Source organism: Castanea sativa, chromosome 9 (assembly GCF_040712315.1).
Source record: "Castanea sativa cultivar Marrone di Chiusa Pesio chromosome 9, ASM4071231v1".
Lineage (NCBI taxonomy): Eukaryota > Viridiplantae > Streptophyta > Magnoliopsida > Fagales > Fagaceae > Castanea > Castanea sativa.
Window position 1 is genome coordinate 28,526,784 of NC_134021.1, and position 60,948 is coordinate 28,587,731.

The 60,948-nt window shown below is 34.4% G+C and overlaps 5 protein-coding genes across 7 annotated transcripts in view; 2 read left to right on the forward strand and 3 right to left on the reverse strand.

The window, feature by feature from the left end:
• The window catches only part of LOC142609937 (uncharacterized), a 2,696-nt gene extending 191 nt beyond the window's left edge, over nucleotides 1–2,505 (forward strand). Inside the window, exons 1-5 of the mRNA XM_075781663.1 lie at nucleotides 1–400; nucleotides 1,049–1,216; nucleotides 1,334–1,389; nucleotides 1,508–1,569; nucleotides 1,877–2,505. The exon at nucleotides 1–400 is cut by the window's left edge and continues 191 nt beyond it. Coding sequence (XP_075637778.1) covers nucleotides 373–400; nucleotides 1,049–1,216; nucleotides 1,334–1,389; nucleotides 1,508–1,569; nucleotides 1,877–2,336 — 774 coding nt within the window. The 5' untranslated portion in view covers nucleotides 1–372 and the 3' untranslated portion in view covers nucleotides 2,337–2,505. The remainder of the gene's footprint in view (nucleotides 401–1,048; nucleotides 1,217–1,333; nucleotides 1,390–1,507; nucleotides 1,570–1,876) is intronic.
• Nucleotides 2,506–5,183: 2,678 nt separating this feature from the next.
• Nucleotides 5,184–7,705, reverse strand: LOC142609007 (uncharacterized). The gene is made up of 5 exons (XM_075780655.1): nucleotides 7,280–7,705; nucleotides 6,694–7,181; nucleotides 6,404–6,476; nucleotides 5,939–6,133; nucleotides 5,184–5,438 (listed from the first exon to the last, which is right to left on the reverse strand). The coding sequence occupies exons 1-5, from the start codon at nucleotides 7,703–7,705 to the stop codon at nucleotides 5,184–5,186; spliced, it is 1,437 nt and encodes a 478-aa protein (XP_075636770.1).
• Nucleotides 7,706–32,065: 24,360 nt separating this feature from the next.
• Nucleotides 32,066–40,793, forward strand: LOC142611200 (uncharacterized). Of its 3 annotated transcripts, XM_075783245.1 has the most exons (16): nucleotides 32,066–32,187; nucleotides 32,358–32,407; nucleotides 32,780–33,204; nucleotides 33,382–33,475; nucleotides 34,775–34,961; nucleotides 35,056–35,314; nucleotides 35,678–35,893; nucleotides 35,977–36,063; nucleotides 36,153–36,287; nucleotides 37,294–37,407; nucleotides 37,717–37,964; nucleotides 38,098–38,178; nucleotides 38,489–38,720; nucleotides 39,625–39,723; nucleotides 39,815–40,000; nucleotides 40,209–40,793. In XM_075783245.1, exons 3-16 carry the CDS (start codon nucleotides 32,866–32,868, stop codon nucleotides 40,305–40,307), a joined length of 2,376 nt encoding a protein of 791 aa, XP_075639360.1. In that variant the 5' UTR covers nucleotides 32,066–32,187; nucleotides 32,358–32,407; nucleotides 32,780–32,865; the 3' UTR covers nucleotides 40,308–40,793. The 3 variants fall into 3 exon arrangements, with proteins under 3 accessions (XP_075639360.1, XP_075639359.1, XP_075639361.1); XM_075783244.1 differs by lacking the exon at nucleotides 32,066–32,187 and having other exon boundaries at nucleotides 32,269–32,407; XM_075783246.1 differs by lacking the exons at nucleotides 32,066–32,187; nucleotides 32,358–32,407 and having other exon boundaries at nucleotides 32,778–32,904; nucleotides 33,017–33,204.
• An 8,516-nt stretch (nucleotides 40,794–49,309) lies between these two features.
• LOC142610029 (F-box/kelch-repeat protein At3g23880-like) lies at nucleotides 49,310–50,800 on the reverse strand. The gene has a single exon (XM_075781747.1). The coding sequence runs from the start codon at nucleotides 50,600–50,602 to the stop codon at nucleotides 49,361–49,363; it is 1,242 nt and encodes a 413-aa protein (XP_075637862.1). The 5' UTR covers nucleotides 50,603–50,800; the 3' UTR covers nucleotides 49,310–49,360.
• A 7,970-nt stretch (nucleotides 50,801–58,770) lies between these two features.
• LOC142609009 (uncharacterized) lies at nucleotides 58,771–60,069 on the reverse strand. Its single transcript, XM_075780656.1, has 3 exons — nucleotides 59,574–60,069; nucleotides 59,279–59,465; nucleotides 58,771–59,197 (listed from the first exon to the last, which is right to left on the reverse strand). The coding sequence occupies exons 1-3, from the start codon at nucleotides 60,067–60,069 to the stop codon at nucleotides 58,771–58,773; spliced, it is 1,110 nt and encodes a 369-aa protein (XP_075636771.1).
• Between the last annotated feature and the right edge of the window lie 879 nt (nucleotides 60,070–60,948).

Below are 60,948 nucleotides of genomic sequence, written 5' to 3' on the forward strand. Positions count from 1 at the left end.
AGACCAAAGACAATGAGTTGAACCATAGAAGAGCATATCGGTACCCAAGGAAAGAAATTCGGCAGTGGCATGATGACTGGAGCTACGGCTAGTGGCTAAAAGGTGTGTCAATGGGTCGTTGCAGGAAGATGACTAGAACCACGATGGAATCACAATTTGGCAACCATAGAATAGTGTCGCAAGACCCATAACGCAGTCGCCAAAGCTAGTTAATGATTCCAACCAACGTTTGTTGTGGTCGTTGGAGTTAGGGCGAAGGATTGGCAATGAAGATTTTGATCTTTGGTGGCAGAAGGTTGTTGGTTGTGGCTAGTGGAGTGAGTGGCAGAAAGTGGCAAGGCAAATAATGTGTGGCTGTGTGTGTGCTGTGGGATGTGGTACTCGAGTTTTATAAACTCAAGTAACTCATTACAAAAAACTCAACCTTCGTAAACTCGGGTTTTGTGTGATATTTTTTAATTAAAATAATTCACGTCAGCAGCATTTTTTTATGAAACACGAGTTTCACAAATTTGAGTTTCAAAAAAGTGTTAAATTGTTAAATATTTTGAAAACATTAATAGATTGCAAAATATTTTGGCCAAAGATGGTATTTGGGTATTTTGGCCTACAAAATTTTGCACAAAAAGTTTCGTTTTTTTTTTTTTTTTTTCCAAAAAAAGAAAAGAAAAAAGAGCAATTGCAATGGGAATTGATCTGGTTTAGCGAATACATGCAATAATTTCTCAAAATGAGGCGAGAGAGAGAACGTGATAGCCCAACGGTCATAAATGTTTTAGAAACCCTATTTGCTGTGGTGTTACAAAAATCTCAGTAGCAGCTCCTTCAAAATCCAAACAATCACACTCGCTACTCTTTCACGATCTCTCTCCCTCTCTCTGCTCAAACATTTTACATTTCTTCACGAAAATAAGATCAAAGCGACTACTCAGACCTAGGATCGGAGCAAAGCTTACTCAAATATTTTTCTAATTCTATTTATCTCAAATTACACGGTAAAATTCCACTCCTGCTTTTAACTCTTTTTTTTTTTTTCCTCATTTTGTAGATCAGTTCTTCAATTTCAAAGGCATGGAACCGGAAAAAATTGATTGGAATAGCGTGGAATCCATATTTGTGGAAGATGACACCTACGAGAACTTCGATGCGCCCCGATGGGTCGATCTCTCTGCTCCAGACGAACCCATTGACGATCAAGCATGGTTCTGCAATCCAGGTCAGACCCACTTACTCCATGTTCGTTTCCCAAGAAAGCCAGATGGGTTCGTCATCGGAAGCCATCGGAAGATTTTTTTTCCTCATTTTGGTTTAATTTTTGCTTTTGGCGTTTCAGATTGCAAGCATCGGAAGAATGCAGAAGATTTTCTTAAACCAATAACCTATTTGAAGGTTTGTAAATTTTGTAAACTTTTTATGTAATTTCAATTAGTTTTCTAAGATAACTAATCTAAGCAAAGCAAAGCAAAGCTTGTCGAATTCTAATTCAGTTTTTTTTTTTTTTTTTCAGGCTAAGCTTCTAAGATCAGTGTCCATTTCAGAAATGCTTTCTTTCAGGGATAGGAATCGGAGGTATATTTCAAATCCTAAACCTCAAGGAACATGCAGGATAATCAATTGTTTTAGCAATAAGGCTAAAGATATGACAAATTTCACAACGTTTTTCACAATGGTTAGGATGTTAGCTTGGGATTGGCGTACAATAAAAGTGATGTTAATGATAATCATAGTGAAATCCTAATGAAAAAGATGTAATCACAGTCTCCCACCTCAACAAGTTGTGAAATTTGTTGTGTTTGTAACATTGTTGTTATTTCAAATCATATTCAAATTAATCTAAGTTTGTTAATTGGGTACTATTTATTTCTTGTTCCTGCAGAGATGTAAAGCTGAAAGGGAAAGAAATAAATTCAACTTCAGCTGCTGCAAAAATTCCCAATCCAAAGTCTTTGAAGACTAAAGGATCCAATAAAGACGGTGAGAACAAGAATCCTAATGTTTTTGCTCCTATTCCAAATGGTAGTATGAACTCAAAGAAAGTAGCAATGAAGCCAAGCACAGAGAAGAAGAAAAAGAAGCATTTGGATGGTGAATTATTGAAGAATTCGTTCAAGGATGACCGAAAACCGCAGCTAAAGAGTACTTTCTCAGAGCGTAATCTGTTAACTGGACAGGAAATTTTGAATCAAATCACGGAATTCTGTTCTGAATTGAAGAAATTGGGGATGAAGAGTTGGAAGAAACCAACAGCGGAGAATGGGTCGGGTCAGGTTTTGGGTGAGAGAGTTAGAGAAAGAGAGAGGATGCCTCTGCTAGTGAGAAAGCCTAAAGCAATGTAACACAGGAAAAAACAGAGGAAACAGAGGAGGAAAGTTTTTTTTTTTTTTTTTAAATTTTTTTTTATGATTAGTTTCTCATCAACTGGTTGATTAATACGTTATGTTAGAAGATAGAACAATTTTGGGCTTTTTGAATTTTAATTTTTATAGCAATGGATTTGATATAGTATGATGCAATTAGCCTATTAATATTTATGGAACGGATAATATGGCTTCAAACTGATAATATAGGATAAGTTCTTCGATAGTTATAAGTGTAGCTAAAGAGATAGTGTTTCTACATTCTAGCTGTGTACAGTGAGAATTTGGTCAAATCCAATCTGTTAGGTACTGACTTGGATGAATATGTAGGCTTCCCTTAATAAAGGAATTTTGCTTACTTGAAGCTGAAGGATTCTTTTAGTGCTATGAGGGTTTTTCCCCACTTTGAGAAAGAATATTTTTTAAGGATATGCAATTCTTGGTTCCTTGGTCTTTTTCTTGTTGGTTTTCCTTGAAACATGTTGAGTTCTTAATCTCCCCCTTTACTAAGAGAGAAAAAATGTGAAATGAGGGGAAGGCTATAACTTGGTGGGGTTGAGTGTTTTGTGGTTTTCTACTTAGTTCTTTGCTAAGGTATATTACTTCAAGTCACTTGATCTACTTTTCCTAAAAGGTGCAAGCCGTCCTGGCCACTAGAGCAAGGGTGTTTGGTCCTGGGGCTTACATTGAATGCTTGATTAAGTTCAGGAAAAGAGAAGAAAGAACAACCATACTAAGATCAACTGAGTGCAGGATATTCTTTTTGTTTTACCAAGCAAGTCTTGATGTACACCAACTCTTTCATGTTTAGAAGGTTGTTGATGACATGCCAAGATTCATGCATCCAGTTAACCCTGCAATCACTAAAGTCACTTAAACACAGCTTTGAACCCTCCAAACCAAGAATTCTTAAATTCCCTCTTGAAAACTCTTGAACTTGGGTCATGGAATGAAGTCTTGTGATGAAACTTCTTCTTGCTATAGTTATATGCTGGAAGAAAATTGCGAACTCCTAGTCTTCCTTAGAGTTTCAATCATGGCTTCTCTAAGCTTTGGCCGAAATTTTCAAAGCAAGAGTCTTTTCTTTCAAAAATGAGATGATAGGTGAGAGGAGTGAAGGTCTTGTGTTTCCATGATCTGGTAGCATGAGTGAAGCATGAAAAAGTTGGCCTTCTTCTCACACGGCTCTTAATCTCTCTCTGTTTTTTTTTTGGTAGAAAAATCTCCTCCAACAATTTTTTTTATTTTTTTGTCTGGGTGATGATGAATTTGTTCATTAATGGTCCGTTTGGATTGAAGGAGAGGGAGGGGGAGTAGAGTAGAGTAGAGTAGATTTAGCACAAAATTAGTTCATTTTTAGCCAACACTACTCTACTCCCCTCCACTCCCCCCTCCTTCCCCCTCCATCCAAATAGGCCATAGGGAACTTATTAAGTTCCTTTTGCTAGTGCCCCTCGCTCTCAACAAGTGAGACTTCTCCTCCTTTAGTTTCCTTGTATTTTTTAGGCAACCTGTTTATTTGAACAAGTCCAATGTCTTGTTGTATCAAAAAAAGAAAAAAGAAAAGTCCAACGTCTTGTTCCTTTGAGATTTATATATGGGCCTTCATTATTTCAATGTCCCAAATGGTTTAAGTTGCTTTTTAATGGATTTACTTTCCAAGGTCCATTTTATGTAAATATGGACTTTTATTGGGAAGGCCCACCACAAAAAGATATAGGCAATGAATCTTGATTTCTTTAATGAGAAATTACTTCACAGGCTTCAAACTTACCGTGAGGTGGAGGAGGTTCGGGATTAGTTAGAGTGCTCTCATCAGCTATCTCAAAAAAAAAATGTCATTTTGACATATCAAAAACTTACTTTATTATTTTAACACATCATTTTATAACATCCTATTTATCAGATGTTCTATTTTTTTACCACTTTATTTAAATATTATTTCTTAATTCTTTTAATTCTTATTTTATTCTTTCTTTATTATTTGTTCCTAACAGCCATATTTTCAAAAATTCTTATTCTAACGGTAACATTTTCTCTCCCTCCTCCTGTAAAAAAAAATTGTAACATTTTCTCAGAACCTATCACCTTCACAAAAAATAATAATAATAATAATAAAAACTTAGAACCTGTCACCTTAAAATAAAAAATAAAAACCTCAGAACCTGTCACCTTAAAAAAAAAAACGTTGAACCTGCCAAGACTCATATCAAAAGCCAAAAACATATTATGAAGAATTATCTAAAAGCCAACCTGTCAAGTTGAAGTTTCGATTGAACTAAACTGCCAATGTAGTCCATAGAAAACTTACACACATAACTCATATCCAATAACACTAACTCACACAGAAAACTCATTAAAATAAACAGAGTTAAGCTTGCCACTTCCTTGATGACAAATAGTACTTAAACTTTACATAACAAAACAATTGGCTAGTACTTAACACAACAAAACAACATAGCCAATGAGTTTTAATGGCAACTTCATAAACAAAATGAAAGAAATAAACCAAATAAAAAGTTTTTACGACTCTCCTTATAATTGCCATAAATGTTCAACGAGATTCTTTTGGAGATGAGAATGAACTTCTGAATCCCTAATGTGTTGATGAACTTCAATGAACCCCGCAAATTCATTTGTCCGCTCATGTGACATTGGTATACATGAAATCTCATCAATTTGTTCATAATCTAAGTCCACTGCTCCAGCTTCATCTCGCTCATCTTCAATAATCATGTTATGAAGAATTATGCATGCTTTCATAATATCTTGTAGCGTTTCATGATAGAAAAACCGTGCAAGTCCACGTACAATTGCAAATCGTGCTTAAAGCACTCCAAATGCACGCTCTACATCCTTCCTATATGCCTCCTGAGCTTTTGCAAGTAATTTTCTTTTTTCTCCTAGTGGAGATGGGATTGTCTTCACAAGTGTTGACCATTTTGGATATATGTCATCGGCAAGATAATATCCCATTGTGTAATCATGACCATTGATTGAGTAATTAACTGCAGGAGCACGTCCTTGTGCAAGCTCAGAAAATACATGAGACTGCTCCAACACGTTATTATCATTGTTTGACTTAGGTAACCCAAAAAATGAGTGTCATATCCAAAGATCATATGAAGCCACTGCTTCCAAAATAATAGTTGGCTCACGAATATGACCACAATACATCCCTTTCCATGCAGTTGGACAATTTTTCCATTTCCAATGCATGCAATCAATAATTCCCAACATGCCTGGAAATCCACGGTTTTGGTCATGGGCTAACAATCTAGCGAGGTCTTCATTGTTTGGTGACCTCAAGTATTCCTCTGAGAAAATAGCAATCACTGCTGCAACAAATTTTGTTAGACTCATCATTGCAGTGCTTTATGCTATTCTCAGATATTCATCCATAAAATCAGTTGTTATTCCATAAGCAAGCATTCTAAGTGCAATGGTCATCTTTTGAAGGGGAGATAGACCAAGCTTTTTGGCATTATTTCGTTTTTAGATAAAGTAAGGTTCATGAGCTTCTACCTTAGATACGATTCGGAGAAAAGCGAACGCCTCATTCGAAATCTCCTTCGAAATACATTGGGAGGATATACAGGTTCTTCGGCAAAGTAGTCATCATAAAGCCTTTTATGGCCTGCCAAATGATTACGGTCGATATACCGACGCCGCTTACGTTGTGATGTCGAACCCGTGAGAAGTTTTATAATTATCTCATCTTCATCTGAGTCATCATCAAGCAATTTTTGCAAAAAAGAATGACCCATGGAGATAAACTAGAAGAAAACATTGGAAAGAAATTATCAATATAGATGCAAGAAACATAATATGAAATGAAATCGATAACTTTAAAAGAAGATTTGATCATTATGTGAAGAATATAAAATATAACCAATGGATATATTTCAAAAACAATTAGAAGAGCCCAACAGTCAAGACAAGCATAGAAACTATATAAAAATATAACCAAAGTAGTCAATGATACTACTACACTGCAGTAGTCACTAACACAGCATACAACACCAAAGCAGAATCAAGGCACTTACACACTGGCCTCTCAGCCCAATCAGCAGCACCAATAGCACAGCACCAGCATTAAGCATGACAGTAATATAAATTCTATAGTAATATAAAATCAAACATAGAAAATACACGACATTTTATATAAGCTAAAATGTTAGGATTACTTGGATGAAAGAGTCAAGACCTTTTGCTAAGATCATAAAATACATATCTAAGACCTAAAATCAGTTGTACCCAAAAAATGCCACAAAATACATATCAAGGCCTAAAATAAGTTACTACCAAAATAAGGTTGAAACAAGACATCACCAACATCATCTCAACCCAACGAATGACTTGATCTTTGTTTCGCAAGGATTTCCTTTGGAGTCCATCATAAAAAGTTCTTTGGTCTTTGTTCATGCCACTTGTGTCTAGCATCATAATTCTTTCATTCTCCTTCAACTCTTTCAAGCGAGCATTTTCCGCTTTGATACGTACTTTCTCTTTTTCTTGTGCACAAGTTTCTTCCATAATTTTCATTTTCTTATTCAAATATTCTGTTGCAACATCTTTCCCATCATCTTTTCTCTTTCGATTAGCCTTTTCAATTTTTCTACCTATTGGCCTCTCGAAATCCATAGTGTCATAAACCCCTCCTCCTTGATCTATTGCATCTGGAGTTTGAGGCATTTCTTTTCTTGAATCCTCCCTAGGCACAGTAGATGCCCACTTTGGAAAATCTTTCAACACTAGCCAACAATGTTCATATTGAAAAAAGTAACCGTGAATTTCTTTAAACAATTCCCTTGCTTTCACAATCTAAAAAAAATTAAATAAATATAACATAATTAGTTTCTTCAAACAATTCATTTGTGTTGTAAATCTAAAAAAATTAAGGCCCATTGCAAAATTTATACCTTGTCATCAGCCGTGGTTCCACTTTCATTCTTTGCTTCAATTTTAGCTAAGGACCCACAAAATTTAACTGTTTCCCTATTAATCACTCCCCATCGGCTTGTTAGGGATGTTTGAGTACGTGTGGAATTAGTCTTGTGGTCTTTGAAGTATTTTGCAACTTTGCCATAAAATGTTGTTTTATGTTGCTCATTACCATACACAGAATTGACACTGGTATTGAGCCATGCTGCTACAAGCAGCTTGTCTTCCTCAAGACTGAAGTTGATTCCATGTGATGTTTTTTTCTTAGAAATGGCAACTTCATCATTCGGTGGAGAATCTTGGACTAACATGGGACTATTTTCAGATACACTGAAAAGTTCATCCTTAAGATCAATATTCCCCCGTAAGACATCAGTGTACAATGCATAATGTCCTAAGTCCATGCTCTAAATAGATATGTAGATAAAAATAATTTAGGTAGTCCAAAGAGAGCCCCCCAAAAATAAAAAATTAAATGCATATCTGAATGCACAAAAACAGGAATTATTGTAAAAGATTTATTAATATATATATGGCTTTGTGAAATTGTGACTGATAGGTTCACCTTCAACACACACAGAGCATGGACTATTAGAATTTCGTAGTGTCTCATAGATTATTCGTAGTGTCTCATAGCCTAAATGCTAGAATTGGAATTTAGAATTCGTAGTGTCTCATAGTTTGCATCCAAGTAATCATTCGATAATGCAAAAGAATTGAAAAAAAAAAAAAAAAACAGAACACAGCAGTGACAACACACGACACATATGAACTAAGAGAGAAACCTTCAGAGAATCACAGAGAAGACGGAGAACTTACCTGTGAAACTGAGATTGAATCGGTGAAACTGAGAATCGGCGAATCGATGTAAACCCTCAGAGATACCGAGATTGAATCGGCGAGTCAATGAAACCGAGATACAGAGATACCGAGATTGAAACCGATTCGGTGTGAGATACTCGGAGATGAAACCGATTCGGTGTAAGATAGAACAGAGAGGAGAGAACGAACAAAAGAGAAAAAAAAACCGGTAAAGGAATTATAGATTAGTGATGATGGAATTTGTGAGATGGTGGAGAGGAACTCATTTTGTAAAGTAGCGAACTTGGGCTTGCAAACCCATTCCATGTACTGAAGAAGACATGGGCCTCGTAGCCTAATCTATGGAGATATAGGTTTTAGGCTTGCGAACCCATTGTGTGTACCATGGAAAGCTTGGGTCCAAGTTGAAAACTTTAAGGGTTATAAGGCAAAAAGCCCAATTTGTGTAGCTTTAAGGGTTTTGGACATCCCTTTTAGGTTTTAATTTGGTTTGGCCCAAAGTCCAATATTATTTTTGCTGAATTTTGTTGATATTGTTTGGGTTGCTAATGAAACTGAGCCCTACGGCCTAAGGAAAAAACAAAGCATGAACTTATTAAATAGACATTTCCTCTCAATGTGAATTACAAACAATTTTCATTGATGTAGTTTTACTCAAATGGTGCTGCAAATGTATCTACCAAACTTAAGTCGTCAATGAGAAATTACATTTTCCATCCTCAAAAACTATACTCCACTTTACATTTATCTCCTGAACTACAAGAATGTATGATTTAGTATAATTGAATGAGAAATGATATGTTCACAATATTTTTACAACAAATCTTAAGTAGCAAGTTGTTACTAGTTATTATTGTTGGGGCAAAAAAGTAATCTTAGTATTAAGTTCAAATTTAAACTAATAACAACTAACCACCTATGATTTGTTGTGAAAATATTGTGGATGTAGCATCTCTCTAATTGAATATAGCATTATAAGACCAATTTACCTTCTACTATATGTTTTGGAGGGAGGGATAAATTGATTTTTTTAATACTAAATTTCATTAAACTTTACCCCAAAATAGACAACAAGGGGTTAAGTATTATAGAGTTATAACTTCTTTGGGAGGGGGAGGGGGAGGGGGAGCATTTCAATAGTTCAAATGATAAAGTATAAAATGTGGTATAATTTAGTGTGAAAAGTGAAAACAGTTCCCTCATGTGTAAGAACTCATGTTCTAAAACAGTTCCCTTCCAATCTTTAGTTACAGTTTGCAAAAACTTAATGGTGGCACCACTTGAGCTAGCATTGTCCACTGTTAAAGTGAATATGATATTAATACCCCACTCATGCAAACACATCTCAATCTTTCTACCCATAGTCTCCCCTTTATGATCTTCAACTTGACAAAAATTCAGAATTCTCTTATGCAACTTCCAATCATCATCGATAAAATGACATATAAGGGACATATAATTTAGATTTTGAATACTAGTCCATGTGTCCGTAGTAAGACACACCCTACGACCCTTTAAAGTCCCCCTTTAGTTTCTCTCTCTCAACACCATAAATGCCAATCACATCCCTAGCCACAGTTTGATGGGATGAGATATCCCTAATTCACAACTTAGGTTGTAAGGTTGTCGAATATCTTTGAAACCCATACCCTTCAACAAACCTGAAAGGCAACTCATCTATTATAATCATTTCAACGAGTGCCTTTATAGAAGCTTCAACAGTATAGGCTGTTGGTACAAGCTAAAACCCTTCCTCCCCCATCCATTTTGGGTTCAAACGCTATGGTTTGTTGCCCTTTAAGTGCATCTCTATTAGGGTTCTTAACACAAACTGGCGTATGATTCAATAAATTAGTAGTACCATGCCCCTTATTATCAGTTAGATAAGTTTTTTGACAATAATTGCAAACAGCCTTAAAATGACCCTCACCAATATCTATTTTTTCAAAATGGTCCCAAGCAATAGACTTTTTCCTATTATTACACACCTTGCCTTTACCTCTAGGTGGAAGTGGGGGAACCTCAGCATTAGTTGGAGTGGCAGTAGGTTCAGCTTTGGCAATAGGTTCAGCTTGGGCAGTAGGTGTTGTTTGGGAAGGGGGTGCATCACTAGAAGGTTCCATAACCAAAAGACATCAAATTTATGCATTAGCAAACTATCATAACAATGATACTACTAACCCAGTAACAAGAACACACATAAGTGACACAACAACAACAATAGGTAAAAGCAGCAACAAGAAGTTAAAAGATAAACAACTGAATATAAATGATACCTTAAAGAATCCTTAGCTGTTAGGGATTCGACCTTGAAGAGGAAGCAAAAAGTGTAACCTACTTGAACAAATTTCAACACCTATATAAAATTAGGGTTTCAATTTTTTAAATTAGGAAAATAAAATGAATCAAACAAATTAGCAATAACATATAATCAAATAAACAAAATAAAAATGTGTTAGGATTTCATCTTTTAAAATTAAGGGTTCATCTTTTCTTTTTTTAATTTTTACAGTGAAGATAGAAGTATATTGCTCATTGTGAGAGACCCGCCAAAATGTTCCTTAAAAAAGAGACATTTTTGGGGTGCTTTTAAGGGCGCCTCTCTTTTTAGGTAAGTGGTGTGGAGTCGCCACTTTTTTTTTTTTTTTTACAAAAAAAAAAAACAAAAACAAAAAACAAAAAACAAAAAACAAAATACATGACTGAAGTGTTCCATTCTCATTGATTGAATAAAAAAGAATATATGTTTGATAAATTGAAAATTACATGGTTTTGGGTCTTAGTTACAAATTATCAAAGAATTACATGACCTTTTGTCCTAGTTACAGTCTACCCAAAATAAAAACAAAGATAAAGCCTAGGTCTACTTCTCCAAAGAAACTAAATTCAGAGGCTAGGTTACGGAATGGGAAGGTGCTAGGCATCCATTCCGTCCAGACAGAGTCTGGTCTTCTAGACTATTGTGACTAATGTACCACGTTTATGCAGGACATGAATGATATGTTGCACACATGAAAAAAAAAATCACATAAGTCTATTTATGAATGTGTCCTCTTCTTTGTTAAAAAAATTCAAATCTGTGTTGTGATAAAAAAATTGAATTTGGTTTAGAAATAAGCAGATCTGTTTTTGGGAACGAGAAAAATTGATTTTTGGGTTTGTATGTAAAAAAGATCAAATCTGGTTTTTGGGAACTAAAAAAAATTGGTTTTTGTAGAGAACTAGAAAATCAGATCTATTTTTTAAATGTATTAAAAAAATATTTTTTTAGAAGGGAATTACATTCATGAAATAAACCTATGCTACTTACATCAAACAACACAAACAAAACACTACTCATGACTAACTTTTTATTTCAAAATTTGCTATTTTAAAAAAAAAAATCCAGATCTACATCTAATGAAGATGTAAATCAGTTTTGATTTAATAAAAATTTAGATCTACATCTAATGAAAATGTAAATCTTTTTTTTTTTTTTTTTTAATTTAGAAAAATTCAGATCTACATCTAAGGAAGATGTAAATCTGTTTTTAATTTAGAAAAAATTAGATCTACATCTAATGAAGATGTAAATTTGTTTTTTCATTTAAAAAATTTCGGATCTACATCTAAGGAAGATTCATATCCATTTTTTAATTTAGAAAAATCCAGATTTGCATCTAATGCAGATACATATCAGTTTTTGTTTGAGAAAAGATTTAATAACAAGCAGATTTTTGAAATAAAAAAATAAATCTTAACAATAAAAGCATCATAAACATATTCTAACAAAGAAAATATTGACAACATATGAGATGAATATTGCAAAACTAAAACTAAACACATATTTATTCATGCATCATAAAATTAAAAGAGATAAAAAAAAAAAAAGAAAAAAAGAAAAGCTACCTCTTACATGGACGTACTCTTTTTCGCAAAAGAATATTTTAGGGTTCAAAGAAATTTATACAATTGTCTTTGAAACTTAAAAACCCTTGCTTACAGAAAAGAACTTCTCAAGACTTAAGCCTCTAGAATCTCTTTAATGCAAGAGAGAAAATCAGAAAGGGGAGTCTGAAATATGAGAAATTTGAGAGCGTAAAAACGTGTCTCTCTCCCCAAAAAAAAAATGTGTGTTGAATTTTGAAATCCATCCTCTATTTATAGAGGCGGGAAGACTCGAAAAAATAGCTTAGACGATTAGAACATGCACCGGGACGCGTCCTTATCGCTAAAAAATTGAAAAAGTATGTATTTCATCGTCACCCGAAGATTGTTGGGCCAAATCCCAAATGTGTGCCATTCGGCACTCCAAAAGTGTCAAATGGTACTCTTGGACGCCAATCACGCTTTCGAGTTTAGGTGCATTTTAGACTCATTTTTTAGATTTTCTTAAGCCGAGACTTGCACTTAGGTGTGTTTTTAATCTATATTCTAATATTTAAACTATTTTCTAGATAATTCAAGTTTTTTCAGCAACAATTATCTTGTAGATAAATACTCTAAAAAAATTATTGATAAAGTCTAGATTATCTATAATTTTATCATTATCCAATTATCCCATTTATTCCCATGCAAGCAAATCCTATTTTTGACACTAACTATCAACCAATCACAAAATTATTTAATTAATTTTAATTGTTTAACCAATCAAAATTAATTTAAATTAATCATGCGTGATTGACTCTACCTAGACACAATGCATGCTGATCGTACAAACTTGATCATGCGATATCTTTCGATCCGACGGTCCGATTTGGAAACCGAGCATACCGTTGCAACCGTTAAAACCTCAAGATCATTTTTATGATATGCAATGAATGAATTAGTGCATGTAATGCAATCATGATTTTTGGCGTACATCATTAATGGTCATTCCAGTCGTCTTCCTTGATTAAATCATGGGTGCAAAATTGAGTGTTTATAAAATGCCTCTCATTGACAGAGCTTGGAAAGCGAATATCAATGTAAAACAAAGACACTGATTTTAGCGGCCATGATTTAATTGAGGTTGAATTTTCAAAGGTTACTAAACCCTCGAACCTAAAACTTTGGAACATAGAACTAGTACTTTACCTTTTGAAAAAAGATGAAAATTGTAAATACTTTACCTATTTGATAGTTGATGAACTTTGAAATGATTCTTGATAATTGAGGTGACAGAAAGGCTTTTCTATCTCAGTCTGAATGCGCTGTGTTGACCAAGGGGCTTTTCTACTTCGATTTGGAATTGTGGCGACCAAGGGGCTTTTCAACCTCGATCTTAATGAAAGGTCGATCAAAGGGTTTTTCTACTTCAATCTGGAACCGTGGCGACCAAGGGGCTTTTCGACCTCGATTTGAGTTGTTAAGACGTTGATCAAAGGGTTTTTCTACTTCAATTGTCAAAATGGTGATAAAGGGCTTTTCTACTTCAATCTGGACTGTCTAAATGTCGATTAAAGGGATTCATGCTTCCATTTGGACTGCTGAAATGTCGATTAAAGGGCTTTTCTACTTCAATCTGGACTGTTGAAATGTCGATCAAATGGATTTTCTACTTCAATCTGGACTTGTTGAAATGTCAATCAAAGAGCTTTTCTACTTCAGTTTGGACTTGTTGAAATGGCGATCAAAGCAATTTTCTACTTCAATCTAGACTTGTTGAAATGTCGATCAAAGGGCTTTTCTACTTCAATTGGATTGTTGAAATGTAGATTAAAGGGCTTTTCTACCTCAATCTGTGTTGTTGAGATGTCAATCAAAGGGTTTTTCTGCTTTGATCTAGATTGCTGAAATGTCAATCAAAGGGCTTTTCTTCTTCAATCTGGACTGATGAAATGTCAATCAAAAGGCTTTTCTATTTTGATTTGAATTGCTGAAATGTCGATCAAAGGGCTTTTCTACTTCAATCTAGACTGATGAAATGTCGATCAAAGGACTTTTCTACTTTGATCTGACTTCTAAAATGTTGATCAAAGGGCTTTTCTACTTCAATCTGAATTGTCGCCTAAAATTTGGAACCTAAAACCCGAGATTTTGAAAGATTTGAAACTTGAAATTTTGAAAATTGGATTTTGAAATTTGAAAGTTGAGATTTTGAAATTTTGTAACTTGAGAGTTTGAAAATTGGATTTTGAAATTTGAAAGTTGAGATTTTGAAAATTTGTAACTTAAGAGTTTGAAACTTGGAATTTGAAGCTTGAGATTTTGAAAAGTTTTGAAACTCGCGCTTTTTGAAACTTGAGATTTTGAAAGATTTGGAACTTGAAATTTGAAAATTGGAACTTGGAATTTGAGACTTTGAAAATTTTGAAACTTGAACTTTTTTGAAACTTGAGATTGGATTGGAACTTGAAATTTGACAATTGAGATTTTGATAGATTTAGAACTTGATAATTTTGACAATAGAGATTTGGAAGATTGAAACTTGAATTTGGGATTAAAAATTTTGAATTAAAAACTTGGGATTTTGAAAATTTGGCATTTGAAAGTGAATTTTTTATTCTTAATCCGCTCTAGGAATTTTCTTTTCTATCTTTTTTTTTTGTTTTAAAATTAATATGACCCTTCTCTTTTCATGATGATTTTTTTAAAATTAAATAAAAGAAAAGAAGAAGTTTTTTTTTTTTTTTTAATTTTTTTTTATGGAAGTTGACTAAGCTTAAGTGTGAGGGCTGAGTTTTGGCCCCCCACTTTCCTTGTCTCCCTTTTTTCTCTTTTTTGCTTTCTCTTTCCTATACCTTTCTTCCACCATTAACACTATTCATCATTTTCTTCCACTTGATTTTTCTTCTTCACCTCACAATTTCTTCTATAAAAAAAAAACACTTTTCTAAGTTTCTCAACCTCCCTTTACTCATCTCCCTCAATATTTTTCTAGATCCTTGTGTTCTTGAGCACTTTTGCTACACACCTATTTTTGGTGAAACCCATTTCCAAACTTCCTTTTTCTTTGCTCCACAATGTCATCTTCTTCCAAAGGACCTTCTTTCCTTACTTCTCATGGGAAGAAATATCATCCATCACTTGAATGGAATGATGAGGAAGGGCTCATTCAAGACCCCAAGACCCATACTCCACACTCTCACATGGATTTCAAGGTGAGATTTTTTTTTTTTTTTTTTTTTTTTTTATAGAAAAAAGTTGTTTTTATGTTTCATGGGAAGTTTGATGTTGGGACATTGTCATTTTGTTGTGTGTTATTGTTTGAATTTGGGGTATTGTATGTTTGGTCATGTTGTATCCTTGGCTTTGGAGCATTTTGGAATTGCTGTTTTTTTTTTTTTTTTTTTTTTTTGTGGTCATGGTGTAATTTGGACAATGTTGGTGGCTTATGAAATTTTGGCAATGTTGGTAATTTGTGACGTTGTTGCATGGATTTTGGCTTGGATTTTGGGGGCATTGACATTGTGAAAAATTTGTTGTGTAAGCTTGGATGGATGCATGTGGGAAATTTTGTTGGCATGCGTAAATTTTATATCTTGGATCATGGCAACAATTTTGTGGGTATGAGTATGAATAATTTATGGGTAAGAAATTTTTTCGTGTTGGTTGTGGAACTTGGATTATGGTGGGATTTTGTTGAGCATGAGGTTTTGGCTATGGCAATATTTTTGTTGGGTGTGTGATGTTGGATCACAGATAAATTTTGTGATTATGAATTTAGATGTGTGGAAATTTTTTGTTGGTGCTTGTGATGTTGGAATTTTTTGGTTGTGTGATCTTGATCAGGAAAAAAAAAATTTTGAACATGTGATTTTGCAGAATCTTAAGAGTTGGGGCAATCTCCAAACACTAAAGGGTATATGGTTTGGTTGCCTTTTAATTTTGGGTTCCTTTGTGATTTTCAGATGGCTCTAAATCCTTGGGTTGGATGTGAGGAGTATGCTGAGTGTGAGTGGGCTTTGGAACTGAATGGTTGCCAGGTATTGTTTGAGAGTGGCCATGGGAAGTATTGGAATCTTGGTGATTGGGTGTTGCCTCTAGTCCAGCATGTGTACCCTCACTACAATTCCAATTCCTCCTTGTCCGTCCATCCGGTTGGCTGACCTTCTAGCCAATGAACAGATTGCTTGGGCTCGCATTGGTCGTGACATTGGTATTTCTCTTCTCTCTTGAAATCAAATTTCATCTTGTATGTTCATCCTCCATATTTTTGCTTGGTGAAATTTTTTGCATCTTGGCTTCTTAGGGTTCATCTTCTGAAGGAGAGGAAGAGGGAGAGGAAGATGAAGAAGAAATTCCTTCTCCTCACCATGCTGGCAGCTCTTCTAGTTCTTTCATGGAGACTTATCCTCATTTTCAGACATGGCAATATGAAGTGATGAATCCTGATGGAACATATAGTTCCATGCCTTTGGATAGGCCAAAGCATACACCAAACATTCCTTGGCCCAATCCAGTGTGTTCTTGAATTTTTAGCTATTTGTCTTCATTTCTTCTTGACTCATCGAATGGCTCATGATCTGGAGGATTTGCGTTTCAAGTTGATGTTGATCTTATGGAGGAAAGTATGCAAATGATCAGAGGTTTGCAATTGTTGGCTAGTACTCAGTCTTCTCAATATGTGATCAATGAGGCGAGCTGGGTATGCAGTGATGCTTTCTGAGTGTCTTTAGCTTGGACTTTTCTTTGATAATGGACCCAACACTCGATTTTGTTGACTTTTGAGGCAAGTCGAATGGCAGCTGCCGATTCCACCAGAAGAACTTTGGAGGAAAGGATCAAAAACCTTGAACTTGAGAACCGTTAGTATGATCCTCGATTCTATGCAAGTTAAGAGAAATACTGAAGGTGGCTCCTCTAGAGGTGGGTCGAGGAGGTCTTCTCGCAGGCGGACCCGGAGTCTCAATGACATTTGATTTGTATTTTGAATTTTTCCTGAAAAATAAAAGGAGGTGTTCCTTAGACAATCTTGTATTAATTTCCATGTTTAACTCTTTGTCTTTGGAATTGCCTTGAATCATGTAGAAAATTTAATTAAGACAAGTTTAGAATTCACCTGATGAGGCCTTGTAGTACCGATTTAAACTTATCTTAATTGACTCGGATGGAATCTGCACTTACTTGAATGAGGTGGAGCCGAATGCCCCTAGTTTAAAATGAATGCATGATTTTTGGAAATCTTGATGATTTTTTTTTTGAAAAGATAATGATGGTGGTCTCTTTTTTTTTTTTTTTGTTGGAAATGAATGAGGCATAATCAAATGCCCCTAGTTTAAGTGATATATTCATGAGCTTGGAAAAATCTTGATTTGATCAATTTTTGAAAATAATGATGCAGGTGATGATTTAAAAAAAAAAAACAAATGAGTTAGGCATATCTGAATGCCCTAGTTTGACCAAAAAAAATCTTTTTGAGTGTTTAACGGTCCTCAAAAAAATGTCTGAAAAAGCAAAATTGCATAAAATTGCATGAATGAACGTTGGTAGAGCTGAGTGCCATTTGGCACTTGAGGAGTGTCGTTCGACACTTTTAGAGTGCCAAATGGCACCTGGTCGTGCCATGACGCTTACGCCATGGTGGGACGACTCCTCACACTTTTCCAATGTGTGTTTCGCGTTTTCGTATTTTTCAAAAAATATTTTCTTCGTGTGTGACCATGAAACACTTTCCTACTTAGCTACAAACTCTTTGGAACTTATTTAAACCCGATTAAGAACTGGTGTAGCTTATATTGATGATCTCTCCTGCAACCAATCTCTGTATCAAGGTTAGCAAAGCACAATAATCATAAGCAAAAGTCATCCATGGCTAGCAATCAAAAATTTTCTCATTCAACAATTCATGATATCAACAGATGGGTTCGTAGCTTTGATTTCAGTAGCAAGACCAATTTTACAACCTACAAACTAGAGGGGATTAAGGCTCTGAGGAATGTCAAAATCAAGTGGGACTTCCTTCGTGCTGCTGTGAAATTCTAGGATCCCGAAGATCACGTGTTTCAGTTTAAAACTGCTGAACTCTGTCCCACAATAGAAGAATTTTCCGTTATCCTAGGCTATGATCCAAGCAAAAAATCTGTAACAATTTCTTGTGATCCCATGCATAAGGAGTCTTTGTCTGATACTCTCGGTCTTCCTACTTCCATTACTAGTAGTATGTTAGGGATGTAATTAACCTTTATATATATATATATATGTGTGTGTGTGTGTGTGTAAAATAATTACTCTATCTATCCATTATAAATTGAATATAATTACACACACACACACACACACACACACATATTACTTGAGATCGATATGAAATATATAAAGTCTTTCTTGTGTATATTAAGTGATATTTTAATATAAGAAAACTCCCAAAAAAATAGCTTATTCATTATATTTTGTTTAATTGTTAAGAAATTTATTGCATGAATAAGCTTCATTAAAAAAAAAAAAAAAAAATCAAAACTCCACTTGTGAATAAAATGTCTGTTAATAATTAGATAGACACCAAATACAATTTACTTAAATTTATGTCATTACGTAATTATTCAAAAAAAAAAAACTATTGTTTATTACCCTACCCAAACTATTGTGAAATAGAATATATTATTATGACAAAGTTTAGATACAAAATTGGTAATAGCTTAAAGCTACAAATTCACTCAATAAAAAAAAAAATACAACATATTTTGAAAATTTAATCATTGAATAGCATGTTCTTTATGCTCTTAATACACATGTCAAATTTTGTGTTAATCGGATATTATATACTATATGATTTATAAGTTTATAATTTGTACATAATTTTAAATTACAAAAAACTTGCAGTTAAAAAAATTTATTGATGACATAATTATTGATTTTTAATTTTCTTGAAATTTTGCAAGCATAGAGGATATAAGAATAAGACGTAATCCAAAGGTGGATTTGTCAAAATTTATCTCTAGCAAAAAGATATTAAGTGGGTTTATAGCCTTAAGCTATAACCAATTTTGTGGCTAAACTATGTCCACATTATTATATAAAAAATTTTAATTTTGAAATCTTATATATTAGCCAATTTTTTTTTTCTTTTTCTCAATATTTTTTAAAAGATCATAATAATTTTTTTTCCTTATGTTAAAACTTAAAAGTTTAAATATCAATTCATCACTATTTTTCATTTTCTTTCAATGCCATTGCTTTTTTTTCTATTATTTTTTATACATTTTAAACCTTGAAAGACATTAATAAATTAGGAAGCATTTTCTTTCTTTTTTTAAAAAATAAATTTTTACGCATAATAGAGATAAGGTAATGACTATAAGATTCTATCTGTTTTCTAGAAACTATTTCATTTTTTTATTTTTCTATATTTAGTAGCAACCTTAAAATAAATTGAAAAAATATTTTTGGCCTCCCTTATTTAACTTCGCATGAGATAAATTGTTTTCTTTATTTAGTTTCGAGTGAGATAAAGTTGTTTTACATAAAATTTTAGTGGAAAACAAATCTATTTCACATCAAGCTAATTAAGAGAAATTAAGAGATAGTTTTCTTTTGACATTTTATTTTTATGATACTACAAAATACAATAAAATGTAGAAAACTATTTTTAAGGACACGATTCACTCCACAGCCCAGGTGGTATGGACAACGGCCCAAAGAGCCCAAAACAATAAATTTATTAGAGAGTGAGCTAGATAATGAACGTTCAATGAGTTAAGTGGATAAGAACCACATTAGGTCAATTATATTGATCACAATAGGCTAGCCAATATAAAAATGGACAACACAAACAGTTTTGAACAAGAAAAGTTCTCCTTGGTCAAGTTTGAGGAAGGTCTGTTCTTATATATTTCTCTTAGATTTATACAAATATTATAGTTCTTAAGTATACAGTCATTTTTCTCTAGTTTTTCTCATGATCCCTCCTGTAAGGGAGTTCATCCCTTATATACTTCCTCTCTTTCTTTCATCTCAGCCCTCCATGTGTAGGTTAGATTGCTAGTCTCCTTGATGCTTGTCTCATAAACACCTTCCTGAAGTTTTTAGGGGTAGCTGTAAGGCTGAAAGTTACTATTCATGTATCACTTCTACATTAATGCGGCCAGGGGGTTAGATGTGGAGCATTCAATGCGGTGGTAGTAACTTTTTTCTCAGATATTTCTCAATTCTCTTTTGTCTCATTCCTTTTTGGTGCTTATTCTTCCAAACATGGTTGCCCCCTGTCCAGTGTCTGATGAGTGTCCGGACTTGAGGCCTCCGTTCTGCTTGGCCGAGGAAGTATTGCTCCTCGGACAACGTCACCTGCTCATTATGATCAGACCTCTTCCTTGGTCTAGTATTCTACCTGCTTGTTCTGCTATGCGCTTGTCCTCGGGTCTTATGACGTCCTCAGGCGAGGTCATCGGCCCAATACCCTTATTTGCACATTTTATCCCCACACTATTCATATAAGATTTTCATTGAAATAAACGGAATTGATAAATAAAATTAATATATCAACGATATAATAATAATAATAATAATAATAATAATAATAATAATAATAATTGATGGGGGCAATGCTGTAAGCTAAATTATTAGCTTTGGATTTTTTTGGCTGGGGTACAATTCCCCCTATAGAGTTACTAATAATTATTATCTCTTCTGAATCTCAAACATTATAACGAATTTTGAAAGAAAATTTTTTCTTATTATGTTGATGTCTTTATAGTTTAAGATTTAAAACATGTAAAAGGAAAGCCGAACAGTGAGAAATTAAAAGAAGAAAAAGAAAAGAAAAAAGAAAAAAGAAGGAATACTCCTAATCTTTTTTTCTTAATACACACACTAAAAAGTTCTGTTACTTTTGAAAAATGATAAAGTTAGTTTTTTTTTTTTATGGAAAAGATTTAAAATTGTATTAATAAGAATCCGAAAGTATACAAAAAAAAAAAGCCTAACAAACTAGGAGAGAGAAAGCAAAACCAGGGAAACAAAACTCCCAAACAGGAGGACAAAAAAAAAAAAAAAAAAAAAACAGATCCGAAGACCCAAAGAAATCACAAGAACCATCAAGGTTTCTGTTGGGAAGATATAAGCTTTTGATAAAGTTTGTTCTTATTTATAAAAAGTTGTGAATAAAAATTTAAATTAAATATAGTGATTGACATACATACATACATATATATATATATATATATATATATATATATATATATGTAAACACTCGATTTTGTACCCATGATTTAATCAAGGAAGATGATTGGAATGACTATCTATGTACTCAAAAAATCATAATTGCATTACATGTATTAATTTGTTCTTGCATTACATGCATCAATTTATTCATTGTATACCATAAAAATGATCTTGAGATTCTAACAGTCGCAATGGTGTCACCGGTTTCTAAATTGAACCATCGGATCGAAAGATATCGCAAAATCAAGTTTGCACGGTCAACATCCATTGTGTCTAGGAAGAGTTGACCACACACAATTAATTTAAATTAATTCTGACTGGTTAAACAATTAAAATTAATTAAATAATTTTGTGATTGGTTGATAATTAGTGTCTAAAATAGGATTGCATGAATAGGAATAAAATGGGTGATAACAATAAAATTGTGGATAATCTAAATTTTATCAAGATTTATTTTAAGGAATTTATCTACAAGATAATTGTTCCTAAAAAGTCAGAATTATCCAAAAAAGAGATAAAAAAAAAAAATCATAGACTAAGGATGAAAACACATCTAGGTATAAGGACTAGATCAAAAAACCTTAGAAAGAGAGTCCAAAACGCACCCAAACACGAAAGTGTGTTCGGCATCCAAGAGCACCATCCAGCACTTTTGGAGTGCCGAACGGCACTTTAAAAGTGTCGAATTGGCTCCTTTTGGGCTTTGGCCGAACTCCCTTCGAGTGATGATAAGGCACACCATTTTTGATCTTTTCGTAGAAGGATGAGTCTCGATTCGCGTTCTACACGTTGGAGCTATTTTTTAGAGTCTTCTGGTCTCTATAAATAGAGATTGGATCTCATAATTCAGAGACTTTTTGGGGGGGGGGGGGGACTCTGAGAGGCATACATTTTTAGGCTCTCAAATTGCTCAAATTTGCTAATCCTTTATGATATTTGCTGCTAAAATTAGGGTTTTTAGGTTTCAAAGATAATTGAATAAATTCTTTGAACCCTAAAACATCCTCTTAGGAACAAGAAGTGCTTCATGCAAGAGGTTGTTTTCAATCACCTTTTTCTTTTCTTTTTTTCTCTCTTTTATGATTCTTGTTTTTGATGATGCATGTTTTCCTTTATCCATATCATGAATTGTTAATCATTGTTTTGTTAAAGCATGATCTTGATTTTGTTTATATAATTGTTGTAATCTCGTTCTTAATTCCAATAATCTGCATATAATCAACGCTTTTTCTTAGAATAAAAACAGATCCACATCTTTCTTAGATGTAGATCTGAATTTTTCTTAAAATAAAAAACGGATCTGCATCTTTCTTAGATGTAGATCTGAAATTTTTTTTTTAATCAAAAATGGATCTGCATCTTTATTAGATGTAGATCTGATTTTTTCTCAAATCAAAAACTGATTTGTATCTTTCTTAGATGCAGATCTGATTTTTCTTTAACATATGTAGATTTTGAAAAAAAGAAAGAAAAGATTAAGCGTGATTGTGTTTATGGTTGTTTTGTTTGGTTCATATAGCATAAATTTATGTTATGAGTGAAATTCTCTTCATAAAAAAACACTTTTTCATATTCTTTTATAAAAAAAAAAAACATATAAAAACACATATGATTTTTTTTGTTATCAAAAACCATTTTTTTTATCATCACAAAACATATCTGATCTTTTACAAACTTAAAACCATTCTTTTTCTACATGTTAAAATAGATCTGATCTTTTTACAAACTAAAATCAATTTTTTTTAATCACCAAAATAGATCTAAGTTTTTCTCTCCAAATAACCATTTTCTTTTATTACAAAACATATTTGGCATTTTTGACAAACCAAAAATAATTTTTTTTTTACTAAAATAGATCTAAATTTTTTTACCAAAAAAGACGATTCATTCATAAATAAATTTGTGTGATTTATTTTTGTTCATATATACAACATGTCATTCATAGCATGCATAAAGAGTACATTGGTTACAAGAGTCTAAAAGACCAAACTCTGTCTGGGCGGAATGGGTGCCTAACACCTTCCCATTCTGTAACCTAGTCTTCGAATTTAGGTCTTTGGATAAATAGATCTAAGCCTTGTCTTTATTTTTTATTCTAGGTAGAATGTAACTAGGACAAAAAGTCATGTAATTATCTGGTATTTTGTAACTAGAACCCAAAACCATGTAATTTTCAATTCTTCAAACATGTATTTTTTTTTATTCAATCAATGAGAAGGATACTATTCAGTCATGTATTTTATATTTATTTTTTCTTACTTTTTTGTATAAAAAATAAATGGCGACTCCACACTACTTACCAAAAAAGAGAAGTGCCCTAAAAAGTACCCAAATCTCTTTTTTGAGAGGCATCCCCAATTTTGGCGGTCTCTCACAATATATATATATATATATATATATATTGATATTGTATTGATGTATAGACTATAGAGTATTAAATGCACTTTAACGTGTGCCCTGAGGACATTTTCTTAACAAAATCATATATATTTAGCTCACTTTCTTAACGAATCATATATACTTTAGCTCTTTTTACATGTTAATGGTTGTTATAATTCAGTGTTTTATATTGTGTGCATTTATACATATATGTATATGTTTATGTATGAGAGAGATAAATTTTATTCTCTTGAGAGTGAAATTCTAACCAAAAAGTCTAAGGAAACACACTTTGTCACAATTTGCTTGAGTGTCAACTAATAACTCCAATGCTTTAGGGTTTGTTTGGATACCGCTTATTTGCTGAAAACTCATTGCTAAAAACACTGTAGCAAAATAATTTTTAAAGGTGTGAATAGTGTCGTGGGACCTAAAAATGCATTAATATGTGCGTTTTTGCGTTTTTGGCTGGGTTGTGAACAATGTCGTGGGACCCAGCCAAAAACGCAAATGCTAAATAATAGGCTGAAACAGGGACGAAACTAGGATTTAAAGTCAAGGGGGGCAAATATAATTTTTCTTGGGCTTATTTTCTAAAATCTTAATATATACCTACTATTTAATATTTTAAAAAATTTGGGGGGGGGGGGGGCATAGCCCCCTTCAGCCTGTACGTGGTTCCGTCTCTAGGCTGAAACGTGCAATCCAAACACATACTTAGATGACAAACTTATGTATAGATGAGGTAATCCAATTACTAATTGACACTCAACCAAACTGTACTTAAGTTTGTGGTCTTAGAAAAAACTCTCTATCGTAGCTCCAAGGGTCACCTTCAATTCAATTATACATTAAGTTTTTAATTACTATTTACAATTTTCTTACTCATAGAGAGATGCCTAAGTCTATGAGAGTTACCGAGAATAGAGGTAACAACATGTACCTTTTTTTTCCTCCTCATAGAGATGCCTATGATAGTTATCAAGAATAAAGTTAACAAGGGGTTGGCAACATCAATGCCTTTTGTTATTTAGATTTCTGGTGGCCTACAACAATGAACAATCTACAACCTTAATGCAACATTGATGTCTTTGAATTTGTGGGCTGCTGTTCATTTGAAATGGATTCGTAGTCGACTCATTGTTCTTCTAGGGTTTACAAGTTATAATTAATGCCACCCTAGCTTAGCTAGATGCCTTACATTACAATTTACACCCCTTCACTAATAGGAAGTGTAAACACTCGATTTTGAATCCATGATTTAATCAAGGAAAATGATTGGAATGACCATTAATGTACCCCCAAAATCATGATTGCATTACATGTACTAAATCATTCATTGCATATCATAAAAATGATCTTGAGATTTCAACGGTTGCAACGTTATGCCCGGTTTCCAAATCGGACCATCGGATCTAAAAATATCACATGATCAAGTTTGTACGGCCAGCATGCATTGTGTCTAGGTAGAGTCAACCACGAATGATTAATTCTGATTGGTTAAACAATTAAAATTAATTAAATAATTTTGTGATTGATTGATAGTTAGTGTCAAAGATAGGCTTGCTTGCATGGGAATAAAGGGGATAAGTGGTTAACAATAAAATTGTAGGTAATCTAAACTTTATCAAGATTTTTAGAGTATTTATCTACAAGATAATTGTTGCTGAAAAGACCTGAATTATCCAAAAAAAAGTTTAAATATTAGAATACGGATTAAAAACACGTCTAAGTGCAAGTCTCGGCTTAAGAAAACCTAAAAAAGGAGTCCAAAACGCACCCGAACTTGAAAGTGCGATTGGCGTCCAAGAGTACCATTTGACACTTTTGGAGTGCCGAATGGCATACATTAGGGTTTTGGCCCGACGGTCTTCAAGTGATGATAAAATATATTCTTTTCAATTTTTTAGCAATAAGGACGCATCCCAGTTCGTATTCTAATCGTCTAAGCTATTTTTTCGAGTCTCCCAATCTCTATAAATAGAGGATGGATTTCAAAATTCAACACACATTTTTTCTGGGGGGGAGGGGGGAGGAGACACTTTTTCACACTCTCAAATTTCTGACTCCCCTTTCTGATATTTACTCTCTTACGTTAAAGAGGTTTTGGAGGCTTAAGTCTTAAGAATTTCTTTTCTGTAAGCTAGGGTTTTTAGGTTTCAAAGACAATTGTATATATTTGAACCCTAAAATATTCTTTTGAGAAAAAAAGTACGTCCATGCAATAGGTAGCTTTTTTTCAATTTTACTTCTTCTAGATGCATGAATAAATACGTGTTTAGTTTGATTTTCCAATGCTCATCTCATATGTTGTCAATATTTTTTTTGTTAGAATATGTTTATGATGCTTTTATTGTTAAGATCTTTTTTTTTTTTTTAATTTTTAAATCTGCTTGTTATCAAATCTTTTATCAAATCAAAAACGGATTTGCATCTTCCTTAGATGTAAATCTGAATTTTTCTAAATTAAAAAACTAATTTGCATCTTCTTAGATGTAAATCTGAAATTTTCTAAATCAAAAAACTAATTTACATCTTCATTAAATGTAGATTTGAATTTTTTTTTAAATCAAAACTGATTTACACCTTCATAGATGTAGATTTGGATCTTTTTTTAACATGGTAGATTTTGAAATAAAAAGTAAGTCATGAGTAGTGTTTTGTTTGTGTTGTTTGATGTAAGTAGCATAGGTTTATTTCATGAATGCAATTCCCTTCTAAAATATTCTTTTTTTTAATACATATAAAAAACAAATCTGATTTTCTAGTTCTCTACAAAAACCAATTTTTTTAGTTCCCAAAAAACAGATCTGATCTTTTTTACATACAAACCCAAAAATCAATTTTTCTCATTCCCAAAAACAAATCTGCTTTTTTCTAAACCAAATTCAATTTTTTATCACAACACATATCTGAATTTTTTTAACAAAGAGGAGGACACATTCATAAATAAACTTAAGTGACTTAATTTAGTTTTGTTCATGTGTGCAACATATCATCCATGTCATGCATAAAAGTGGTACATTGATCACAAGAGTCTAGAAGATCAGACTCTGTCTAGGCAGAATGAGTACCTAACACCTTTCTATTCCATAACCTAGCCTCCGAATTTAGTGTCTTTGGATAGGTAGACCTAAGCTTTATCTTTGTTTTTATTTTTGGTAGATTGTAACTAAGAGAAAAAGTCATATAATTCTTTAGGTAGTTTGTAACTAAGACCCAAAGCCATGTAATTTTCAGTTTATTAAACATGTATTCTTTTTATTTATTTAATCAATGAGAATGGAACACTTCAGTCATGTATTTTGTATTTAGTTTTTTTTTTTTTTTGGTATAAAAAAATAAGTGACGACTCCACCCCACTTACCCAAAAAAAAAAGGTGTCCTTAAAAGCATTCCAAAAATCTCCCTGAGAGGCACTTTGGCAATCTCTCACAAGAAGGTTGCTATTAACTCTGTCATTCATTATCAAACCAAATTAGTCAACATTATATAGGATACATTACCACGTAATGTAGCATGATAGTCTTCATTTTTTTTGTTTATAGCTTAATTAAGGGCCAAACTATAGACTTGATAATTAACCAATAAAAACAAAAATCTTCCTTACAATTGCTTAAATCATGACTGACCGAGGCTGGCCCTGACCAAGACAAATTAAGACGAAGATATAATTGTTGGTCATTGTATGTGTATCTCCTACATCTATATATATATAGCCTTTGAGTTTGACTTTTCGACAAACAATAACATGCATGGGATTATTGGCAATTGCCTCAGCTGCCAGCTTCCATTCCATGCTACAAACTTACAATATTGCAGAAAGAAGAATAAATATTATTAAATATATTTCAGGTCCCGTTAATTGTTAAACCCGATTCCTAATTAAAAAGAGGATTTTCAATCTCCATCATTGTTGTTATTATTATTATTATGGGAATCTCCAACAATTTTAATATGATCAAGTCGTTGTTTCCTGTCACCTCCTAATAAACCAAAAAATTCACGTAAATTTCCAGGTAGTGACGCATATAATATTAAACACCAAACACCATGCAGAGAAATTATGCAATCATTCACCAACACACTACTACTTTAGCTTCCTTCAACTGGATCTATACCATAATTTTGTTAAGTAAAACTGTCATTTTCAACATTTGATTAAAGGAGTAGATTTTATTTTTGAATCCATTTCTAATTACAACGACAAAGTCTTACTGCTTCAAAATATATAATTTAAGAAGAAATGAGGAATATCTTAGGGAATAAGGACTTTTTCCTTGGAATTGTCTATGGTTACCCCTACGGACTTTTAAAAGTAATGCTATCAATGTGGTTCATTTCTATGGTATGAAGTTTTGTTTCGTACGTAACAGTAACTCTTTTTCTATCTTTTTTTAATATATTTTTTAAAGAAAAAAAAAAAAAAAACAGATAGTTGGGGTCCTCTATTGTCTTACCCCTTAAATTGAAGAGGGAGGTTTGGGTCCAGTGGTATTGGACCCTTTGGGATTGTGACACGTGTCCATTTTTGGACACGTGTCACCATCCGACCGAGTCCAGTGCACTGGAAGCATTGGACCTAATTCGGACCTTAAATTGAAATCTTAGTTCCACTTTTAAATGGGGATTGGGGAGGAGAGATTTAATCATTAGGCACGCTATAATAGACATTGTAATGTAATAGATATTCCTATAGCATGCATAACTATTTGGTTGTTGCCTTGTTGGGTAATGTTTTTATTACGATGAATAGTTATTCCTTATGAATAGCTATTTTTTAAGAAAAATTCTTAGTTAGTCCTGGAGTATAGTGAAATGGTACTTCCTCCTCTTACATTCATGGTGGACCCCACTATGAATTTAATGAGCGGACTTTACCATGAATGTGAGAAGAGGGAGCACCATTTTCCATGCTCCTGGAGTACCTAAGAATTGCTCATTCTTTAAAATAAGAAATAATTATTTCTTATCAAAAGTATTGAGTGTTTATTCCTTCACCTTATGTAATAGAGAGATGCTACGTTCACAACATTTTTACAATATTTTCACAACAAATCACAGGTGGTTAGTTGTTATTGGTTCAAATTTAAACCTAATATTAAGATTACTTTTTTGCCCCAACAATAACAACCAGTAACAACCTGCCACTTAAGATTTGTTGTAAAAATGTTGTGGACATATCATTTCTCTATGTAATAAATTTAAAAAAAAAATTCCTAAAAAAGCCATTAATTAATTTAGTTGCCACATCTTCAAAAAAGGAAAGAAAATAAATTTGCATTGTTGTTAATTATTAGCTCTATTTTTAAAGTCCATTTCATCAATTCTCAAAACAAAAAAAGGTTCATCAATATTAATTTTTCAACATTGATTGATAGTTGGGTGGCTATTTTGTGATAAATATTAATCTGTGAAATTGGAATTAATTTAATGGAATTGGTGAGTTTGTGAAAAAAAATTTCTTTTTTCTTTCATATTTCTATTTAAAAACAAACAAAAGATGTATCATTTTATTTTCTCTTATATAATTTTTATGGAGTTGTTAATTTTTAAACAAAGCACATATATATTAATTATTAAATTAATAAATTTAGAGATGTGCTACGTCCACAACATTTTTACAATATTTTCACAACAAATCATAGGTGGTTAATTGTTATTGGTTCAAATTTGAATCTAACACTAAGATTACTTTTTTACCCTAACAATAACAACCAGTAACAACCTGTCATTTAGGATTTGTTGTAAAAATATTGTGAAAATTTTGTGGACATATCATTTCTCATAAATTTATACATAATAAGCTAGATCCTTCTCCCACTCTTTGTTTTTTTTTTTTTAAATGTTAAGCTTTTTTTTAAGGAAAAAAAAAGATAAGCTAGATCCTCAAAAAGTGTAATATAATTTTATAAAATAAGAGCATTTTAGGAAATTTGACTTAAAAATGATTTCTTTACAACTTCTTTTCATACTTTACTAAATTTTAGATGCATATTCAGGATTCTATTCCTAAATAGTAACCAAACTAATGAATAGTAATACTTATTACATTCCAAATTAATGTACTTTTTGTAATATTTATTCCTATTTCCATGTAATAATCATTACAGTGTACCAAACATGCTATAAATATATCCGTATACTAAAAATGTCAATTAAGCTATAAGCTATTGGTTGTAATATACCAATTTTATCTTAACAATTATATAGTTCAAATCCTATTCTATATTTAAACACTATTAAATATTAAAATAAAATATTATTAATAATTTTCATAATTATTTATTAATAACTACTATAACCATTAAATTTCATACTTAGGAAACAAATAAAAAATGTTTTCTAGTGAATAAAAAAAATATCAATAACTACCATTTTTATGAGACTAGATAATTACCATACTTTTTGAATTTCATATTTAAAAAAAGTACAAAGGAAAAAAAATAAATATTTTTTTGAATTTCATACTATATTTTCAATAAATAGCTGAATATATAATTCTATCTACAAAAAAAATCATAATAAATGCCTACGGCTAGAACATATAGTTCCATATACAAAAATAATAATAATAATAATAATAATAATAATAATAATAATAATAATAATAAATGCCTAATAGTAATTACAATAATTATCAAATTTTATGTTTAGACAAAAAAAAAATAGAGAAAAAAAATCATATTATGTTGAACTTTTCAATGCATTGCACAGGTTACTGATTAATAAATAGTAATATATAAAATATCAAAACATTTCACTTTTGATTGAAAACTTATAATTTTACCACATAAGCTTTTGAATCATTATTGTGTTAGTAATTTTTTTTCAATTGATTATTTAAACATTATTCAAACATTCCATTAAATCCTTATCACATCATATTTTATTTAAATGGCTAGTTAGATAGTTCTATATACTAACACAATCATATTAAATTGCCTATTAATAATACCAAAATCATTCATTTCGCCTTCTCAAAAAAAAATCATTCATTTATATTTATAAATAAAAATAATAGAGAAAAAATCTTTTTTTTATTATAAATTATTCCGTGCAATTACATGAGTTACTAAATAATTATATATTAAACTCAATAAATTATCTCAACAATTCAAAAAAAGAAAAAGAAAAGTAAGTAAGACAAGAACAAGATTATAAATTTAGGAGAAATATTTTTACACACTTGTTCACATAAACTATGTAAATGCAATGTCCATAATTTCACATATTTTATTCACAATATATGTGTCTACATTTTTTTTTTTGATAATATAAGAGTACATTTAATATATGAAGCGGGTGACATGTAATGATGATATACACTAATGCCTCTAAAATTTTACATATCATTATTCTTATATATGCAGGGTAAACTACATATTTGGTCTCTATTCTTTACACTATATTTCAATTTGGTAACCTTTAATTGTGTTAATTTGGTCTCTAACCTTTCAATATCATGTCAATTTAGTCCAGTCTGTTATATCTTGGATGAAAATTGCTGACATGACAAACAGCTAAAATAAAATTTTAGTTTATTCTCACATCAATAGAATCTAGTTTTTTATTTTGACCATTAGATATGTCATCAATTTTCATTTAAAAGATAATGACAGTGACTAAATTGACACAGTACTGAAAAGTTAGGGACCAAATTGACAAAAGGTTAGAGACCAAATTGACACAATCGAAATGTTAGGGATCAAATTGAGATATGATATATAGAATAGGGATAAAAAACGTTGTTTACCCATATATATATATATATATATATATATATAGACACACACACACACACTCTATATTTAAAAACTCAATTAAATTCTTTCCATGACTGAAAAAAAAAAAACTATTAATAAATGTCATAATTGCTTATTAATAACTACCATAATATATGCAAAGATGAATTATATATTCTATATTTAAACACATCATTAAATTCTTTCCATAACTTAAATAAATAAATAAAAACTATTAATAAATGTCATAATTACTTACTTATAACTACCATAATTATTAGATTTTCTATTTATAAAAAAAGAATAGCGAATAAATTTAATAACTCCCATTTTTGTTTACCAAAATAATATTGGCTATCATAAATGATAAATTCCAAATGTGCAACGTCCATAAGTATACACACATATAAATATAATTAATATATGAAGGATTTTGCTAATGTGTGCTCTAAGGACACACAATAATTTTTATTTTTGAAAAAAAATTTCTCAAGAATTAAAAAAATATTACTAATATTTTCAAATCTCAAAAAAATATTTTCAAAAATATATAGTTTAACATGTGCCTTAGGACACACATTAACTGGACCCTTATATAAAATAGGTGATAACTGATACGTTACGAGGATGTACAGTAAAGCCTCCAATAATTAATAACGTAGGTGGTAAATCTGTCTTTTTAATGTTATTATTGCAAGAAGGGTAACAACGGTCATTTTAACAGAAAAGTGGAAACCGAAAAATGGTTAATGTTGCACTTGCGCTTCGCAGTCGCACCAGTCGGTTCGGTTCAAACTTTTTGTCTGCCAAAGCCTTGGCGGCTTTACATGAAAAATTGTACTTAAGGATTGACCTTCTCCTCGTCTTCTCTATATAGTACCGTAATACATTATCCTCAATTTTAAATCATTAAGCCTTGTCTTTTGTTTTTTGTTTTTTTTTAACTTTATAATCTGGGTTTTCGTGGAAACTCAGGGTAGGCTCTTATGCATTTGGCCATATACTATTAATATCATTGACATTCAATTGTTTTCCCTGTTTCAAAGTTCAGCTCCTTCACTTTCGGGGGATTCTAATTTTTCTCTCAGATCTGATAGCAAGGTAGTCAATGCTCTCTGACCCAATTACTTTCACTCACTCTCTTGCATTTTTTTTTTTTGTTGGTTCGTTCGGTTCTATTATCATGAATTATCAACCTGTTTTATGATTTGGTGAGGTGGGTTTTCGTCATTCCATGATTTTAATGTATGGGGTTTTGTTTATTCTTTGGAATTTGCCACTGTTTTATTTGGTGTTATTCTCTGTTTAGTGTCATGAAACTTACATACCAGTTAGAGATTAATGGGGTTGATATAAATCATCAATTATTTAATGCTTCTCTAATTGGGTTTGTGTGTGTGCCTACATATTTTATATTACATTTGTGTTTGGCATAGGGCTGATTAGTTTTTTTTTTTTTTGGTGGTTATATAGAGCCTGAGAGTGAAGAAGAAGGGCTTGTTTATGTAAACTTCTCACAGATAATTCCGGGTTTATCACAGAAGAAATACTTTTGAGATATGTTATCTATTCAGAAATTGAACTGCTCATGGACTTTGGTAGCAACAATTGCTTCAATTTTGGCATTGGTTTCAGTAATTCATCTATTCTTGTTTCCTTTTGCGCCTTCTTTGGATTACTTTAGTCAAGCTCAGAGCTCTTGTGTCCCAGTTAACGGATCATCTCAGGCGCCAACCAATGATGTTAGGGAAGATCTACAGCCAGCTGCTGATTTAGATCATCGGTTTCCAGCTGGCTTGCACAATGAGGTTGTCTATCACAGTGCGCCATGGAAGGCTGAGATTGGGAGGTGGCTTTCTGGTTGTGATTCGGTTGCTAAGGAAGTCAGCATTCTTGAGGTGATGAGTAATGATTTTGCTGATAGAGTTGACTTCCCTTACTGTAATACACATTTGTACTTGGTGTGTGTGTGTGTGTGTGTAGCCACTTAAGGATTTATTGGGTTAAGGCTGTCAACAACTTCACTTACACTTTGGAAGCATATGTCTCTCTATAACTAATTATTCTGTTGGCAGATGATAGGTGGCAGTAACTGCAAAAACGACTGTAGTGGTCAAGGCGTTTGTAATCATGAATTAGGACAATGTCAGTGCTTTCATGGATATACTGGTCAGTATCATTTTATCTTTCCATGTTTCATATAATTGATTTGATTATGAAGTGAGCAAGAAACAGCAAATAGAAAAGGTTGCTATTCCAATTTATTATCTTTATGGTCAGAAATTATGATTTTGGTGGACTTTTGTGATATAATTTTAAAAATACAATATTTTTTACTGGTAATTTACAAATGTATATTGCAGGTCTTGAACCCCAAACCTTGCCCTCCACCTTGCTCTTACTAGTAGAGAAGATGGCATTTGAGCTAGAGCTTATTGGCATTTATAAAATACAATGATTAGTTAAAGTGTCCTGGTTGAAGCAACAACAAAATTTATAGATAGATTAGATTTCTCTTCAAAAATGTTACACTTGAATAATTTATACTTGTATGAATTGAATAGCTAATTCATTTGTCTCTGTAATATTTTGTAGCTTCTTAGTGATCGAATATGAGAACCTAATAATGCATAAAGACTAGGAGTTCTCTCTTTGGTTCATATAAATCTGAATGACTAAAGAGTGAGGTTTTGGCATTAGACAAATACTAGATGTTATTAATACCAGCCTTTTAGCCAATTATTGTTCTAGGACATTGTCAAAGTCGATCTCCATGATGAAAGATCACACATTCCAATCTTTTCTAGACCTTATCTTTTGGTGTCTCCAGAATTTTATTTTTTTGTTAATAAACATATTAGTATGATGGTATTTAACTTGTGATATTTTTTAACAACTTTTTCTTTGTATGTTTTAGAATTTTGGAGGTTTCATTTTTTTCACTTGGCAGCTATCACGGTGTTTTCCCCTTATTTTACATTTAATCTTTTAAGGAATGTAGCGTTCGATTGTAGTCAATCATCATTGTTATTTAGCACCAATTTTTTTAATCTCACCAAATCACTTAGAAGAAATATTTCAAATAGCATTACTAATAAAGAATAGTTACAAATCTTTGTGGGATTTGTCTTTCAATTGCAACTATCTCCCTCTTTCTTCTTTTTTCCTCTCCTTTGGTCTAGTCTATGTTTGCATCTTCAATGACAAAATTTAATCCGTTTTTTGTACTCAAAAAAATAATTCCCGTGCATACATTTCTATTCCAGTTGGATAAAACTTCCTCATTCTTAATATTCTAAAAGTGTTGTCACCTCTCTCATGCCCCAACAGAGGAGAAAAAAAAAACTCCTGGTCAGTTGTTTTAAATAGAAAATGTGCTTCAGTATTGCACAACCCAGAATCAAAATTAATGTTTCCATCTGACAAATTATATTGTTACTTTATACAAAATGTCTGCTGCTGCAACAGGAGAAGGATGCTCTGAAAGACTGCAGTTGGGTTGCAACCTTCCACAATCACCAGAACAACCATATGGGCGATGGGTTGTCTCAATTTGTCCTGCTTATTGTGACACAACAAGAGCAATGTGCTTCTGTGGAGAAGGCACAAAATACCCAAATCGTCCAGTGGCAGAGGCGTGTGGATTTCAATTTAAGTAAGTCTAGTCTAATTCCTATGAAAGGCTATTTTATTAGCAAATAACCTTAGTTGCAAAGTATTGAAATGCAACTCCTTAACATCTGTTGCAGCTTGCCTTCTGAACCTGGTGCACCAAAACTGAGTGATTGGACAAAAGATGACCTGGATAATATCTTTACAACCAATGGTAGCAAACCAGGATGGTGTAATGTTGACCCAGCTGAAGCATATGCTTCCAAGGTGAAATTCAAAGAGGAATGTGACTGCAAATACGATTGTACCTGGGGGCGTTTCTGTGAAACGCCTGTGCTATGTACTTGCATTAATCAATGCTCTGGTCATGGACATTGCCGTGGTGGATCCTGTCAGGTAATGTTTTTGCTTTTTTATATAATTCATCAATCTTTGGTTTCTGATATATGCTTTAGAGGGAAATGAAACATTGTCAACAATCTTTTTGTATCTATAGGCTGAAGTAGAGAGTGGAGATAGCATAAGTTGGTCAGGAGTTATTCATGACATATTAATAGATTATACGCAATTAAGATACATAATATGCACAGTGAAATGTCCCATAACTCAATTTTCCTTCAAATGTAATTTGACTTCATTGTTTATGACCCAGAGATTTCTAATATTCAATTTAACTCATTTTTAACCTTTGTCGCCTTCTGCTTTTCTTTCTCTAGTTTATCTGTCTACTGCCTAAACTAAATCTAGTCTATACTTCAGTGTGACAATGGCTGGTACGGAATAGATTGCAGTATTCCATCTGTTAAATCATCTGTAAGAGAGTGGCCTCAATGGCTTCGACCAGCTCAGGTTAATGTTCCTGATAATGCACACCTCACAGGGAAAGTCACCAATCTCAATGCTATGGTGAAAAAGAGAAGACCCCTGATATATGTTTATGACTTGCCCCCAGGGTTCAACAGCCTTCTTCTTGAGGTGAAGATGAGCAATTTTTGATTTCTTGATCGATGCCAACAATATTTCTTTGTTTAAATTTCTTAATTGGTCGGGTGTTGTAGGGCCGCCATTTTAAATTTGAGTGTGTAAACAGAATATATGATGACAAGAATGCAACATTGTGGACAGATCAGCTCTATGGTGCTCAGGTATCACTTGAACCGAGATTGACTCTAATCAACTTATAACATTAAAAATTGCCTAGAATTTGTTGTCATGTGATGCTACTTGTTTGCAGATGGCACTCTATGAAAGTATCTTAGCTAGTCCATATCGAACATTGAACGGTGAAGAAGCAGATTTTTTCTTTGTTCCTGTCCTTGATTCATGCATAATAACTCGTGCTGATGATGCTCCTCACCTAAGCATGCAGGTACACTTTCTGCAGCTGTTTCACACATGTGACTTAGATTCCCTCTTTTGATCTGTGTGTGTGTACATATCTGTGTTTGTGCATGTATGTGGTGCTTTAGCAGACCTTTTGATACGAACATCTGTGAGTTATTGACATTGCCAATCCCTTCCTTTTTTTATTTTTTCTTTATAGGTAATAGAAATATTATTGAGTAAAAAGTACATCATATTCATGATGATGAACACCCTATTCTTGAAACAATTACATCAAATCAAAAGGAAGTACTAATAGATTCTAGGAAATCAGAAATGGAAATACATCGCATACAGCCCCAAATTCAAGACCACTCAAACAAAGTACCAACTAGCAAAGACTTCAAATGATCTAAGGGTCTCTCAATATCTTCAAAAGTACAGGTATTGCACTCCTGCCAAATTACCACATTAGACAGGCCAGTACCATATTTTAAATATTTGAAAATTGTTTCCCAACTAATTCATACATGCAAATAGTAGAGAAGCGACTGTCTTTGGCATCACCCACTGATCCCAATATTAGAAAAACTTCACTCCCCAAAGCATTAGCAAACATACAATGGAGCCACAGCTTCCCCATCATAGTGACACAAGCAACACCAATTAACTAGGGGCAATCCCCTTTTAACAAGATTATCAATGGTAAGAATCCTACCTCAAGCTGTTGTCCATAAAAAGAAAGACATCCTTTTAGGTGCCTTTACACACTAAATGCTCTTCCAAGGCAAAGAAATGGTAATAGGAGACAAAAAATTATAACAAGAGCGCACATAAAAAACACCTACAAATACTAGTGTGATTATAGCTCAATATTTTTGAGCCTTTTCTTAGGAATTCTATTCAACCTTATTTTTACCTTTTAGGACCTTATAGGTAAGGTGTCTGTGGCCATGTGTGCGCAATATTTTACATTTGGTGTTTTATCTTTGGCTTTTGTTCAGTTGTATGTGTGATTCCATTGTTAAGTGAATATTTGCTGAATTTTTCAGGAACATAGAGGCTTGAGGAGTTCTCTCACTCTGGAATTTTATAAGCTAGCTTATGATCACATTGTTGAGCAGCATCCTTACTGGAATCGTTCATCAGGAAGAGACCATATTTGGGTATGTTGTGTATTCTTCAAACAATGCCATTGAGCTCTAGCTCAAACTATACTTTCTTCTCCCATAAGAATGGGAGATAAGGTCGTGGGTTCAAAACTCATTGGGGCCACGTGTAACTTATGAAAAAAAAAATGGAAACCCATATATTAGTAATTTAGTATTACCAGTGAAAGAAAATAGAAGAAGAGAGTTATTATTATTATTATTATTATTATTATTATTATTGTTATTATTATTATTAATCTTTTGCTTGTGATCAAGTATTAAACAGTGTGTATGCTAATGATTTCACCTTATATCTGAAGGCAGTTTTTCTCATGGGATGAAGGTGCTTGCTATGCCCCTAAGGAGATATGGAATAGCATGATGTTGGTTCACTGGGGTAACACAAATTCAAAGCATAACCATTCAACAACAGCCTATTGGGCTGACAACTGGGACAGCATTCCTTCCAGTAGAAGAGGCAACCACCCATGCTTTGACCCTGATAAAGATCTTGTGCTCCCTGCTTGGAAACGTCCCGATGTTGTTGCATTAAGCTCAAAACTTTGGGCTAGGTATACATTTCATTGAAAGCATTGAATCATCTTTTTCTTCTTAATTTTTTTGGCTTGGTTACATAATGCAGACCTGTTTCAAAATTTCCTTACATGCAAGTGAAAAATGTCACTTTCAATGATTCATTTTCAGGCCACGAGAGAAGCGAAAGGCACTGTTCTACTTCAACGGAAATCTAGGGCCAGCTTACCCAAATGGAAGGCCAGAAGATTCGTAAGTTGACTGAAGTGCTATTCTGGAAATTTCAAATGGTCCAGTTGGTTTCAAATGACATGTGGAAATCTGTCTGGAGTGTCAAAATTGGCCAATTTTATTTTTGCTATTTCTTTTTCCCCTTTAAACACATTAAGTTATACATTTTGAAGAACTTAAATCTACACTTTCTGCTTTATATTTAATAAGCTGGCATTGTGTGGTCTAGATGGTGGTAGCTTCAGCTGGTTGAGTTTCTGGTTCTTCAAACAGGATAAAATAAATTGATAATTTTCAAAGATATAATAAAAGTCTGGTGATATTTATGCAGGTATAGTATGGGAATCAGACAGAAAATAGCAGAGGAGTATGGATCAAGCCCTAACAAGGAAGGGAAGCTTGGGAAACAGCATGCGGAAGATGTGATTGTGACACCACTCCGTTCTGAAAATTATCATGAGGCTTTAGCCAGTTCTGTTTTCTGTGGCGTATTTCCTGGAGATGGTTGGAGTGGACGTATGGAAGACAGTATTCTGCAAGGGTGCATTCCTGTGGTCATTCAGGTAGTATGAGCCTGCATCTTGTTTCTCTGCCAACTTGGTAGCCATCAAACATCTAAACATCTAACACTTTATCATTGACTGCAAGCGGCTTGCCAGCTTGCAGCTCTAGGGAACCAGCTTATAGATTACTGCCCAAGAAATCTGGTTTGACAGTGACTACTGGCTTCCTGTCATATTATGAGATTGCTCTAGGTGATCCTAATTTGAAGGGCAAATGTGTCATTGTGTGTCAAAAAGGCATAAGCCCTGTGTAGCTGATTATGGCTTTAGAGTTTATTTGGCACAGTGCATGCTTGTTTATGGTAGCCTTGCACATCAAAAATTTCTAAAGCTCAGATGTGGCTTAATATGAAGCCACAAGTCAGCCACTACTGTATTGCAACCTTGAGGTGCACGCTGGGTGAGGAGCAAATGGTATAGTGATTAGTGTGACAATTTTCCTGTGCAATGAAGCTCTTCAAACAGAACTAACTAACAGCCTTGGACCTAATTGGATTTAGTTTAGTGATTTTAAATAGGCCAGTCTTGTCTACTGCATTACTGTAGTAATGAGTGAATGCCAGAAATTTGGGAGAGGTTAGGCACAGTCCTTTAGTATTTTTGTTAGTTGCTTATCTGCCCCAAAATATTACTTGGGTGTTGGTTTCTATCCCAATCCAAGTCTGGTGAAACTACTGCTGTGAGACTGTCTTGCATTACTCAAATTTCACATCATGGTTTTCCTATTTGTTTGAATACGCCCAACACACACTCACACAAGAACTTTATAGTAAGAAATTCTTGAAAGATCAAACAAAATTTTATAATATGGGGGCAGTCGGCCTTAGTGAAATAGATTTTCACCTTTTGTTTTGTTTTGTTTTGGTTTTTTTTTTTTTTTTTTTGGGGGGGGGGGGGGTGTTAGGATGGGATTTTCCTGCCATATGAGAATGTGCTCAACTATGAAAGCTTTGCTGTTCGGATACGTGAAGATGAAATTCCAGATTTGATGAAGATTCTCCGGGTAATTTCTTTTTGATAATTTGATATGAACTTAGGATTAACAAATATTGTAACTGAAAGTTGACTGCTCGGTGTCCTTTTGCTTCTTCTAGGGATTCAATGAGACAGAAATAGAATACAAGCTTGCAAATGTTCAGAAAATCTGGCAGAGGTTCTTGTATCGTGATTCTATGATGCTTGAAGCTGACAGGCAAAAAACTGCTTTTGGTCACGTTGAGGATTGGGCAGTTGAGTTGTTACAATTAATTGAGGATGATGTTTTTGCCACATTTGTACAGGTATGCTTCTTCCAATTACAAATACAAAGATCATTTTTACGTGATTTTGGACATTTAGAAACACGAAATTGAATTTAGAAACAATGCCAGATTACTTGTTGAGCAGATAACTCTTAAATGCAAACTGAAATTTCATTTATATGTGCATTTATGTATGTTTGCATGTCTGTATCTGAACCGACTGACCTTTTATTCTTGTCTTTACAAGGTTTTGCATTACAAGTTACATAATGACCCTTGGAGGCGACATATACATCTAGAGAAAGAGTTTGGGTTACCTAGAGAATGTTTGATAGGAACCAATTGAAGAGCTTTGGTCAATTTAAGAGATTGCTACAGCTGAAGAGCTTGTAAGGTAAAAAAAGAAAAAAGAAAAGAATAAGAAAACATGATCTTGCCTGATTTTTTGTGTGTTCAGAATAAGCACTCAAGGCTTGAACAGATAGTATTGCACAATTAGACACCACCTGAAAGCTAAGTTCTCTGTTTCATATGCCAATCTAAAGCCAATTTTCTAAACAATGGGGGCACATACAGATTCTTTTTTCCCTTTCCAAAATAAAGCATACATTTGAGATATATTTCGACATCTTGTTCCAGCTCATTGTAGTTAGGAAAGAGTAAGAATAGTCATTAATTTTTTTTTTTTTTTCTAGTTTATGTTAGCATTAAAGGAAGCAAAATTATGAAGTGGTGTACTGAAAGCTAAAGGATGATATGTGAATTGTGATGTTTATGGTGTTACCAGCAAATTATTATTATTTTTTCTATCTTATATTCCCATTCCCTCTTCTATATTTGTTCAATGGCAATGTTTAAGTACAATTCCTGAATGTTGTACCTTAAGCTTCTCATTAAAATCATGTCACCTAAGAAGTTGTAATTATACACAAGGAAGTGTGTTGACCAATAAACCAACGAGCCATATGGTTGTGCTGCATTTTGTCAGCAAAATATATGGTTGAATATAATTGGGAACTTAAGACTTGAGACTTAAGAAATTTTACCTAAGTTTTGCCATATGCTCAAATCCTTATAAGATTATAGACTTAGTTAGCAATTCTATGATTGGATCATTCCATCAAAGAGCAAATGGCATGCATTAAAAGCAGATTTATTTTGTTGCCTCTCATAAGCTTTTCTCAATTTAAAAGATCACTCTTGAACTTATCATTTTGCATAAAATATGAGGAAAATTACAATTTATTATGTGGTTTGCCATTATCACAAATTAAGTCATAAATTATCATATTAGGAATAAATAAATTAATAAAGAGATCATTAGAATTCCATCCAAATTAACAAATTTATCATTTTACGGACAAATTTACACCTCAATTTCCTAATAGGGCAATTACAATTTACCCTTGTTGGTTTTTAGACCCCTGTTAACCTAGTTTTAAGTCCAAGTGTTTAATTAATCCATTATAAAAGGTCAATGATAAATGCAAATTGTTCAAACAGTAAGTGCGGCAGAAAATACATAACACGACAATATGGTAACTTAGGAAAACTATGAGGCGTTTGATCCCCTTATTGATTCAATTTTAATCCAAATTTAAGAGGCCAAAATGTAGTAATATAAAACCATAAGAGAATTGTTATGTTTTAGCTTTAGGTTGGCAAACTGTGATCAAAAGTGTCTTGTATTGTGCTTTGAAAGTCCTTATGTATAATCAAGATTATTGCCCTTGTCCTTATGTATGGTCCTTAGGTTAAAAACCACTGCGGGGTTTAGCCTACCAATCCTAAGGCGAAAAAAAATCACTAACTGAATAAAAGTTTTACAAACAGAAAAACATTTTTCTTAGTAAAACTTACTAACGTTACCCAATGCAGCCCCAAGTCCACAGACTTCATTGGTTATGGAGATGTTGCACATTAATCTCCTACTCTCGACTTCAAGTACCCACTTGAAAATTATGGTCCAACACTTGAGTAAACTAGATTTGTAGCAACTTCAACATCATCGGTTCTAAATATGCTTCACTTTGATCACTGGTAGAAGTGTTTAAGAGCAAGAGGTACAATAGCTTCAAATTCACAATCAGTAGAGCTCTAAAAGTCTTTCTCACATGTATTAGGGTTTTCTTATATACCTTTGGCTTGTACATATGAAACCTGAAGCACTTGATGGGTTGAATGAGTTGAAAACACATTTTTGAATCTCGCAATTTGATCAATCCAACTTAGGCTTGAGCATCGAAAATTGGCTTTTTTGAGTGATCGAACAACTATCGAAAGCCGTTGAAGACCTAAAACTTGCACAATGAATTCCAAAACCTGGGCAATAATCTTGACTATACATAAGGACTTTTAAAGCACAATACAAGACACTTATGCTCATAGTTTGCCAACCTAAAGCTAAAACATAACAATTCTCTTGTGGTTTTATATTACTACATTTTGGCCCATTAAAATTGATTCAATAAGGGATCAAATGCCTTACATGTGAAAAATCATTGAGTTTAGATGGAATTCTAACAATTTGATTATAATCAAAACCTTAAAGGGTCAAATGTAACAAGTAGAAGTTTGTACACTAACAATTTGATTTGATCTCCCAGCTATGCACTTTTATCCTATTAACTTGGGGATAAATAAAAACTATATATGCTTGAAAATGAAGATCTCTGATTAAACTAGAATAATTTGAGCTCTCACTTCTATAAATAGAGGGGGATACACAATATAAAATGCATCAACTAGCACACTGAGAAAAATGTAGAGAAACGTGGCTGCAATTATCAATATGCACTCCCATTTTTTTTAAACGCTACTCTCTTTCCAAAAATTTAAGCTTAAAAAAGCCTTTCTTACTCACCTAAAATAATCCCAAACAATCTTGAATCCTCAAAACCAAAACCCTAGTTCATAGGAATTCCATACCCACAAAAATCCTTCAACTAATCAACAAAAAGCAACAAAGTTACACTTCCCTCTTGAAACGTAAGAAAGTATTATGTTGCTACCTCCAAGTCTTTGTCGAAAGTAGTATGTTGCTACCTCTATGAGCTTAAGGTTCTAACAATTCAAGGTTGATTATTCCTTATTCACTCGAAATGCCATAAATTCTTTCACTATTCATTGCAAGAAATGATTTACTACCTATTGATACACTCAATAAATTTCTCCATGTTCAATTCCACGTTAAAGACCTAGGTGATCTCAAATAATTCCTTAAAATTGAAGTTGACCGTTCTAAGCATGGAATCTCAATCTCATAATCCCAGTATATGTTATGTATACTTTATGATATAGGTTTTCATGGAGTGCTTTCGTCCAACTTCCCTATGTAGCAATAGTTGATTGGCTAATCAAAAATAAAATGAGTATGCCGTCCAACTAAAATAGGGATTTTTTTTTGGAGTGATCATAACATGCATAGGGTACTATGATGCAATAATTTATTTACTTAGAAAGGGAAAGGTCAAAAGCCTGAAACTAATATGTTTTTCTAAAAAAAATATGAATTGGATTTGGGCAAATACCCAAACCCATCACAAAAAATTCGGGTTTGGGCAAAATATTGACCCAATTCACTTTGTTCATACTTGACATTTTTGAGTCGGGTCGGGTAGGATACCCATGTGGCCATAGGTTTTGGCCATCTATTCTTCTAATGGGTGTTAGAGGAGGTAAGGATGAGCTCCATATGTTATTGTTAAGGTACAAGTATGCTTGGGTTGCTTTAAAAATTTGGGAAAGGAAAGGAAAAAGAAGGAAATTTTGTAATTGGGAATGTTTAGATTGTTTTGTTACTTAGAACCCAAGAAAAGAAAAACCTTTAACGTTGGGGTTCCAAATGTTTCAATCTATTGAGGTGAGGGGTTCTTTTCTTCTTGCAAATTTCAGAAGACATAAGTGATAAGACAACTTTAGCTTTTATGTCTTATTAATTTCTTTGCTATTTTTGAGTTTTCTACAACAAATAGGCTAATTAATTTGATGAGAATGAGATGTGCGTAATCACTGAGTCTTTATTTTCTTTTACTCTTTTTGGTAAGTTATAGTTTTGAGGGCTAAAGTAATTATCTTGCATATTTATTTTGAGCACTTACATGGTGTCAATGATGCAATACATTATGTAAATGCTATACAAGTTGGTTTCTTTTTTAAATAGAATTTCAATAAATGGCGTCCATTTCTGATGATTAAACTCATTATCATTGACCAAGACACCAATATGTTTTTAGTATAGGCGGAGATTGAATCTCATATATTTTATTCCATTATCAGAGACTTTACCAGTTAATCTAGCTAAAATCCTATGTACAGATTATTTGTTTGATTCACTGTCTTAAAGAATATTTCGTCTATTATTATAGTTTCACTTGAAAATACTCAAATTTAAAATTAAAATTTTTTTTTTTAGAAAAATAAAAAATAAAAAAAAGTTACCACCTATCTCAAGATTTAAAATTTTTAACTTTCCAAAAAAACTCTTATATATATATATATGGTTAAAGCCAACAAAATTCTTTATTTTCACATTGAAATATCTTTATAATTAATGACTATTATAAATATAGTGTCAACGTGACGAGTACATAATTACAACAACAAAAGTTACAAAACTCCCTTTAAAGTTTCAGCTAGGCTAGGCCAATGGACCCTTCAACCAATCAAAAAATAGCCCCAACCATAGTTCAAGCCGGGCCTTCGCCCTTAGTCCATCCCCGAAAACATTAAATAAAGACTCACCTCATGTCTTTTCTAGTCACCATCCAAAACAAACCAACACCCCAAACTAAACTAGTAAATGAATGGGACAGAATTTAGGTACAGTATTTTAGATACTGTTTCTTAAGTTTTTCTCTTAAAATTTAACCATATGACTACTTAACTAAAAAAATATACTTCCATCTTCTGAGAAAAAATTCACATGGTAGAATCTTAAAAGGGGAATCTAAGGAACATCTAAATACCGTTCCTAAATCTTGCCCAAAAATTAAAGTCATTAAATAGAGAAAAAGTTATTTGTAGTCCATGACTAATGTCGATGTGCCTGTTAATTGTTTATCACATTTGTTGATTTACACCCCATACATGTGACATATATAATATCATGCATTATTTACATTTCTTATTAATGTCCACATTTTAAACGTGAAATGGATGATACATACAAACAATGTATAATACAATACAATTTGAGGCATAAGACAATAATTTTAATTAGACCTTTTATATTTAATATTCTTATTATAATTATTATTTAAAATCCATTGGTTATGGAATGTTATTTTATTTAAATATTTGAGAGAGTTTCTATCTATAGCGTCCGTTCTTAATGATAACTCTTTATCAATTTTTGGTGTAGGTAGGGAGTTGAACCCAGATCTCTAATTCAACATTGAGCTAACTAAAATCCACTTTATTTAAATATTTAGTTCACACTTGTGTCCATTCCTTTGCCAAGGTAACATATCAAACACAAAAGGAAACAAAAATAGAACGAGAACATAACTAGGAAACAACAAACTTGAGAATCGGCTACTACTATAGAATATTGATGACGTATATCAAAGAATAGAATATTTTGCGAGTTCAATAGCTGGAAGAATTGGAGTCCTTGAAAGGGGAGAGAACGCCCATTTTTGGTGATAGCAAAGACCTTCACATCTTTAGCAACACTTCTAGCTCTTCAGATAGGGGGAAATTCAATCCTCACTACAGAACTAGTAAGTAGTAATAGCCTGCTAATTGGCTTTATATAGTCCTAGAATACAATTGTTTTACACAAAATGCTACTGGGCAGCTTTAATTCTAGCAACTTCAATCTCTATGAATAGACCCTCCTATGAAAAAAAAACACCAAACTCCTTTTGTTGATTTTTAGAAAACTAGCTCCAACCATCCTCATTTCTTAATGCAGCAACCAAGAAACATTTATCCAAGAAATGTGAAACCACTATGTTGTTGAAAAAAGAAATATTAAACAATCTTGGGACTAGAAGCCTGCTATTGATGAGAGTCATATAATTGGCATATGGTGAACTACAGTTCAACAATCAACATGTCCTAAATATATATATACACAAACACACCATATGTAATAGATATTAAATGCATCCAATTGGTAGATACTAAATGCATCCAATTGGTTTTTCATTGTGCTAGAACTTTAAGAATTAATACATAAACCAAAATTGATCATCAAACAGGGCAAAACACAAAAATAAGAATGAAATATAGCAGTTAATTATGTTTGTTAATAAAAAGCTTCCTTACATTTTTCAACAAAAATTTTAAGCTCGTGTAGGACTGAAAAATCTTCAATAGAACATTAGTGAAAGCCTGCTCAATGCTCACTGTGATGATTTGTCAAAGCTGTAGACAAGACAGCTTTGACATCAACAACCTGAGCCTCTACACAAAGACCTACTTCTATCCAAATTGATTTCAAACAGTACAGGGCACAATCATACTCCATTTATCACAAAACATTGAAATCAATTTTGAACCCTTCTAAAGATGGGGAAGCCAGAGTTGTAAACGCATGAAATATTAAACTTAGCCAGCATTAATTCCAATACCAACTAATAACCCTCACCTCACAGTTGAAAACTATAACTAGAATAGATAATTAAGAGTCAAATTTGGTGTACGGGAATTTGCAAACTCCATCAAGGAAAACAAAGACTGAGCAATGTCATACTATAAGTGAACAATTGATAGTCATTGACATTCCTCCACCAGAGTACTCTCAAACAAGTTCTTTATAAAACCAATGTCACATCCAGCATGGTGTAAAAATGAGAGAGATTATCAGGAAAAAAATACATCATCTAAAAATAAATTAAAAAATCAATGAACATCCACCCATTGAAGCATTACAACCATGCTGCAACAAGAAGGTATTTCAAGAAAAATAGTGAAAAATGCAACCATAGACATCAATAGCTTCTCTTACGTGTTCATCCTGCAAAGTTTACAAAATTGTTAACACATTTTCTATTGTTAGTTGGAAGACTCCTCATATGCATACATACACACACACACACACACACACACACACATATATATAAATTAAAAGCTCATAAAAGAACAGAGGAGATATACAAGCTAATAACCCCAATGATAAATATACACAAGGCCATTGGTTATGGATTTTTTGCAGAAACTAAAAAACAGAGAGACTGACCCAACAAGGGTTATTATGAATGTAGTAGGATGGGATTGAATGTTGCTTGTAAAGGACAAAGTAAAGCTTCAGTTAGGAGAATTGGCACAGTTGTTTGAGATGGTGCAGGAAAGGTGTCTGTGGAAATGTCTGGAAGAGTTATGAATATGATTGTGTAGGAACTTGGAAGACCTAAAGTTACTGGAAGTCTGGAACAGGGGCCGAATTAACATATATATGGCTTTGTTTGAGCACTGACTTTTAAATAGGGATGAGCATCAAACCCACCAACCCGACCCGACCCGACCCAACACAACACCTTGGGTTGGGTTTTGTGGGTTGGAATTTTAATTTTAGTTTATGTCTTGAGTTGGATTCAGGTTGATAGTTTTGTAATAACCCTTGCAGGGTAGGGACAAATCTACTAGCAAAGGAAAATAGATGAAGTTTCCAACCAGCAAGTGACCTTGAACTTTCTCAATCACAAAATAAAAATCTTTGCTGTGTGGATCCCAGGAGCTTCAAGGGGAATCCAAGGTATTTCCAAGATCCGGCTTAAAATGAAAATTTAGACAGCTACAAAACTCTTCCATCCTTACAACAGGAACATTTAAAGAGAAACAAACTCTAGACTTCCTTTGATTCACCTTCTTCCCAGAGAGATCACATAACACGTCTAAGACTTCTTTTAGATCCTAACAAATTTTCCTATTGTTTTTGGCAAACAAAACCAAATCATCTGCAATGAATAAATGGCCTCAATCAAAATTTGCTACTTAGCAAGTTGTGAAAAAGGTTGCCAAAATCTTTTACCTTATCATTGTGGAAAAAGTTACCAGCAATCCAATAATTGCAAGCAATTTGAAGAAGCTAGAAGCTTTTTTTTCATGGTAACGTTGCAAAGGCCCACCAACCCATTTCACAACCACTTTAGCATCTAACTCAACTCGTTTCATGATATTGACAAAACATTCATGATGTCAAGATGGAAAAGACACAGTACATCCTAAGCCATAAACTCTGGGAATTCAATTTTTGAAGATCAATAACACTGATAAATCAGATTCTCAACTTGTAGAAAAAGAAATGGCACCCCAGAATTAGTTATCTCACCTAGAATGTTTATTTCTTGTAATCTACAGTGCCTGCTTATAATTCTTTAGGAAGCAGTCCTTCCAAAAGCTTGCTGTTTGGCTTTGACACCATCTCATGCATTCGATGGTTTCCTACCAGAATAGTAGAAAGAAACTCATTTCTACATGCCATTTGGGAGAGCAGCATGGTAAACCTTAACATGCCTGATCGTTAAATAATTGGCTTTCATGCAAAATGCTGTTTCTATGCAATGGCATTTCAAATCAATAGTCCTAAAAAGATCTTCATAAATAGTTGTGATCTAAAGAAGGACATATGATGTTGATTAACTTGATTCAGATTACCTCACAACTTTGCATTTCTGTCTTGGCCAATCTACACTTTACCTCTTCCCTCTCAAACAAGAATTTGTCAAATTATCAACAAAAAAGATACAATAAGAAGTTAAGAACATTCATCAAAATAATTATTGAAGCTTCTAAATTTCCTGATAATTAATTAAATCTCATGTGTATCATGGTTTTCTTGGCAGTGAAAAATGCAAATGACAGAACATTAAAAAATTTCACTCTCATGAAGATTTTTTTTTTTGTTGATAATTCAATAGCTATAATGGAGGAAGGGGGGAATTGAACCCTAGATATCTCCATTGGAAACACCAAGAAGTGCCGGTTGAACTACTAGGCTCTTGGCCACTCTTATAAAGATTGACGAGCATAATCCGGAAAAGTTTCTTTTCTTGCCTGTGATGAAATCATATTATACATGGTGTGTTGAGAAAAATCAAAATTTAAGGGTAGCACCAAGTATCAAAATGAAAAAAAAAATTCTAATAGTTTACTTGATTCAAAAACTAGTAATCATTATTTTAAGACCAATACAGTAAGACCATGTTATTGGCTAAACTTGTATGTTTCACCATGACATGCCATGTTCAAGAATGTGCACAACATTTCTCACAAAAAAGAAAATCAATTTATATTAATAGATATGGTGCCCAAAGTGATCCTTTCCATTTAAACAAATCTAATTTTCTACATCAAAAGCAAGACTTTCATACCTAGAACAAATGTAAAGAAAACACAATATAGTAACGGGTTCATATATTAACAAATAAATAAATAACACTTACTAACAGCTTAATGACTTTTCAATATGGATTTCAAAAACATCAGTGCCTTGCTAAAAACTCCAACTTGCTGATTTTCGTATTGTGATGAGATGTTTACACCATCAAGTAAAACTAGGCTCTCCACAAAATCAGCTGTGTAAATCATACATCCAAGCTCAGGAATTCTAAGAATTTCCTCACTTAAGCTCTCAGGTTCAAATGAAAGGATATTACAATGGTTAAACTTCTCAATCAGAAGTTCCCCATTGACAGTGCAGCCAAAGAACTGTGCAACATTTTCTATCGGTAAACTTTTCCTAGTCCAAGACTCGGCCACACCATACTCCTTCATCACCCATAAGTGGCATAGGTCACTCCCCTCAGGTAGAGTTTTACCGAAAACAATCAAAGCCAGAGATCCCTTGAACACGGTAAGACATTCCACTTGTCCACAAACTCCATCTAAATAATTTGGAGGTAGCAAAATCTCATGGAATCTCTCATCATCGACATCAAAGGACAAAATGAAATTGTAATCCCGACAACATGCTATAGAGTGCAGAGCTCCATTAAAAAAAATACAGAATGATTCATGAATATCATCAATACATCCAATATTGGGTCTAGACCCACAAAATGACTCCACGGATATTACAACCCTTCTCCACAAATCAGTGCTCAAAGTGTAAATCTCGGCCTCAATTGCCGGAACTTCTGACCCACATCCACGTGACACTTTATAAGGCACAATTCTGAGAATCTTGTAGTCATTGTTTTGAGAATGGTAGGCAAGTCCAACAACCACATCATGAAAAGGGTAAGTCAAGGGAGTAGCTAGAAGCTTCTTAAACTTTCTAATGCTTGGGTTCCACAAATATATTACATTGCCCCGACCCTTAATACTGTTAAGGCAGAGCATGCCATTACAGAAGCTAACCATGAAGTCATAAGGAAAGGGGACTCGAAATCTAGAAATGTGGGTCAACGAGCGGTCGCTATTGTAAGAAACTGTACACAATTCTTTATTGTAAGATGAAAAGTTTAATTCTTCTGGAAAAGGTGAATACAACAGATAACCACCATTGTTGTTGTTGTTGTTGGCTGATGATGATTTAGCTCGGTGGAGGTGTGCGGTAATGAAAATGGAGCTGGAGATAGTGGAATACCAGGATTTGGAAACGCACCTGAATCGAATTAGGGATTTCACTGGCACTCGAGTCAGGACGTCGAATACGACGTCGTCGTCGAGACGCTGGGACAGCATTTCCATAGGTTGAGAAATCGGTGGTGGTTTGATCAGATTTGGGGGTATCACAATCACATATCTGAATTCTAAGGGTTAGGTTTGTGTTTGAGGCGAAGAAGAAGGAGAGGAGAAATTGACCTTTCTTTTACTTTTGGACAGCCAGGGAGGAGAAGAGGGCCTGTGAAAAATATTTAGCATAAAACCTTCTTCTTCCTTTTTCTTTTTTTAACACTCGTTCTTTTTTAGTTTTGGGAGAAGGTATTTGGTACGAGTTTTATTAAAATTGCGTGGGGGTATATCAGGAAAAAATAATTAATTTACTAATAATTAAAATACGTGTTATTGGGTAGTTATTTGGTATCAATGGTATTAAAATTTAATAAGTGTGGGGTATATCAGGAAAAAAATAACTAATTTACTAATAATTAAAAGACGTGTTATTGGGTAGTTATTTTTGCACACATCTCTTGTTTATTAGATTTTGATATAGATGACGTAGTATCATTTGATACAAAATACTTTTTCTATTTAACACACATGATTTTTAAAACACCTTATATGAATTATCTATTTTACACTACATTTCATTAATATATCATTTTTTTTCTTGATTTTTTTCATTGTTTTTCTTTCTTCACACGTCAACTACAATTCCTTCTCTTCCTTCATCATTGGGATACATAAAGAAATAATAAAAAATTGAATGCAAAATTAAGAGTGTCAGTGTAAATTCACATGGTTAACTTGACTAGTGTGAGTGATTTTAGGACTTAAATATGTAAAATTGAGCACTTTTTCTATTTTGGATCGACGGATGCAAATGCTCTTAACTGGTGATAATTACTAAAACATTTGGGACTAGGGAGTAGGAGTCCAAATCTTCTGTACCACTATTCCTATTCTATTCTATAATCCACAAATAAAAATATGTCACGTATCTACCTATTTAATTAAAGGTGAAAATACAATTTTGGTCCTTATATTTTGAGGTCACAATCAATTTGGTCTCTATATTTTGGGAGCAATCAATTTGCTCCATATTATTTTCAGCTTACAATTAATTTAGTTCTTACCGTTAACTCACTAACAAAAAAAGCTTATGTGGCAAACAACGTGCACTGTTAGCACAATTAAAGCTAATGTGACAACTAGATTAATTAAAAAGAAAAGAATTATTGGCATAAAAAATGCCACATCAACAACTTATTAATTAAAAAAATTAATTTGAAAAAAATATTAAAGAACCCAAAAGAAAAAGAAATGGTAATGATAATGATAATGATAATATGGGTTTTTCTAAACTAGCCTCTCAACACACGCTCATAAAGGCTTTTTTATTTTTTTGGATAAAGGTTAATGATTTGCATTTATTATAATTTGGGATTACTACATTTTCTAATCATAAAATACCTAAAGGTGTGATGAGTATTATGGGTTTGCGGGTGAAATAATTTTTTCATCACACTTCTAGGTGTTTTATGTCAGGAAAAATGTACTAATCCCAAATTATAATGAATGCAAATCATTAACTTTTACCCAAAAAAATAGAAGAGTCTTCAAACACGCGCTCATATTTTAAAAGTTAAAAGTTGTTGACTGCATAATTTGTTGAGTTTGAACGTGAAGACTAACACGAAAAGTTGTCATATTTTGTAGGCAATATTTTAGGAAAAAGAATAATGTTCGCTACAAAAAAGCTTACCATAGATATAGGATGGCAAGATGCAAAGAAATAAGTTTCAAAGAACAAAATGACCATTGATCCTAATCTCCTACTTCTTTGCCAAGTTTTCCTTCTATTACATGTTCGAATATATATATTAAAAATAAATAGAAATAAAGGGTAAAATCCCTAAACTTACCATTAAATTATGATATTCATTGTAACGAAATTACATGCCTCTATCACTGTGATTTGTGAACTCTTTGTCCTTTACATCACAACCCCAAGGAAAATAATTATTAAAAAAATCCCTCAAAGAACTTGTAAACAACGAAAAAAGAAAGAACATAGGAAACCAAATTATAAAGAGATGCAAATGTTTCAATAAATTAAAAATAAAAAACAAACAACTGAATTTAAAAATAAATAAATAAATAACATAAATGAAATGAAAGAACTTTGCTTTCTGCAACATGTGAAAAATAACACCTAGTACGAATTTCAAATTAAATACATAGATAATTATCACAATCAAATTTATAAATGATTGAATTATAGTATTTTTATGAACTACATCAATAACTAATAAGTAGAATTTTTGAAAAAAAAAAATTTTAGTTCAATGAATGAAGCAAGTTAAATTATTGATAATGAGGAAATATCTTATAGAATTTTAATAACAATAATTAATTAGACATTTATAAAAATAAATAGATTTAGAAGAGTATGATCACAACTATAATTTCCAAAACAATATGCTTCTTATAAATATATTTATTTTAAGTATATTATAAGCAACTAAAGTGATCGGTAACATCCCCTCTGATGGACACAAAATATTAGCCAAAAAAAAAAGTTAAAAAAGAATGATGAGAATATCCTTGGAAGGAATTTTTGGTGGAGAAGGCAACTTGGTTGTTGTCAACTTCACTTTCTATGTCTTAAAACTTCTTCATCTGAAGAAATAGATCAAACGAAGCTATAATTTAGATCAAATGAGGCTATTTATCCAAAAAGAGAAAAATCAAATGAGGCTAAGCTAAAACTACAAATAGTCAAGAAGTTTAGACTTCAAATTTGGCACCAACTTTCATAAAGACAATTACAATTATAAAAATTGCAGCCCAACCTTAAGAAAATTTCCTCAGAAGCGAAATAGTTGTAGAACCCAAATGATATGTGTGCGCACCCTAAATATGGTCAACGGGCTCAATTTATACTTCGGCTCACAACTTACTTTATTGTGGGTTTTGGATTTCTTAATATGGGTAGTCATTTGCTCGAAGACCCAGTTACACACTCTTGTTTTCACAAACCCCTCTCTTTTTCCTTACTGAGTTACTCCCATTTTCTCTCGATATGGCCACTCTCTCTTTCTTTTCTCTGTTTTTTTTCTTCGCAATGCCAACCCCCAAATCTCTCACCCTATCCTGCCATTTATAGCTAGAGGTAAGTAGGGGTGTTATGATTATTTCCTGATCTCACTCGTGTGGATGAGGGTCCAATTCCATTGCTTCTAAGTGGAGGTACTGTTGGGAACAGTGGTAATGGCATTGGAACTGGTTCCTGCCACCAAAAAGCTGTTCGGCGGCAATACTCCCCAAGGAATTACTGGACTGCTGAAACCTCATATCCTTGAGCAATCACACTCTCGACCAAGTTAGAGTTGATCGGTAGGGGCTCGCTTTTGATGTTTAAGACATGATGGCTCCATTTTGGTTTTTGGGGATTAGATTGGGTTTCAAGGTGCGTTTAGACTGAGGTCATAAGTCCAATGGGGATATGGTCAAGTGTTGTATCTCAAGGTCAGGGCCCATGGTCCAACGGGCCTGGAGCCCTGTCTCGTATGGTGCCACAAGGCTAGGGTTTGAGGCCCAATAGGTCTGGGGCCCTGCCTCGCATAATAGCCCCCCCCCTGATTCGCACCTTAAATACAGTCAACGGGCTCAATCTATACTTGGGCTCACAACTTGTTTTATTGTGGGTTTTGGGTTTCCTACTATGGGTAGTCCTTTGCTTGGAGACCTAGTTACACACTCTTGTTTTCACAAACCCTTCTCTTTTTCCTTACTGAGTTACTCCCATTTTCTCTTGGTATGGCCACTCTCTCTTTCTCTTCTCTGTTTTTTTTCTTCGCAAGGCCAACCCCTAAATCTCTCACCCTATCCTCCCATTTATAGCTGGAGGTAAGTGGGGGTGTTATGATTATTTCCTGATATCACTCGTGTGGATCGGGGTCCAATTCCATTGCTTCTAAGTGGAGGTACAGTTGGGAACAGTGGTAATGGCATTGGAACTGGTTCCTGCCACCAAAAGGTTGTTCGGTGGTGATACTCCCCAAGGCATTACCGGACCACTGAGACCTCGTATCCCTGAGCAATCACACTCCTGACCAAGTTAGAGTTGATTGGGAGGGGCTCGCTTTTGACGTTCAAGACATGATGGCTCCATTACGATTTTAGGGGTTTAGATTGGGTTTCGAGGTACATTCGAACTGAGGTCATAATTCCAATAGGGATAGGGTCAGGTGTTGTATCTCAAGGCCAAGGCCCTAGGCCCAACAGGCCTGGAGCCCTGCCTCGTACAATAGCCCTCCCTTGATTCATGCCCGGCTACCGGGAGCGAATCAAGGACAATCTGAATGGCATCGATGACCCCTCGGGAAGCCCAATCGTCGACTGTTAAATGAACAAAATGGCTATCAATGCTTTCTTAAAAGGAGCGCTGTGGCAAACTGTCACATTTATCAGTAATTATAACCTGACGATTCGTGAACCGAGCCCACGATTGTGGGGGTTACCAAAAGAAATCAGAAGGGTTTTTCCCACTTCCTTCTTCTTTAAATGCTTTTTGCCCTACAAATAGTTTCTCCTGGCCTCTCACTCTACTCTTTGCATCCTCTTTTCTTCAATTTTCTCTCTACCGAGCATATTTCTCCCATGCATAAATTCTCCAGTCCAGATCATCATTTCCTAGAGCCCACAGTAAGTCTTCTTTACTCTTTCCTCTTCTTTCAAGTTTTTCTTCACTCTTAGAGTTTAAGAATGGGCTATTCTCATCTCCTCACTTCTGAAGCAACTTTGGCAAGTTTGAGAGCGATATTGTCTCCAGAGGCGCTCTAATTCAAATGTAGCATTTTTTTCTTTGATAGCCATCCTAGAGGGTGGGGTTAGGTTTCTCATGGACCCTCTCATTGTAGGTACCCTTAGGTTTTATGGCCTATGCCCCGACCAACTCCCTCCCAATTTTTACCGAGTTGTGATTCGTGTCAGTAGACTAAACCAAATATACAAGTTACAACTGAACCATCACGACATCAACTTTATGTATATTTTATGCGGCAATATTAGGTCCGATTACTATTTAATAACTATGGACATGTGGGTACGGCTTATATCATGCCTTCCCGACTCAAACAGAAACTCGGCGGGAAAATTCGTCTAGGTGAGTGGCAATTGGCTTGCCGATGAGCTCCCCTACCCACTTTCACTACGTGATGTTGGTTAGTACCGAGTACTTTAACTTGCTTTAAATTTGATGTTTTTGCTCATTTCACTCTCGCATATACTAACCGGTCTTCTTGTTAATTTGGTGCAGAAGGGAAAAGATTTAAACTGGACCTTAGGGTTGTGCACGTGAAGGATCTTAATTTTGTTCTTAGGTCGAAGATCTTTGTGCACACAGATGGATAGCGTCGGGCGTCCTACCTGATACTCGGCTGCAACCTAGTATACTCTACTTGGTAGCCATTCGAACCAGGCTTTGCTGGTGGACAGCCCTATTATCATATATCGACGTTCGACACGCCAATTTGCTCCCTCCCTCTTTATCAGTCGGTGAAGCCCGAGACCTTGGCCCCCGTTTTGGCAAAGCGAGATCTTTAGAACCCATTAAAGATACTTCAGCATAGACAATTTCCGAAAAACGCGTCGTTCATCAACCCGTTGAAAGACCTGAAGGTCTAGCCCTTGTTCAAGTAGTCGAGCTAGCAACGGCCAAATCCGTACACTCTTCAGGAGTAGAATTTAACCCCAGCAAGGACGAAATGGTGACTAGATGGGCGATGACTATTGATCGCTTTGTGCCCAACGCACGACCAGCAGCACAACAACAAGAACCTTAGGGTAGAGACCCAAGTCCTCCTCCTCCTCCCCTTGGCCACTCTCGGAAGAGACAACGCACCTCCGAGCAACCTCTTGCAGGCTCAGGGGATGCACCCTTAAGGACTCCTCCCTGAGTATTTAGAGGGATCACTATCCGAGAGCCTCATGGTGATGTTTGGCCCACTGCACAGGTTGGGTCTCACGTTGCGTCCTCTTCGCGGCAGGAGGTGGGTTGGCAGACCACCTTCAAGCTTGGCAATAAGCCCCTTCCTGTAATAGACAGCGTTAGGACTTGGGCGCAGGGAGAAGGTGGCAGGGTTGCTCAGCGCCTGGCACAAGGTCTTCTTTTGCCCGAAGATCTGCATTTCTTTTCAGGTCGCCCTGATGAGTCACTGGCTCTCAGCTGTAGTGACACACCATTGCGGTAACTCATCATAATCCTATTTCTACACATTAATGTGCTTGCATTTTTTTTATTAATCCTATTTCTGCGCATTAATGTGCTTGCATTTTTTTTTTACATGTCATTGTAATATTGTAGGTCGCCCAGCTGGCATACATCATGGATGATCGGCTAAAGGAGGCCGCTGAGGATGCCGAACGGGAGAAAGCCCTCATGGATGTCGCTACGGCTACCACGAAGGAGAAGGTCAAAGCTGCCAAGGCCGCGGAAAAGAAGGCTCATGCGTCCAAGAAGGCTAGAGCGTTGGCAAAAAAGAAGCTAACGGAGATGGAGATGAAGCTAGGGGGGACAGAGCTTAAGCTGGTAAAGGCAGAGAGTTTGAACCTCGCACAGGCCGACGAGATTGCACCGAAAGGCGGCTTTGGAGGCTTGTGAAGACAAATGGTACAACGAAGGTTTCACAGACGCAAAAAACTCTGCGGAGACCGTCGTTAGCCAAGCTTGGAATCATGGATTCGAGGAGGGGTGGTTGGCCGCCCTGCAAGCTATGGGGGTTCCTAAAGATTCTCCATTAAGGAACCCCAACCAGATTCCCTTCTCGAATCCCTTTCTCCCCGTCCAGAATCCTTCCGGTGTTGTCGATGAAGAAAAGACGCCCAACATGAGAGAGTTGGTGTAGGCAATTGACTCCCACGTGGAGTTAGTTAACCTGGAAGTCACCAGCAACCTCCGTGCTGGCGACCAGCCTGGCGAGGGTGTTCATGCTTAACCCCTTCCAACCACTCAGCCCGTCGAGGATGCACTAGAACAGCCAGCCGAGGGTGTAGCCCAGCTCCCGCCCACTGATCTTCCAGCTTGATTTTTCGAATTTCAGCTTATCTCTTACTTTCCTTTTGTTTAATTTTCTCTTTAATTTGTTTGGTTTGCCTATAGTCACCGAGTTGTGGTGACAAAACAATGGTTAAATTTTTATTTATGTTTGCTTTACTTCATTTGATTAGTCATCCAGAGATAGTGACTGGACATTTATCTTAGATATATATATTTATAAATGATTATCACATTGTCACTTGGTTATTATTTACTTACTTTTTTCTCTTTTGCCATGCCTTGTCTTTCATTCCTCATGACTGGGCAACCATACCAAGGCCCGTCTCTGATTGGTGATGATGATTTCTCTTTCATTCTTCAAGAAGATAAGCTATATCTTTATCTATTTGGTGACCGGGACCGGACTGAAAGGTTGCCTGCATCTAGGAAAAAACTAGCGCCAAGCTCCTATATGGCAATGAAGATTAAATCTTGCATATATGTGTTTAATGAGAAATGATCACCAGGCTTCTGCTCTTATGGAAACTAGGTGCTACGTTCCCATCTTTCAAGTAATTTAGCTTAGCCGAGAACAGGATTTTCATCGTTTGGTAAACTTGCTATTAGGTTTCCACCCGCCTAGTGATTAGGATCAAACTGAGAAGCAGGTTTATGTCCTTAGAATAATTTGATATAAGGTTTCCATCTGCTTGGAGATTAGGATCAAACTGGGAAGTAGGTTTCTGTCCTTAGAATGATTTGATATAAGGTTTCCACCTGCTCAGTGATTAGGATCGAATCAGAAAGCAAGTTTCTATCCTTAGAATGATTTGATATAAGGTTTCCACTTGCTTGGTGATTAGGATCGAACCGAGAAGCAGGTTTCTGTCTTTATAATGATTTGATATAAGGTTTCCATCTGCTCGGTGATTAGGATCAAATTGAGAGGCAGGTTTCTGTCCTTAGAATAAATAGTCTTAGTTCTCTTTGCGTTTGTTGACTGGGGTTAATGAGTTAACAATGTTGGAACTATAGGTGCAAATACACCTGCATGAATAAACATCACCCTCGTATTACTTAATATTTTATACACACAACGTTATACTCAACCCATACTCATGCACACTGACAGTCAGTGGTAAAACTTCTTCAAATTGTGAGCATTCCATGGCTAGGGAAGTGGTCTTTCGTCCAAGTCTTCCAAATAGTACGCTCATGTGCCAGTAATGGCAGTTACTCTATATGGTCCTTCCCCAGTCGGTGCTAACTTTCCTGCATTGACATTTCGGTTGTTTCCTACTACCTTCCGAAGTACCAAATCTCCGACGCTAAACTCCTTTCTCCTCACGTCTCTGTTGTCTCTCCGAGCAAGTTTTTGCTGATATTCTACCAGCCGTATGGTCACTGACTCCCGGTGCTCTTCCAACAAGTTCAACTTACTCACCACTAATTCTACGCTCTCGGCTGGGGAGAATCCTGAAATCCGGGCACTGCACAAATTTATCTCGGTTGGCATGACAACTTTCGCTCCATATGTTAGAGAAAATAGAGTCTTTCCCGTGGATCTCCTCGGGGTTGTCCGGTATGCCCATAAAACATTGGGCAATTCTTCTGCCCACCTACCCTTAGCAGCCTCCAATCTTTTCTTCAACCCATTCACAATGGCTTTATTAATGGCCTCGGCTTGGCCATTACTCTGTGGCTATGCCGAGGTAGAGTACTTGTTCTTGATACCGAGGCTGCTACAATACTCGTCGAAAGCTTTGCTATTGAGCTGCAACCCATTATCTAATGCGAGAGACTCTGGTACCCCGAACCTTCTTACAATGTTTCTCCATACAAACTTCTTAACATTCACATCCCGGATGTTTGCCAACGCCTCTGCCTCTACCCTCTTGGTGAAATAGTCTACGACCACTAAAACAAACCTTTGGTTTCTTGGCTACAGGCTACTAATAGGATTTAGGCTCCCCGCTGGCTGGTGGATCATCAGGGTGTGCTTCTGACATTGCTCACACTTTCGTGCATACTCGGTAGCATCCTTTTGCATTTGCAACCTCCAAAATCCTTGAGTCATCGCTCGGTGGGCTAATAAACGTCCCCCCACGTGACTGCCGCACACTCCCTCATGTAGTTCGGTCAGAAGTTCTTCAATCTTGCTAGGGTGCAAACACTGTAAGTAAGGCCCCTTAAAAGACCTTCGGTACAGCTTACAATCAGCTAATAACCAATTCCAAGCAGCTGCTTGGTGTACTTTTTCTACTTCCTTTTCATCGGCTGGCACTTGATCCTCGGCTAAGAAGTCGATGATCGGATCCATCCAACATGGTTCGGTTGTTGTTATCAGTGAAACACTTACCCTTGCATTAATACTCGGTTCGTCTACTAGCTCCACTTTGATTAATCGGGGTACCTCCTCGGTTAACGATGATGCTAATATGGCCAAAGAATCAGCGTGCCGGTTCTGTCCCCTGGCCACTTGAACCACTCTCACACCACAAAAGCGGTCCATAGTTTGCTTTACCAATCATAAGTACTGCATCATCCAGGGATCCTTGGCCTCAAAGCTGCCCTGTACCTAATTTACCACCAATCGAGAATTCGAGTAGACCTCTACTTCCCTTGTACCCAAGTCTGAAACAACCCTTAATCTAGCAAGTAGGGTTTTATACTCGGCCTCGTTGTTAAAAGCCCTAAATCCTAGCCTAAAAGAGTGCTCCAGTTTTATTCCTTCAGGGTTAATAACTATGATTCTAGCCCCGGCTCCTAGGACTTCTACGTGGCAGACCATCTCTACCTCCCCTTTCGGGGAAAACTCTGCGACAAAGTCGGCGAGAACCTGACCTTTCACCGAGCTTCTAGGTCTATGCCTAATGTCAAAAGAGCCCAGCCAAGTTCCCCATTTAGCTATTCTGCCTGTGAAATCAGATCTCTTCAACAACGATTGCAGAGGATACTTGGTCAGTACATAGATGGTATGAGCTTGAAAATAATGGGTAACTTCCTCGTAGCATGAACTAGTGCCCAGAGGCAAATACCTTGTCTTGGCATCGACCAAGGTTTTGCTGATATAGTATATCGACTATTGCACACCTTGATATCTCAGCAGCACAGCACTCACGGCATGCTCGGACACCGAGAGATACATGTATAAGTCATCGCCAAGCTCTGGGGATGTTAACATGGGCGTCCACACCAAATATTCTTTCAAATCTTGAAAAGCCTTTTCACACTCCTCATTCCATTGGAATCCCTTCCACTTCTTTAAAAGCTGGTAAAATGGATGACACCGGTCGACAAACTTTGAAATAAACCGGTTAAAGGCAGCTAACATGCCGGTCAGTACTTGGACTTCTTTTGGATTATTTGGAAGTTTGAGGCGCTTCACGGC

What these genes read in the sequence shown, in the direction of transcription:
- LOC142609007 (XM_075780655.1), bottom strand. Translation starts at nt 7,705, where the DNA reads ATGGACTTAGGACATTATGCATTGTACACTGATGTCTTACGGGGGAAT. An exon ending in GAACCACGGCTGATGACAAG is followed by an intron (nt 7,182 to 7,279) that starts GTATAAATTTTG and finishes AATTTTTTTTAG; the next exon opens with ATTGTGAAAGCAAGGGAATT. An exon ending in TTGGGCTGAGAGGCCAGTGT is followed by an intron (nt 6,134 to 6,403) that starts GTAAGTGCCTTG and finishes GTTTTCTTCTAG; the next exon opens with TTTATCTCCATGGGTCATTC.
- LOC142611200 (XM_075783245.1), top strand. Translation starts at nt 32,866, where the DNA reads ATGTTATCTATTCAGAAATTGAACTGCTCATGGACTTTGGTAGCAACA. An exon ending in GTGCTTTCATGGATATACTG is followed by an intron (nt 33,476 to 34,774) that starts GTCAGTATCATT and finishes CTGCTGCAACAG; the next exon opens with GAGAAGGATGCTCTGAAAGA. An exon ending in TCAACAGCCTTCTTCTTGAG is followed by an intron (nt 35,894 to 35,976) that starts GTGAAGATGAGC and finishes CGGGTGTTGTAG; the next exon opens with GGCCGCCATTTTAAATTTGA.
- LOC142610029 (XM_075781747.1), bottom strand. Translation starts at nt 50,602, where the DNA reads ATGGAAATGCTGTCCCAGCGTCTCGACGACGACGTCGTATTCGACGTC.
- LOC142609009 (XM_075780656.1), bottom strand. Translation starts at nt 60,069, where the DNA reads ATGGACCGCTTTTGTGGTGTGAGAGTGGTTCAAGTGGCCAGGGGACAG. An exon ending in TACCGAGTATGCACGAAAGT is followed by an intron (nt 59,466 to 59,573) that starts GTGAGCAATGTC and finishes TAGTGGTCGTAG; the next exon opens with ACTATTTCACCAAGAGGGTA. An exon ending in AGCCTCGGTATCAAGAACAA is followed by an intron (nt 59,198 to 59,278) that starts GTACTCTACCTC and finishes GTTGAAGAAAAG; the next exon opens with ATTGGAGGCTGCTAAGGGTA.